At 40.0% G+C, this 72,089-nt stretch overlaps 2 protein-coding genes and 1 pseudogene across 4 annotated transcripts; all 3 read left to right on the top strand.

Moving 5' to 3' along the window:
* The first annotated feature begins 9,110 nt into the window (after window positions 1-9,110).
* Window positions 9,111-11,398, top strand: LOC119505394 (centrosomal protein of 78 kDa-like). Of its 2 annotated transcripts, none has more exons than XM_037798164.1 (2): window positions 9,111-9,443; window positions 10,000-11,398. In XM_037798164.1, exons 1-2 carry the CDS (start codon window positions 9,126-9,128, stop codon window positions 10,039-10,041), a joined length of 360 nt encoding a protein of 119 aa, XP_037654092.1. In that variant the 5' UTR covers window positions 9,111-9,125; the 3' UTR covers window positions 10,042-11,398. The 2 variants fall into 2 exon arrangements, with proteins under 2 accessions (XP_037654092.1, XP_037654091.1); XM_037798163.1 differs by having other exon boundaries at window positions 9,111-9,507.
* A 12,191-nt stretch (window positions 11,399-23,589) lies between these two features.
* On the top strand, window positions 23,590-24,771 carry LOC119505495 (annotated as a pseudogene).
* Window positions 24,772-27,192: 2,421 nt separating this feature from the next.
* LOC119505513 (centrosomal protein of 78 kDa-like) lies at window positions 27,193-63,875 on the top strand. 2 transcript variants are annotated; one of them, XM_037798328.1, is made up of 16 exons: window positions 27,193-27,731; window positions 31,184-31,356; window positions 31,444-31,516; window positions 32,621-32,724; window positions 34,590-34,764; window positions 35,123-35,236; window positions 36,745-36,809; window positions 37,108-37,219; window positions 48,200-48,335; window positions 49,886-49,931; window positions 53,487-53,615; window positions 59,029-59,106; window positions 61,006-61,172; window positions 62,083-62,254; window positions 62,578-62,625; window positions 63,242-63,875. In XM_037798328.1, the coding sequence occupies exons 1-16, from the start codon at window positions 27,479-27,481 to the stop codon at window positions 63,797-63,799; spliced, it is 2,403 nt and encodes an 800-aa protein (XP_037654256.1). In that variant the 5' UTR covers window positions 27,193-27,478; the 3' UTR covers window positions 63,800-63,875. The 2 variants fall into 2 exon arrangements, with proteins under 2 accessions (XP_037654256.1, XP_037654257.1); XM_037798329.1 differs by lacking the exon at window positions 62,578-62,625.
* Window positions 63,876-72,089: the final 8,214 nt, after the last annotated feature.

The following is a 72,089-nucleotide window of genomic DNA, read 5'->3' as shown; positions in this document are numbered from 1 at the left end:
TTACAGTTTTGGAGGCTGGAAGGCTTGCTTCCCCCACGGTGGGTAGCATATTGGCTGGCAGGCAATCCTTGGTTCCTTGGTTTTCCTGTCACATGGTGATGTTGTCTCCCTTCTCTTCCAGGTTCCATTGACTTCTGGATTCTGTTGACTTCCTGCTCTGGCTCCTCACTGCGGCTTTCTTTCTCAGTATGTCTGAATTTCTTCTGCTTATAAAGATTCTGGTAATCACATTAAATCCTACCCTCATTCGGTTGGGCCACACCCTAACTAAAACAACATCTTCAAGAGATCCTATTTACAATGGGTTCACACCCACAGGAATGCAGACTCAGACCAATAACATGTGTTTTGGTTACATAATTCAACCTACCACAAGCTGAATCACAGGGGAGCTGTAAAGAGAACACAAAGCATACCTCCGTACTGTCCAACCAAGGGCTAGGCTACTGGAACCTTTATACCCTGCCTGTCAGTTTTTTGTTAAAAGCTTGGGACGAAGGAGAGGGACACAAGTGACTGGCCACTTCTGGCTGTCCAGGCCACTGGCAATGCAGTTTCTAGTAGCCTGAGAGCAGCCTAGCAACACTCAGGTGCTGGCTGTTGGGGCTGCAAGCACTTCAGGAGCCAGAAAGCACAAAAGCACAAAACATAAATGCATTCCTCTAAAACTACATCAGAAATGTAGAGCACAAAAAGTGCAACTTTTCACTGCCACTCCAATCCTAGTCCCCCAGAGAGCAGTAATCACTGATAACAATGCAATGTTTATTCTTCTGGGTGATTTTCTGTGTACTTATATTCAGTCCATAAATATTTATGACTGCCCACTATGTGTCAACCAGATGCTGAAGATAAATAAGACAGATGGTCTCTGCTCTCATGTATCTTACATTCTTGAGGACATAAACTCTGTCTGTCTAACATGTAACTTGCCTGTTTCATTTTTCAATATATCATGGATATAGTTGTTGCATATTTTATTGACCACATAGCATTCCACAAAATGGATATAACATAATTTATTTAACCACTTTCTTGTTGATTAAGCACTGATTCCTAACAGAAAATGCCTGAGGAGAAAATAAAGCTAATACATTCTTCAGATCATGCTTTGTGTGGGTATATTCTCTGAGGCAGTATATTTACTGTTTGAGGGTGAAGATACATGGACATGAGTAGAGCAGTCTGCGTGTAATTAATCCTAAGAGAATGTTTCAGGAATATTCTGGCTGAGTGTAGGTGAATAAAGGTCTGAGAGTCAGGCCAAAATGAGCATGACATTTACAGATAATGTGGGAAAATGAGCAGAGCTGCAATTACAAATCATTACTAGTCTTTGGAGAAATTCAAGACATTTTATAATATGTGAGTGTTGTATGATTTCCAGTCATTACTTTGTCATGCAATCCTCTGATGCATACCAGTAATACAGATGAGGAAAAATGAAGTCCGAGGTCACACAGCCATGAGCAGTAAAACCAGGATTTGAACCCCAGTCTGACACCTCATCATACATTTTTTCCAAACATAATATTGCCTACACTTTGGTTAGTTGTTAGATTTTACAAGGCAGAGTACAAAATGGGTTTGCATTTACTGCTGGCCCAGGATGGGGATAGACACCAATGATTAAGGACAGTGAAAGTTGCTTACCAGCAGGATGGGCCTCTAGGGGAACACAACAACCCTTGATTTTTAAATAAATTTTTAATAGGAATATAACATGCTGTTATGGATTGAATTGTGTCCCCCAGAAAGATGTATTGAACATCTAATCCCCAGTACCTCAGAATGTGACCTTAATTGGAAATAGGGTCATTACAGATTAAATCAGACAAGTTAAAATGAGGTCACACTGGAATAGGAGTGATGTCCTCATAAAAAGAGTTAAAATGGACACAAACAAAGAGAGACAGAGGGGAGAACACTATGTGACGAGGAAGGAAGAGAATCCCACAGGTTGCTGGCAAGTCTCTGCCAGAGCCAGGAGAGAAGCATGTGACAGATTCTTCTCTACAGACCTCGAAGGAAGTGTGGCCCTGCCAACAACCCGATTTTAGACTTCTGGTCTCTAGAACTGTGAGACAATAAATTTCTGTTACTTTAAGCCACCTAGTTCAAGGTACTTTGTTATGTCAGGCCTAGAAAACTAATACATTTACATACAGAGAAAGTGCATATACCAGAAGCAAATTAAATCAATGAATTTTCATAAAGTTAAACCTGTGTAGCCAGCACCAAGATCAAAACTTAGAACATTACCAGCACCCAGAGCCTCACCATGGTTCACCAAAATCCTGGCTTTATCACCATGGATTTATTTTGCCTGTTTCTTAAACTTCAAAAATGGAATCTTTTCCTGTGGTAGACAACTTGTAAACGACTCCCAATGACCTCACTTTCTGGTACTACTCAGATCTCTGTGTAACCTCCTCCCCTTGAATGTGAACTGGAACTAGTGACTTCTAACCAATCAAAAGTGGCAAAAGGGATGAGATGCTACTTCTAAGATATGCTCACAATTAGTCCCCTCTTGTTCTCACTTGCTTTGACAGAAGCTGCAGTGTTGTGAGCTGCCCTATGGGGACACTTATGTGGTAAGGAATTGAGGGAAGCCACAGGCCAACAGTCAGTTTAGAACTAATGCCCTCAGTCCGATAGCCTGTGAGGAAATGAATTCTGCTGACAACCAAATGAATAAGCTTGGAAGAAGATCATCCCTCAAGCTGAGTCTTCAGATAAGACCACAGCCCCAGGCAACAACTTGATTACAGCTTGGAGAGAGAATGTAAGGTAGAGTGTTTTAATCTCCTGGGCTGCTCAAGCAAATACCATGCAATGAATTGGTTATTTAAATGAGGTTATTTAAATGCGGTAATTTAAATGAGGGAAAGAATAGTCTTTCCAACAAATGGCTCTGGAAAAACTGGATTTTCTCATGCAAAAAATTGACATTGGACCCCTACTTCAAACCATATATAAAAATGCATCTCAAAATTGTTCAATGACATAAATATAAGACCTAAAACTGTAAAACTGTTAGGGAAAAACATAGGGGAAATCTTCATGACTTCAGATTTGGCAATGAATTCCTACATACAACACCAAAAACACAAACAACAATAACAAAGAACTTATTAATTGGTCTTCATCAAAATTAAATACTTTTTTTTGCTTCAAAGGACATTATCAAGAAAACAAGAAGACAACTCATATAATGGCAGAGAATATTTGCATATCACATATCTGATAAGTGACTTGTATTTAGAACATATATAGAATTCTTACAACTCTATAATAAAAAGACATATAACCCAGTTGAAAACAGAGGGAAAGAAACAGAATAAACATTCCTCCCAGGAAGATATACAAATAACCATTATGCACATAAAAGATGCTCAACATCATTAGTTATTAGGAAAATGCAAAACAAATCCACAATGAAATACCACTCAAGCAACTACATTCTACAATGTCTAGAATATAAAAGACAGACAACAAGAAGTTGGCGAGGATGTGGAGAAATCAGAACCTTCCTACACTGCTGGTAGGAATGTAAAAATCCCTTGGCCACAAGAGAACCTAAGATGGCGGCTAGGTGAGACAGGGCAAAAAAACACCTCCGTGAAAAATACTAGATAAAAACCAGAAAGTGACCCAGAACACCACTTCCAGAGTAGCACCAGCCAGACAAGGTCTGCTAAATCTACAAGGACCATGCATTTGGTGAAACCAGGAGTCTGCATTCTGAAACGAGTGAGTGAGTCAGCTGAAAGTCCCTCGGCCGCACTGCGATGTGGGGAAACGGTAGGTTGGCATTTGGAGACGGACTAATTCTTTAAAAAAAAAAAAGCCCGGGAGCAGCTGCAGATACAACAGGAGAGGGCTGGGCTAACGCCTTGGTGTCTGGCGTGGAGGATACCCCTTCCCACACCCACTGCTTATTGTCTCAGCCCCAGGGGAGCAGAGGGGAACCAAAAGGAGAAAAAAAACACACGACTTGCAGCCATCTCCCTGGCAGGCGGGGCATTCCTGCCCAGGGCTGAACCCACAGCACAGAGCCACACCAAGAAACACAGTGCGACAGGGAGTCTTTCCCGCAGCACCGCGCACATGCCACAATATCCCCCATGGATAGTGGCCTTTAATACACCCACGGCTGATTGTCCCGGAGCTGGGAGGGAGGAGCTGTGCGGAAAGGGGGAAATTAATGCATCCCATTCAACCGTCTTTGAAGCGGTCTGGGAACGCCCCTGCACAGCCTGGCATCCCAGGGCTTCCCTGGAGACCGGCGCGCACTTGTGATGTGGCATGGTCCTCCCTCCCTCAGCAGAGGTCCTGGAAGAGCATAGCAGGGAAGGGGCAACCACTCGGAAATCCCAGGGAACCTACGCCAATACCAAGGACTTTTGGGTCAGTGGCAGAGAACAGCCTTAAATCTCCGGGAACACCAGGGAGGTTTGATTATTAAAGCTGCCCTTCCTCCCTAACCGCTCAGACACACATCCCTCATTCAGGGCAGACAGCACCGACAAAACACCCAAATTAAGTGCACCAACTGGACCCCACAAGAATCAGATCCCCACACACCACAAAGACAAAGTTGGGGAGAACTGACTTGAAGGGAATAGGTGACTCACGGACACCATCTGCTGGTTAGTTAGAGAAAGTGTACGCCACCAACCTGCAATTCTGACAAATTAAAGATCAAGTAAAGCAAATGCCAAGAGGCCAAAAACAACAGAAAATCTTAAAGCACATGATAAAACCAGACGATATGGTGAACCCAAACCAAAACACCCAAATCAAAACATACACACAGTACTTGGCACAATTAATCAAAGAACTACAGACAGTCAACAAGAGCATGGCACAGGATATAAAGGACATGAAGAAGAGCATGGCACAGGATATAAAAGACATAAAGAAGACCCTAGAAGAGCATAAAGAAGATACTGCAAGAGTAAATAAAAAAAAAAAAGAAGATCTTATGGAAATTAAAAGAAACTGTAGGCCAAATTAAAAAGACTTTGGATACTCATAATACAAGATTAGAGGAAGCTGAACAACAACTCAGCATCCTTGAGGACCACAGGACAGAAAATGAAAGAGCAAAAGAAAGAATGGGAAAAAAATCGAAAAAATAGAAATGGATCTCAGGGATACAAAAGATAAAACGTCCAAATTTAAGACTCATTGGTGTCCCAGAAGGGGAAGAGAAGGGGAAAGGTCTAGAAAGAATATTCAGAGAAATCGTGGGGGAAAACTTCCCAAACCTTCCACACAATATAAATACACTAAGCATAAATGCCCAGCGAACTCCAAACAGAATAAATCCAAATAAACCCACTCCAAGACATATTCTGATCAGACTGTCAAATACTGAAGAGAAGGAGCAAGTTCTGAAAGCAGCAAGAGAAAAGCAATTCACCACATACAAAGGAAACAACAGAAGACTAAGTAGCGACTACTCAGCGGCCACCATGGAGGTGAGAAGGCAGTGGCATGACATATTTAAAATTCTGAGACAGATTTCCAATCAAGAATACTTTATCCAGCAAAACTCTCCTTCAAATTTGAGGGAGAGCTTAAATTTTTCACAAACAAATGTTGAGAGATTTTGTTAATAAAACACCTGCCCTACTTCAGATACTAAAGAAGCCCTACTGACAGAGAAACAAAGAAAGGAGAGAGAGATACAGAGAATTTTAACAGACATATATAGAATATTACATCCCAGGTCATTGGGACACACATTCTTCTCTAGTGATCACAGATCTTTCTCCAGAATGGACCGTATGCTGGGACATAAAAACAAGCCTCAATAAAATAAAAAAATAAAAAAGAATGAATTTGTTCAAAGCACATTCTCTGACCACAATGGAATACAAATAGAAGTCAATAACCATCAGAGACTTGGAGAATTCACAAACACCTTGAGGATAAAAATGAGGGGGAGATGAAAACATTCCCAGATAATCAAAAGCTGAGGGACTTCAGGACTTCCCCACCTGGACTGGTGTTGATGTTGTCACAAACATTGGGACTGGCGGTTTGATGTGCTGAGCCCTTGATCATGGGACACGCCCTTTTGAAGCTTGTTACTGCAAAGGAGTGGCTAAACTTGCATGTAACTGTGCCTAAGAGTCTCCCCCTGTGTACCTCTTTGTTGCTCAGATGTGGCCCTCTCTCTCTCTAACTGAGCCACCTCGACAGGTGAACTCGCTGCCCTCCCCACTATGTGGGACCCAACTCCCAGGGGTGTAAATCTCTCTGGCAATGCAGAATATGACTCCCGGGGATGAATGTGGACCTGGCATGGTGGGACTGAAAGTATATTCTTGACCAAAAGGGGGATGCAAAATGAGACAAAACAGTTTCAGTGGCTGAGAAATTTCAAATGGAGTCGAGAGTCACTCTGGTGGACATTCTTATGCACTATATAGATAACACCTCTTAGGCTTTAATGGATTGGAATAGCTAGAAGTAAATACCTGAAACTACCAAACTCCAACCCAGCAGTCTGGACTTCTGAAGACAATTATATAATAATGTAGATTAGAAGGGGTGACAGTGTGATTGTGAAGACCTTGTGGATCACACCCCTTTTATCTAGTGTATGGATGAGTAGAAAAATGGGGATAAAAACTAAAGGACAAATGGGGTGGGATGGGGGGATGATTTGGGTGTTCTTTTTTCACTTTGATTTTTTATTCTTGTTCTGTTTCTTTCTGATTTAAGGAAAATGTTCAGAGATAGATTGTGGTGATGAACGCATAACTATGTTGTCATACTGTGGACAGTAGATTGTATACCATGGATGACTGTATGGTGTGTGAATGTATTTCAATAAAACTGAATTTAATAAAAAAAAAAGAAAAGAAAAAAAAAAAAAAAGCTGAGGGACTTCACCAGTAATCAGTCATATAAGAAATGCTAAAGAGAGTTGAGCAGGCTGAAAGGAAGGGACACTAAACAATTGACTGAAACTACATGAAGAAATAAAGATTTCCAGTAAAGATCACATGGTAAATATAAATACCAATACTACTGTATTTTTGACTTATAACTCCACTATTTACTTCCTACAGGATCTAAAATACATAAACTGTAATGATAAATCAGTGGTTTTGGACTCAATGTAAAATATGTAATTTTTTACAAGAACTACATAAAGGTGGGGGAATGATGGAGTATAGGAACATAGTTTATGTGTCATATTGAAGTTAAGTTGGTATCAAAGAAAAACAAGATTGTTATAGATTTAAGATGTTAAATTTAAGCCCCACGGTAAACACAAAGAAAGTATCAGAGAATATGACCACAGAGATGAAAAGTAGAGTAGGGGATCTGAGAAGTCGGGGAAGAGGCAATGGGGAGTTAAGAAATGAGAGTAGGGTTTCTGTTTGGGGCGAAGAAAAACTTCTAGAAATGGATGGTGGGAAGGTGATAGCATTGCAACATTCTAAATGTGATTAATCTCACTAATGGAATGTTAGGGAGGAGGTGGAATGGGAAAATTTAGGATATATATATGTTTCCACAATTGAAAAAAAAAAAAAAAGACAGTCTAAATAGATGACAATTAAATGCCAAGGATGATCCTGGATGGGATCTGAGGATGGAGGAGAGGAGGCTCAAAGGGACACAGATGAGACACAAGAAAAAAAAAAAGGAAATATAGAATGTAAGCTTTATATCAATGTTGAATTTCTTGAACTTCTTAGCTGTGCTTAATGAGATTGCATAAAAGAATGTTCTTGTCCATGGGAAAGGTATATGTGAATTATATTGTTTGTTCAAAGATATGTAGAGCTTCCTCTCATATGTTCAGAGGACAGAGCAACAGATGATGGATGATAGGGAGGGAGGAAAGGAGGGAGAGAGGGAGGGAAAGAAAGAAACGGTGGTGTGACAGGATGTTAAAGGTGGTGGATGGGGTATTGGGGGGAGGGGGGAGGGGTATGATGGAGTTCTATGTATGGGGTTTGTACTGTTTTTGCAACTGTTACTGTAAGATTGAATTTATTTCAAAATAAAATTTATTAAATTAAAAAAAAATGCTTTGGCCACAATGAAAAACAGTCTCCCAGTTCCTTAAAAGATTAAAAGATACCATATGAGCAAGTAATTCCACCCTTAGGTAAATAATCCAAGAGAAATAAAAACATATGTCTAACTAACAAAAAAATTACATGTGAATGACTGTAGCAGCATTATTGATAATAATAAAAAAATGTAACAATCCAAATGTCCATCAACTGATGAATGGATAAACAAAATGTGGCATATATATACAATGGAATATTAGTCAGTTATAATAACTAATGACCTTCTGATACATGCTACAACATAGATGAACCTCCAAAGCATTATGTTAAGTGAAACCAGTACAGCATTTCTGGTTGCCTTGGGCTGGTGATGATACTAAATAGGTACAAGGACTTCTTTTGGGGATTATGAAAAAGTTCTAAAATTGACTGGGGTGATGATTGCATAACTCTGTGAACAAACTAAAAAGTGTTGAATTGTACACTTTAAGTGGCTGAATTGTAGTATGTGATTTTTATCTCAATAAAACTGTTTTTAAAAATTGTCAGGAATGTAGAAATTTCCAGTCTATTAGGTAGGTAGCCATCATTATCAGTACAAAACAAAGTGATTATTAGTAATCAGAATAATGTCTTGAATTCACGGAACACTCTACAATTTAGCAGCAAACATGTGAGGTAAGTTGAAAATACAGAAACTGAGATTTATTTGTATTAACATTTATAAAATATTTAATGGACGACAGTGGACACTGACACAGCCGTTCATAAATACCCTACATAGTGGGTGTACCTTTCTGTTCCGAGAGCTGCAAACACGGAGACACAAGTCTCTGGATTTTAGTTTGAAATTACTGCATTGTTACATCGACATCTCACTGATATGATAATAGAAGAGTAAACAAATCCTTTTTGCAAACCTCAAACACCACAGCCACCTCTGTCTTAGCAGAACCCGACGCCGCGCCTCCTAGGGGTCCGGCCCTCCAAAAGGGCGTGGCCTACGTGCGGACGCCATGGCGAGCGCGCTGACGTCTCCGCGCGCCCCGTTGAAGCTTATCCCGCGCGGGAAAGATGATGAGGTGTGGCGCTGGAGCGCGGCGTCGAGGCGCCGGCCTAGCGTGGGTCCGGGCCCTGTGGCTTCGCGTTGAGAGTTCGCTCATTCGAACGGCAGGTGCCACCCCGGAGCCCGCCCCCCTCGGCATGATTGACTCGGTGAAGCTGCGCCGCGACAGCGCGGCCGACTTCTTCTCGCACTATGAGTACCTGTGCGCGCTGCAGGACTCGGTGCCGCTGCCCGCCGTGCGCGCCTGCCTGCGGCAGGGCGTGCTGGACTTCAACGCTGACCGCCTCCGCGTCGTGGACTGGGCGCCGCTCCTGAGCTCCCTCAAGGTTAATAAAGATCTGCCCTTGATCTCTATAAAGAGCTACTTCCAACCGTGGCTTGGGGAAACAGGTTTGTAGTTCCCGCTGCCAGTGCCCCTTGTGTCGGTGCTGCGTTCCTCCCTCTGAACTAGCCGCGGAGAGTTGGAGCCCTGGGTGTCCAGCTCCAGGCGTGTGTGCGGTGGACGGGTTCTGCAGCCTAGAAGCCCTCCCAGCTGGGGGACTCTGGGCGATCAAATGTCTAAGCCTCGATTTTCTCTTATATAAAGTGGCTTGGTAACAGGACCCAGCCTCTTTCTTGGTTTGTGCGTTTTTTTGTTTGTTTTTTTTGTTTGTTTGTTTGTTTTTCCTATGCACTGGAGACACAGCCCCGTGCACAAATTCATGGACCTGCATCAGTGTTTGGGGGGAGGAAGATTGGGAAGAAGAGAGAAGGAAGGATGGAAGCCACGATTATAAATATGATGGGGACATGCTCTCTGCTGACTCTTTTCTTTCCTTTTTTACTCCTTTTCTTCCTTTTCCATTCAAACAGCCATCAAGCTTTTCTCTCATTTTTCCTCAGGCACTGTGTGACTGTAGGGTGAACACTCCTACCATTGACTGATGGATGATTCTTTTGTCCTGCACGAAGTCACAAGCCAGGTATCATGGAGAGACTGTGAGGAGAATCTCCCCTCTGAGAAGATACCCACCCAGTGGGAGAACTTCGTGGTTGAGTTCAAACGTGTTCCCAGTCAGATTAATGCCCCAGACACAACAGATCTTTTACTAGACCTTGCTGCAGGCTTCCCAGCAACCAGAGCAATGCCTCCACCCCCAACACACCCTCATCCACGGCACAGCCATGGTCCATGTCCACTTCACATTGGCTATGTTTGCTAGAATAAAAAAGCAGCAATTAACGAGAAAAATGTTCCTGTCTCTTAGCCCCTTTGAAGCTGTAACTGTCATAGTTGTCATGGGTGAGATGGCCCAGGCCAGGAGGCAATTTTCATGTCCCTGGCTTTGAATCCTGTTCCTATTTAACAGCTGGAGAGTGACCTGAGTGCTTTTTGGAGATAGGCAAAGATTTCTTGCCCTAGCCTGAAAATGGAATGTCTTCCTTCTATGAACATTCCAGAATCCTTCCTCTGTCCTCCTTACCCTCTGGTATCTTCCTCCTGGGGGAAGCAAGAAAAGATAAAGGAGACTGCTTCACCCTTCTCACCTTGCCTAGGTCTACAGTGCCTAACAGGAAATAGCCAAGGTTACTGCACATATAGAGCCACCTGTGTCCCTCACTCAGATGCTTACATGCTCACTGGGATTAAGATAAAAAAGAAGATAGGTCACTGATGACCACCTTTATTTGGGGGCAGGGGGTGAGCCAGGCCCAGAGCAGCCTCACTGAGAACCCCCCACCTGTAACCTCACAAAGCTGAAAGTTCTGTTTCTGCTGCTCTAGAGTATGTACAAGCATGAAGGCAGAGCAAGGTGATGGACTGCTGCCATTTTGATTAATATTAAGCTAAGAGATGGGGAACAGATCCCATCTCCCTAGGCTTCATCAGAAAGGGATCAGGGTCTTGGGCACCAGTGCCAGCTAGTCTCCACTGAGACATCCAGGGTCAGAGACTGCTCCCCAACTTCTGAATTCATGGTCTAGCTACCCCCACACTTGCAGTTTCTTCATTTGTAATACGTGAAGTTCCTTGTCCTTGTCCTGAAGGCTGAGTAGGGAATTTTTAGCCCTCTTAGGCCTCTGTACCACCAACACCCTCCTCCCACCCCCAATTCCCTAGCAGTTTAAATACTTAGAGAAAAGGAGAAAGAATTGGCTCATTTGTGTGCTTGTTTGGATGTGTTATCCCCCAAAACTCCATGTTCTTTGATGCAATCTTGTGGGGACAAATGTATTTAGTGTTGAGTAGATTGGAATTCTTTGTTTGAGTGTTTTCATGGAAATGTGACTCCATCAACTGTGAGTGGAACATTTGATTGGATAATTTCCATGGAGTTGTTACCCTGCCCATTCAGGGTGGGTGTTAATTGGATCACTGGAGTCATATAAAGGAATTCACAGACCGAGGAACAACTGAGAGTGACACTTTGGAGGAGCTACAGCTTACAGAGACATTTTGGAGAATGCAACCCAGGAGCAAGCAGACACCAAGAGAGGAACGTCGTAGGAGAAAGCCATTTTGAAACCAGAACTCCGAGCAGATGTTAGCCACATGCCTTCCCAACTAACAGAGGTTTTCCAGACACCATTGGCCATCCTCCAGTTAAGGTACCCAATTGTTGATGCCTTACCTTGGACACTTTATGGCCTTAAGACTGTAACTGTGTAACCAAATAAACCGCCTTTATAAAAGCCAGTCCATTTCTGGTGTTTTGCATAACAGCAGCATTAGCAAACAGGAACAGCTAGTGTTGGTTCTTTACTTGATTTTCTCATTTTGAAAAGCCCCTGAATGTCTTTAATACATTGGTTCTCATTGTTTTATTCAATGAAAGTTAAAACATGTATTTCAAAAATAGGTCATTGTGCTGGTTTGTATATTTATGTCCCCCAGAAAAAGCCATATTCTTTAATGCATTCTTGTGGGGGCAGAAGTATTAGTGTGGATTGGGTTGGAACCTGTTGGTTCAGTGTCCATGGAGATGTGACCCATCCAAATGTAGGTAATAACTCTGATTGGATAATTCCCATGGAGGTGTGGCCCCGCCAATTCAGCTTGAGCCTTGTTTAGTTTACTGGAGCACTATATAATCTCAGACAGAAGGAGCTCATAGCCAGCTGGAGCTGAGACAGAAATTTTGAAGATGGCCATTGGAAGCTGATGCAGACGTTTTGGAGAGCGCCATTTTGAAATGCAACCTAGAAGCAAGTAAACGCCAGCCACATGCCTTCCCAGCTAACAGGTTTTCCGGATGCCAATGGCCTTTCTCCAGTGAAGGTACCCTTGTTGATGGACACTTTATGGCCTTAAGACTGTAACTGTGTAACCAAATAAACCCCCTTTTATAAAAGCCAATCCATTTCTGGTATTTTGCATTCTGGCAGCATTAGCAAACTAGAACACCCCTCATGCCTGCCCGTTTCAGCTTCTCCTGGAGGCGGCACTTCCCATGGACCCGCTCCACCCTCCTCCCTGCATTCTGCTGCAATAGCTCGTTTCTGTCCCTTCACCAGATGCCTTGCAAGCAGGCACGTGGAGGCTGCTGACCCTTTTTCCTTCTCCTTGATGTCCAGGAGCACCTAGAGATAAGAGTCATCAACAGAGGGGATCTGTGAATTGGGGAAGGGAAGAAGAAGAAGGGATCATTTCCAAAACTCCTGGGGTCAGGCTAATCAGAGAAATCTTGAACATCTTAGAGTCACTTGTAGACAAGCAGGACACCCCAACCCTCCAATCCTTCAGGAGCACCAAAGGCAAACCAGGGCAGCAGCACCAGCCATGGCAGCTTGCAGATCCCATGGTCATGAGGCACCATGTGCAGCAGACATGGGGCAAGCTATTCCAGAGTGTCATCTGTCTACACAGTTCCAGGTAGCAACTGTCCTTATTTCTGCTAGCTCTTCCCCATTAGAGTCACCCTTTGTCTTACTCAGGGGATATCATGTGTCCCTCAGTCCCAATGCAGGCTAAGGAATCCCCATCCTGTCCCAGGGCCTGCCTCACCCCACAGCCACACCACAGATCTGGGCTGGACCCTGCCTGTTACTACCCCTACATATGACCCAGGCTCAGCCCAGGCTCAGCTTCAGTCCTTACTCTCACTCCTCCCAACTTCTCCACCATCATAGATTAGGGCCTGCAGAGTGCCCTACAGAGCACTGAATGAGGTGTCATCTATCACTATCACCCTGATAGAAACTGTACACCATAAATGATGCCTGTTACAAAAAAATAGCTAGAAAATTTGCAGGGTTTACTCCCTATAGTCCAAAAATCTCAGGCATCCTTGAGTGCTCCCATTTCAACCTTGACTCCTAGGCCTATGCTTCAGTCTCCATCCTTCCTGAACATTTTATTACCAGTAGAAGGCTTGGGAAGCAATTGGAGCACCACATTCCAAAGAGGCACTCCCAACACCAGTTGGGCCCAGACTTCAGGAGCCTAGTCTCTGGCCCTGATACAACCTTGGGGCCAAATACAAGGGACATCTCAGTCAAGGGTAGACATGGACCTGTAGATGATGTTTTTGGCTTGCTGTCCACTCTACATTAGCCTCTTCTGGAAGGTCCCATAACCATGTGGAAAGCAAAAATTTAGAGCCTTTGGTAGAAAATGACTTGAATAACTCTCAGGAAGTTTCCTTTCTTATTCCAGACCCTTCATGAATACTAGAAGTCCACTTTATACATTATTACATGTGACATAAGTGGGATTTACCCATCACTCTCCTTGATTTTCCATAAAATACTTTAAGTGGAGACAGGCCCCATCCTGGGGTCAGCCTCCTCAGTCACCAGGCTGTCTTCATAGCTGAAGTTGCCAAGTTTCTTAAAAGAAGCCCTAAGGAAGTTCAGGGAGACAAGGTGATGACAAAATATCTATTCTCACCCTGAAAAGTCCTCTTGCTGAATGTTTATTCATGGGAGTGGAGGGCCAGATGGCTCTGAGAACGTCCTGCTCTGACATGGGTAATGGGATATCAGAGGCTCCTCAGAATTAGAAAGAGAACAAACAGAACTTTCATCTGTTCACAACCAGCATCATGGACCAATCCTAGCAGACTCGGACTGTCTGGGGTAGCCCAGAGCTGACAATATACCGAGTACTGGAAGGCAATGAGCCAACAATGAAAAATGGGAATTGTGTCCCATGAGCCTCCAGCCACAGAATAGTCAAGCCCCAAGTGGTTAAAGATGCGGATGAAGCAAGAATTCCATCAAGTGCCAAGAAATCCAGAGAGATAGTGAAGGCTGAAGAGTCCCCTGGTCCTCAACTAAAATCAAGGTACATCCTTAAATCCAGGGAGCTGGTAAACCTTCCAAAGTTAAATCTCACCCCAACTGGAGAGAGTGGAGACCCAAGGACACTCAAAATAGGAGAACTTCAATGAAGAGGTGCAGAATTGGAGCTCTTCCACCCCATAGGAACCAGGAAAGGGGATCAGCAGAGAACACTGAGGAATCCCCCAGTTCCTGCCACAGAAAAGACAATTTAGAACTAGGATTGGGAATTTGTTTCACTGGCTTTTTACCCAGGAAGAAAGGCAAAGGGTGGGAAGATTCCCTGCCACAAGCCCGGTGCAGAGCACAGACCCAGAGGAGAAGGGCTGCTTTTATGGGCAGTAAGATCCTGGAAAACAGGAGAACAAGAGAGCTTCTGGGCAGAACTCAGGAAAGTGGGGCTTAGCATCAGCCTTATACTTGGGCAGCAGGAGAGAAAGAGTTCAGGCACAGGCAGATGCCTTTGTCAGATGTCCCTGCACCCTTTATGTGGCCTCTGGGGGCCTGAATTTTCTAGGCAGAGATAGGCAGATGAGAGACAGACACACGGATATTACAGGGAAATCCTGAAATCCAACGATCAACAAAGGTGGCCAAGACATCCTCCTTCCAGTCTCCCAGGGACCTGTATCCCCATCCAGCCCTGGCCAGCAGGCACAGAACTTCAGGGCACCATCTCCACTTTCAGGGACATGGGTTTCATTGTCAACCAGAAAGGTCTCCTCCAACCCCTTTTAAGAAGAAAATTTTTCTCAAAGAAATGTCTCCTTCCGGTTTCAGCATCTCCATTAATACTGTGGAAGCACCTCTTATGATGAGTATGAACTCAACTTTTTGTAATCAATAATATTTATCCTTCAAAAGTACAATTGTTTCTTCTAATAGGAGTGTGTGTCCTCTGCCTATGCCATGGTTTGGATTGAGGTTAGAGATATCCCAGAACTTGAGCTTTGAAAAGGGGTCAGCTTCAGATAAACTGAGTGCAGCCTTTGGCTTCCCAAGGTTGATCAGGTTCATGGACGGAGGTTGAGATGAATTTTGCAAATCCACCACCATCCAGGGTTCCTTCTTCTCAACCTGTTAAGATGACTTGTTCTAGTTTGCTAATGCTGCTGGAATGCAAAACACCAGAAATGGATTGGCTTTTATGAAAGAGGTTTATTTGGTTACATAGTTACAATCTTAAGGCGATAAAGTGTCCATCAGCAAAGGGTACCTTCACTGGAGAAATTGCCATTGGCATCCGGAAAACCTCTGTTAGCTGGGAAGGCACGTGGCTGGCGTCTGCTTGCTTCAAGGTTGCGTTTCAAAATGGCGCTCTCCAAAATGTCTGCATCAGCTTCCAAAGGCCATCTTCAAAATTTGTCTCAGCTCCAGCAGGCTATGAGCTCCTTCTGTCTGAGCTTATGTAGTGCTCCAGTAAACTAAACAAGGCCCAAGCTGAATAGGCGAGGCCATACCTCCATGGGAATTATCCAATCAGAGTTATCACCTACAGTTGTGTGGGTCATGTCTCCATGGATACTGAACCAATAGGTTCCAACCCAATCCACACTAATACATCTGCCCCCACAAGAATGCATTAAAGAATATTGCTTTTTCTGGGGGACATTATTGTACAAACCGGTACAAGGGGCCATTGCCTGAGATAGTAGGGACTGAAGAGGCCAACCACCTGGGGCATCAGGAGAGGAACTCTCCAGAACAGGGCTCAGTAAGACTGGAATTAAGTCAGATGGAGTCAGAGTTAAAGTGGAGACTATCCAAAGTGGAGTAGAGAATGTGGGCAGAGGAAGGTGACAGTCAAATGAATCAGTGGACTTCCTGGGGTGGATGAAATTAGGTGAGTGATTGCTATCCTGATAGGACAGGATCAGGTGAGGAGATTTGGTCCAGGTACCAAGTGAGATTTGGTTGAGTGATAGGATCCAGTGTCAGTGTGCTTTGGGGCAGGAGAGGAAATGTCAAATCATCAGATGCAAAATGGTCTTAAGACAATGGGATCTACTGGTAAATGTGCTGTGGTGGCATAGTGGTGAGAGAGAAGGGCAATTGCAGGGTGTGGGGAATCCTGTGAGAGGGTGGAGGCCATAGATGAAGAGGCCACCTCCCACAACAACAGGTGCTTGGCTTTCCTGGTTGTCCTCTGGCAGCGATCTTGATGGAATGTTTGCAGAAAGCTGCAAATGTTCAAGGTGTAACTTCTTCAGGTGGCTGTGAGAGGAACAGACCAGGGACAGGAGGGTCCAGCAAAGTTCACATCACCAACATCCCTGACTTTAGAACTTTCCTTTATCCCAAAGCTTTTCCTTTCCCTCCCTATAGATTCTCCCTCCCCTTTGAATCCAGACTGTACTGGATTGCGTATGGTCCTGGGGTTACGAAGACCATGCTGGAAAGAAGGATACAGAAAGGAACAGAGTAATCACCATTTATGAAGAGATAGTGGGGTCCTGGCTTGGCTCAGCTCTTTTGGGGCAAATGTTCCAAGCTGGGGAAATAAAAGCTAAGGTTATGTTTGTTAAAGGTTGGATCAGTGGAATCTTCTAATAAGAGGCCCTTTGGGAAAAGATACTTGCAAGATTAGACTCTGAGAGCCCTGAAATCAGGATACAAGGTGAATTTATCAATGCTAATAATAGTGGGGCTCATGTACATACAGTGCTTTATCATTTACACATTGGATTCACATTATCCCATGTGAGCCTCAGAGTCACCCTATGGGTTATGCAGGCTGGGGGCTGCTTCAGAGAGTAATCTGAGACTTGAGAGAGTTGCACAACTGTCCAAATATGCTACACAGACACACAAGTTCTGTCTCCTAAACCAACCAATAGTACTCCTGCTACATCTCACACAGCCATATTTTAGGCAGCACCCATTGCCCAGGTCCATGATTAGTTCCCATGGATGGGCAGAGTAGGGGACTTGAGATGTTTTCCAGGCTCTTACCTGATTTCTGATTATTCCTTTCCCATGACCTTCCCTCTGATGGCTTTTTTTTTTTTTTTTTTTTTTTTTTTTTTTTTTTTTTTTTTGAGAGAGAAAGAGAGAGAAGCTAGCAACTGCTGTCCTCTGAGACTCTCTATGGTGGACGTGGGACTTTGTGGAAGGAGAGGTGATATATCACCCTTAAAGAGCCCATTGATAAAGCTTATTATAAAGCCACAGTTGTCAAAACAGCATGGTACTGGCACAAAGATAGACATGTAGATCAATGGAATCGAATTGAGAATTCAGAGATAGACCCTCAGATCTATGGCCGACTGATCTTTGATAAGGCCCCCAAAGTCACTGAACTGAGTCATAATCGTCTTTTCAACAAACGGGGCTGGGAGAGTTGGATATCCATATCCAAAAGAATGAAAGAGGACCCCTACCTCACCCCCTACACAAAAATTAACTCAAAATGGACCAAAGATCTCAATATAAAAGAAAATACCATAAAACTCCTGGAAGATAATGTAGGAAAACATCTTCAAGACCTTGTATGAGGCGGCCACTTCCTAGACTACACCCAAAGCACAAGCAACAAAAGAAAAAATAGATAAATGGGAACTCCTCAAGCTTAGAAGTTTCTGCACCTCAAAGGAATTTCTCAAAAAGGTAAAGAGGCAGCCAATTCAATGGGAAAAAATTTTTGGAAACCATGTATCTGACAAAAGACTGATATCTTGCATTTATAAAGAAATCCTACAACTCAATGACAATACTACAGACAGCCCAATTATAAAATGGGCAAAAGATATGAAAAGACAGTTCTCTGAAGAGGAAATACAGATGGCCAAGAAACACATGAAAAAATGTTCAGCTTCACTAGCTATTAGAGAGATGCAAATTAAGACCACAATGAGATACCATCTGACACCGATTAGAGTGGCTGCCATTAAACAAACAGGAAACTACAAATGCTGGAGGGGATGTGGAGAAATTGGAACTCTTATTCATTGTTGGTGGGACTGTATAATGGTTCAGCCACTCTGGAAGTCAGTCTGGCACTTCCTTAGAAAACTAGATATAGAGTTACCCTTCGATCCAGCGATTGCACTTCTCGGTATATACCCGGAAGATCGGAAAGCAGTGACACGAGCAGATATCTGCACGCCAATGTTCATAGCAGCATTATTCACAATTGCCAAGAGATGGAAACAACCCAAATGTCCTTCAACAGATGAGTGGATAAATAAAATATGATATATACACACGATGGAATACTACACGGCAGTAAGAAGGAACGACCTCGTGAAACATATGACAACATGGATGAACCTTGAAGACATAATGCTGAGCTTCCAGGCACAGAAAGAGAAATATTATATGCTACCACTAATGTGAACTTTGAAAAATGTAAAACGAATGGTTTATAATGTAGAATGTAGGGGAACTAGCAATAGAGAGCAATTAAGGAAGGGGGAACAGTAATCCAAGAAGAACAGATATGCTATTTAACGTTCTGGGGATGCCTAGGAATGACTATGGTCTGTTAATTTCTGATGGATATAGTAGGAGCAAGTTCACAGAAATGTTGCTATATTAGGTAACTTTCTTGGGGTAAAGTAGGAACAGGTTGGAAGTAAAGCAGTTATCTTAGGTTAGTTGTCTTTTTCTTACTCCCTTGTTATGGTCTCTTTGAAATGTTCTTTTATTGTACGTTTTTCTTTTTTAAAAAAAAATTTTTTTCCATATAGTTGATTTAAAAAGGAAAAAAAGTTTAAAAAAAAAAAAAATACAAGTTAAAAAATATGTAGTGCCCCCTTGAGGAGCCTGTGGAGAATGCAGGGGTATTGGCCTACCCCACCTCAATGGTTGCTAACATGACCACAGACATAGGGAACTGGTGGTTTGATGGGTTGAGCCCTCTACCGTAGGTTTTACCCTTGGGAAGACTGTTGCTGCAAAGGAGAGGCTAGGCCTCCCCATAATTGTGCCTAAGAGCCTCCTCCCGAATGCCTCTTTGTTGCTCAGATGTGGCCCTCTCTCTCTAGCTAAGCCAACTTGAAAGGTGAAATCACTGCCCTCCCCGCTACGTGGGATCAGACACCCAGGGGAGTGAATCTCCCTGGCAACGTGGAATATGACTCCCGGGGAGGAATGTAGACCTGGCATCGTGGGACGGAGAACATCTTCTTGACCAAAAGGGGGATGTGAAAGGAAATGAAATAAGCTTCAGTAGCAGAGAGATTCCAAAAGGAGCCGAGAGGTCACTCTGGTGGGCACTCTTACGCACACTTTAGACAACCCTTTTTAGGTTCTAAAGAATTGGGGTAGCTGGTGGTGGATACCTGAAACTATCAAACTACAACCCAGAACCCATGAATCTCGAAGACAGTTGTATAAAAATGTAGCTTATGAGGGGTGACAATGGGATTGGGAAAGCCATAAGGACCACACTCCACTTTGTCTAGTTTATGGATGGATGAGTAGAAAAATAGGGGAAGGAAACAAACAAACAAACAGACAAAGGTACCCAGTGTTCTTTTTTACTTCAATTGCTCTTTTTCACTTTAATTATTATTCTTATTATTTTTGTGTATGTGCTAATGAAGGTGTCAGGGATTGATTTAGGTGATGAATGTACAACTATGTAATGGTACTGTGAACAATCGAATGTATGATTTGTTTTGTGTGACTGCGTGGTATGTGAATATATCTCAATAAAATGAAGATTAAAAAAACAAAACAAAACAAAATAAAACAGCCCATTGAGGCCAAAACTGACCTCAGTGATTAACCTTTTTTCTGCTTCCTTCCTCTGCCTTGATTCTAAAAAAACAAGAAAAGAATGAGGGGGCCCAAATCTGCTCTCAAGACAAATGCAGACAGACATTCTTTATTCATGACTTGAAACATTGGATTAATGGAGCCCAGAGCTGTTATTCATTTATAAAGGGAATAAAAATATCTTTCAATTTATACTTTATTGAAAAGCTCAAAGAAGTTCTTTCTCTACAGAATCCTCAAAGGATGTTTCAAGGACAGAGCCTGGCATTCCTACAGGTCAAAGCTTGGATTCTATCCTCAGCCTGGTGGCCTTGGCCCAGGGACCCCTGAGAGGGGAAGGGGGCTGATGAACAAGTGTTGGACACTTTGTTCTCCAGAAGGAATCCTGAACCCTCTTAATAATCAAGTTCAGAGTCACAGAATCACTGCATTAGGAATCTTACCCCGGAGCCCTCTACTATACCCAAATTGATGATATGTGAGCTTCTAATAGAAAATTTGGTCCCACTTAAACCAATGCCCTGCATTACATGTTGGCCTAAACAGATGACATTCTCATCCAGCCTGAGAGTTCAGGGTTCTCTTTGCCCCAAGTTAACTGATTTAGGAAAGTGGACAAGGAATAGGAGAAATAATACTCCTGTTCCTGTGGGTCTGGGCCACGCACTCCCTTACCTGAGCTGTCTATTTTTCCTAAGTATTGGTGAAAATGGATTCCTTTTTAGAAGGTGGAGAGACAGAAGGAGGAACTCCATACCACACACAAAATTTGGAATTCCAAAAGAAAAGATACTTCTCCATCAACTCAGTGCACTGCTGCTTCAGGGAACTGGGCCTTGAGAACATGCACTCTGGACTAGAACTCCAGGTGCATGTGACATAGCTCTGGGACAGTCACAAAGGGTTCCTGAGGATGGGGAGGGGCCAAAGGGGTTAGGTGGCTGCTCTGTACCTACCCAACATCCTGGGCCTACGAGATCCCTCCAACTTTCTCTTGGTCTTCAAATTTTCCAACTCCATCCTTTCATCATATCTATGTTAATCTTGGTACCATTTTCTGTTTATTCCTTTTATAACCAGTTATATTGGGGTCCAGCTTTCCTCATTGGCGATCTTGGCTCCACCAATTCTACAGCCTTGAAAGTCAAGTTTTCTTGAGAATTTTTGCTAATTCCCAGGGAATTACACTCAGGCCTTCTCCTGTTCTCAACAGCAGCTTCCCCATATAATCTGTTTTGGCCTTACATCAATCTAGACAGAACTCAGTTCCCTCCTTCAGTTCCCCAAAGAATCCACTTTCACATTGAAGCATCAGTGAGCAAAGTGCCCTTTATTAAAGACACTGACAGGGTGACAGTAAGGGAGAGGAACTAGTACACCTGATGACCAAAAGTTAAAACCCTCTCTTAGTGATTGTTTTCCTTTTAAATTCCCTGCTTGGGCTGTTCTGTCCCTGCGGTCTCCCAACTCTCACCCTCCTGCCCCTGCACGGTCCTACCCTGCTGGTTCTTCTCTCCTCTTTACCAGTGATTTCCCTCCCCACCACAATTTAAATTCTCCCATTTTCATATAGAACAATTCAGCTCTCTCAAGTTTGTTTTCCACCTGCAAGCCTAATGTCATCATAATTTTCTGCCTGGGTGAGACTGCCTCTTCATCATAATCTAACTTCTTAATAGCAGTTGCAATAGTATATAACAATTTTTTGTTATAAATCACACAATGGTTATTTCATCTATAAAGGATTCCCTATTCTTTTCCTCCTACTTTCTAACTGATCACTAAAGTCCCTGTAGGCCTTTCATTATTTTAAAACATAATGAAGTCACTCAATTGTGTATGATATATACATGTATGTATATATGTGTTTTAGTTGTTTTTTGATAGATATATAGAATGTATTTGCACCGTGGAAATCAGTGAATGCTACAAGTCTCAGCGGTTTTCCTTTTGTTTTTAGAGAACTACTTTCCATCATTCCATAGGATTGTAATGCTTACAGCTTCATTATAAAATCATATTCTGAAATCAAGCACTGTAAAATTTCCTCACTTTAATTTCCTTAATTCCTATGCTATCTTTTAGATCATGCACACTCCAGGATAGACAAATACTTCCTTACCACATGAAGAAGACTTACCAGAGATGATGAGTTCTTTCTACCCACCTAACTTCTCAAACACCAACTGTTGCTAAAATCCAGCCATGATGTGATGTGCTGTGGAATAACGTCCTCCGCCTCAGACTCCATCCCACAGTAAGACTGTGGCCTAGTCCTGAGGCAGAATTTAGATCCACAGAGCAGACTCTAGAACTTAACTTCTGGGGTTCAAACCTAACCCCACTGCTTTCCAGCTGTGTAAGCTTTTTGCCTGACCGCCCAGAGCCTCTGCTTCCTCACCTTAGAAGGAGGGTGGACAATAGTGTCTAGCAGTTTGTAAAACCCTTAGAACCAGGCTGAGCATAGAGTAAACAAAAATAACCAAACAAAATGACACTGGAGTTTAACTGATAACAGTTCAAGATGCTTTATAGATTATTTAATTCTCACAACAAATTTATGATGAAAGAAATATTATTATCCCTGTTTTTCAAATGAGGAAACTGAGGTATATGGAGGTCAAGTAACTTGGCAAGAATCACACAGCATATAATGCATTTGATAGTAGTATTCTCCTGTCGCCTATCCTACAGAAACTTTATTTCTTCTGTTTATTTCTCGACCCCAGCACTTATCACATAAATACTGTGAGTCTTTAGTGTGTGCTTTACTCTTCCACAGGACTGAGCAGGGCCAAGGTCTTATTCACCTCTTTACCCCAGTCAGAACTGGCTTGGTAAGCAGTTGCCCAGGGCTGCACATTTGAGAGGACCCCATCTTGATTTAATGGCCGATTGCTGCCATCTTGAAATTCTTAATAATTTTTACCTTTGAACTGTATTTTCTATGTGAAGTCTAATGGGACTTATGGGAAGTCTAATGGAGTAGGTATGTGAACAGAGGATTCCACACAATCTGTATGCCTACAGTTCCTGCTTGTATAGCAATCATGATTCCCTGTGAACACAGAATTCAGCCCTATGAGGCCTTGCTTTACATTCTTATCAGAGTATGATTCAAACGCAGAAGGCAGTGGTATTCTAAGAAACATAACCTTTCTTACTCATTTACTTTCCTGTATTAGCCAATTGTTCACATTGAAAATGTCATAGAAGGAAAGGAAAAGATAAGTCAACCCATGGTCCCTTTCCTTCTCAGTCCCTTATGCATCATTAAGCTGAAGTTAGAGGAGTCATGGTAGAAAGTACACGTATTAAAAAGTGAAATTAAAACTGAGGGTGTGTGAGGCTGCTGGCAGAGTGAGTCCCAGTGGGGGAGTTCCACAGCCGCAGGCCTGAGGCCAGCGGTGCGCACGATGCCTGGACTTCCGAGCATGGCGAGTGACCTGCCTCCGTGCATCATGGACTGTGGCACCAGGTAGTGCCATCCGAGAGTCAGCAAAGGTGGTTGACCAAGTCCAAAGGTGTGTATTGAGGGGAGTTGATGACTTTCACTTTTTCATAGGGGATGAAGCCATAGACAAACCAACATATGCTACAAAGGGGCCAAAAAGACATGGTATAATTAAAGACTGGGATCTTATGGAAAGGTTCATGGAACAAGTGATATCTTTAAGTTGAACCCGAGGATCATTATTTTTTAATGACAGAACCTCCACTGAATACAGAGAATATTCTGTAATATAATATTACAGAAATAATATAGAAAATAGAGAATATCTTGTGGAAACCATAGTTTGAATCATTTAATGTACCAGGACTCTACATTGCAGTTCAGGCAGTGTTGGTCTTAGCAGCATCTTGGACATCTCAACAAGTTGGTGAATGTACATTAACAGGGATAGTCATTGACAGTGGTGATGGAATAACCCATATTATTCCAATGACAGAAAGTTATGTAATTGGAAGCTGCATCAAACACATCTGATTGCAGGTAGAGATATTACGTATTTCATTCAACAGCTACTAAGGGAGAGGGAGGTGGGAATACCTCCTGAACAGTCACTGGAGACTGCAAAAACCACTAAGGAGAAACATTGTTACATTTGTCCTGATATAGTAAAGGAATTTGCCAAGTATGATGTGGATCCCCAAAATGGGTCAAACAGCATACAGGTATCAGTGCAATCAATGAGAAGAAGTTCATGATAGACGTTGGTTAGGGAAGATTCCTTAGACCTGAAATTTTCTTTGAGGTCTTTCTTTTCAGGTTTGCCAACCCAGACTTTATGGAATCCACTTCAGATGTTGTTGATGAAGTAATACAGAACTGTCTCATTGGTGTATGTTGTCCACTGTATAAGAGTGTTGTTCTTCCAGGAGGTTCAACAATGTTCAGCAATTTTGGACATCGAGTACAGAGAGATTTAAAAAGAGCAGTGGATGCCAGAATAAAACTTAGTGAAGAGCTCAGTGGTGGCAGAATAAAGCTGAAGCCTGTGGAGATTCAGGTGATGATACACATGCAGCCCTGTGCTATTCGGTTTGGAGGCTCCATGCTTGCCTCAACTCCCGAATTCTTTCAGGTTTGTCATACTAAGAAGGACTAGACTATGAGAGTATGTTCCTAGCATTTGCTGTCACAATCCTATCATTGGAGTAATGTCATAGTGTTTGCCTTGAAATAATCATTCAAGTCACGTCACCTGGGTGGAAAGATGTTCTTCCGAAACCAGAGAAGACTGAAGTTCCTGTAAACAATGATGTTTGGTATTGCTGTCTGCGGAGTGAGCTTGCATCATGTAGTGCATGAGGCACAACTTAATCATTTCAATTAAAGCCATGTATGTGCTGACTGTATTATGCCCATTCCTTCTTCCTTCACTCTTTCCCTTTTAATTGTCCTCATTTTCTCTCCTTCTCTCCACCTGAGCTTCTAGTTGACAAATATAATTCTGAAGTAATTAAAATGTCACTTTAAAAATTGTTAGAAAAAAATACTAGAAAATGGCACAGAATAGTTCCTCCCTAGGAAAGGTGTAAACCTTTTCCCTTCTAGGCTATTTTTTTTGGAAATAAAATGTTATAAACTTGAAAATATAAATTGGTGTTTATATTTCCTATCATTTTATATTTAATGGTATTTGGTACAACTGACTGATCCTAAGCATGAATAGATATTAATGTCATGGAGTGCTGTAATAAAAGTTTCTAATTGTGAGGCATATTCTAGTATGTTTATAGACAAGATAAAAAGGAGCAAACTGGTTTTGGCTTCATATTTGCTAGAAAATGATTACACTTTATTTGGAGTGACATGAAGTTTAAACACTAAACAGTATTTTATGAGAATTATTACAGATAATGTATCTTTTAATTTTCTTGTTTGAACTTTCTAGAACTGTTTTATAGAAAAAGATGATTCTTTTTTTGGTGAGTGTTGGATGAAATACTACCTTGCACCATTGTAATAAAAACTATTAGAATCTTTATAAATATTTTTTAAAAAAAACTGAGTTGGTTTTGTGCAGCACTTCTGTTCTGGTAAGAATGAAATACATATGCATATGCGAGGTACAGAATATGAATTATGTAATTTTGGAGATTTCTCATACAAATAAGAAGCTCTTATGTTTGCGTTTAAAACTGGCATTACACAATATAAGGATGAATGGGAAAATTCAGACTAATGTAAAATTTTAATTTTTCATTACTTTGAAAGACAATCAATAGTAGATAAAAAATATATATATAATGACAAGTCAAGAGACTTCAGAAGAAAGAAAATGTTGTATAATTTAGTTCCTTTAACCCCACTCTTTTCTGCATTTTGAACAAGGGGCCCTACATTTTGATTGTCTGGTGGGCCTGGTACATTATGGAGCTGTGCCTGGACATTTCTTCACCTAAATTTAGAAACTTTTAGGTTTAAAAGTTTGAGGTCAATTACCTCATTCTCCAATATGCACTGTTTTTTTTTGTGTGTGTGTTCGTTTTGTTTTTTGTTATTGTTTTAATTTTTGAAATTATATGGGTGACTTGGAGGAAGCAGACCCTGAGAGAAGGAAGTGTTCCAAGAAAATCCAGGGGATGTAGAATGGAAGGCGGCCAGTAAAAGGGTGCAACTTCAAATAAAGCACCCTGAAATCAATGTAATTAGGTTGAATCTCCAGGGAGATATAGAGACAGCAAAAAGTATACCTTCGCATTGCGCAATGGTTAAGCGTTTGAGCCCTTATATCCCTGCCCTCTGTTACTAATTAAAAGCTGGTAGGGAAGGAGGTGTGCGTCACAAGTGACCGGCCACTCCTGGCTCTCCAAGCCACCGGCAAACCCATTTCTGGTAGCCTGAGAGCAGCCTAGCAAAGGGGAGTTAGAGGCTGGCTGTTGGGATTGCAAGCACATCAGGAGCCAGAAGGCACAAAATATAAATGCATTCTTTTAAAACTTCTAAACATCAGAAATTTAGAGTACTAACACTGCAAGTCTTCACTGCCACTCCATCCTACTCAAACACAACTTTCCTTGTGTTTGATTATCTGTACAGTTGTGAAGAGGACTGGTAGATTTATTGTGCATGACTGCTGGTTTTTTTGTTTTGTTTCGTTTTTTTCATGGTCAGACTGGGGTTGTTACTAAACACAATAGTTACAGTATTCAAAATAATGTCCGCAATTCAGAGAACACTTCATAATTTGGCAGCAACCGTGTGAGTTAGCTAGAACTTGAGAATAATTGCAGAAATTAACTCAAAAATAAAGGATTTAATGGACAATAGTGAACACTGAAGCAGTTGTTCATACATCCCTTCTTTATTGAATTTACTCTCTGTCCGAGAACTGCAAACAAAAGAACACAATTCTCAGGGCTTAGACTAAAACCACTGTATTGTTACGCCCACATCTCATTTGTATCTTGATACATTAGCAAGCGCTTTTTGCAAACCCCAAAATCACTGCAACCACCCGCCTTATGGTCTAATAAGCCGCCGCACCTTCTAGGGCTCCGGCCCTCCCAAAGGGCGTGGCCTGCGTGCAGACGCAATGGCCAGCGCACTGACGTCTCCGCGCGCCAACCGCGGCGGGCCCCCACCAGCCAGATTGAACCGTATCCTCCGCCGGAAGAACAACGAGGTGGGCGCCAACGGCCAGGGCCGCGAGGCGGGAGTTGGCGCGGGAGCGCGGCGTCGAGGGGCCGGACTAGCTTGGGCTGGGGCCCTGCTTCTTCGAATCGAGAGTCTCCTCTTTCGAACGGCGTGGCGCCGCAGGTGGCCTGGCCGCGGGCACCGGGTGGTGGCGGGCGGCGAGCCCGGGGCTCCTAGCTGGGTGCGGGCGTCGTCTCCGCGGCAGGGGCCACCCCGGAGCCCGCCCCCCTCGGCATGATTGACTCGGTGAAGCTGCGCCGCGACAGCGCGGCCGACTTCTTCTCGCACTATGAGTACCTGTGCGCGCTGCAGGACTCGGTGCCGCTGCCCGCCGTGCGCGCCTGCCTGCGGCAGGGCGTGCTGGACTTCAACGCTGACCGCCTCCGCGTCGTGGACTGGGCGCCGCTCCTGAGCTCCCTCAAGGTTAATAAAGATCTGCCCTTGATCTCTATAAAGAGCTACTTCCAACCGTGGCTTGGGGAAACAGGTTTGTAGTTCCCGCTGCCAGTGCCCCTTGTGTCGGTGCTGCGTTCCTCCCTCTGAACTAGCCGCGAAAAGGGTTCGCGCCCTGGGTGTCCGTCTTCCGGCGTGTGTGCGGTGGACGGGTTCTACGGCCTAGAACCCATCCCAGCTGGGGGACTCTGAGCGATCAAATGTCTAAGCCTCGATTTTCTTCTATGTAGCGTAGCTTGCTAACACGACCCAGGGATTCACGAAGTTAATGCTTGTACACAGCACTTAGTACAGAATTTGGGACATCGTTATGCATTGGACAAATGTAAAACTATTTTTTGAATGACTTTGTCTGACAAGGAACAAAGCGATAAGGAAATTATACATCCCAGCCTCTTTCTTGATTTTTTTTCTATCAGGACAGATTTATGTTAATTTTTTTCTTTCTTTCTTTCTTTTTTTTTTTAATTAGTAGCATGATATAGTGGAAAGAGCACAGGTGTTGGAGACAGGCTAGGGTTTGAATTCCAGGATTTACACCCTGTATGACCTGAGCAAGTTACTTATTCTTTTTGAACTACAATTCCCACATTCATAAAATGGCATGAAAAACAACTCTATCCGGCAGTTCTTAGGATTAAAGGAGCTTATGTTTGTGAAGTATTCTGGCACTTTAATGAGCTCACCAAGCACTGCACTGGAGACACAGCCCCTGAAGCAGGAAAGTAAACACATGCACTTTGTCAGTGCTAGGTAGAAGTGAGACACTTTGCTCTAAGAAAAACAAAGAATTTGGAGGGGGGAGGTTCATGGAAGGCTTCTTGGAGGAAGTGCCATCTGAGCTGTTTTTGAAGGATGTGTAGAAAGTAGCCTGATGACAGGTGAGAGCAACTTGTGTAAAAGTCTTGGGAATTTGAGACAATATGGCAAAAGCAAGGAACTGGACTAGAGCTCAGGGTTTGAGAAGATCTGAGATTTGAGTGTTGAAACCTGGTGGGGGGCCAAACAGTGAAGGCCTTGTTTGTCCTGCCATGGCCTTAGGATTTTTTCTTGGTGGCTGCAGGGAACCCCTGCAGGACTTTTAAGCTGCAGGAGTGATGAAATGGACTTCTGATTCAAAAACTCAGCCCAGCCTCCCTATGGAGGGCAGTAGATTGGAAGTAGGTTGAATTCTGTCATCTAAAGGCTCTAATTAAGGTATAGGGATGGTGAGGAAGGACTGGATTTCAGATATCAAAGAGAATGGATAGGTCTTGTGAACCTGTTAGAAGAGGGAGGTCAGTAAGAGACACGAGGCAGAATTCCCAGGTGCCTTGCTTGGGTGACAGTTCAGAGCAGTACCTTTTGCTGTGATACAGAGCACAACAAAAATGGATTGGGAGTGGGAGAGGATCTTAGTTCATCTTTAAAAGTGTTCATCTGGCCTGTGGGGCATGCAGACATGTCTGCTAGGCAGATCTGGAGCTTGGAAGGAATCTGGGCCCAAAATACAGATTTGGGTCTTATGAAGGCCAGGTGTTTGAAGGCTTGGGAGGAACTACCCACAAAGAAGGTCCAGAAAATTATGCATCTGAAGTGTATGGACTTGAGTACATTCATAAGCTGAGAGGAAGGAGTCAGCCAAGAGGCAGGGTAGGCAGATCTAGGAGAGAAAATGATTGTTCATTTAACCAATAAACTGAATGCCTGTCATGTTCTTGGCCCTCGTCTAGGCTCTGGGGGTTGCACCACTGACAGTTAAGCACATTTCTCTGTCTTAGTTTGCTAATGCTGCAGAATGCAAAACACCAGAGATGGACAGGCTTTTATAAAACGGGGGTATATTTCACTACACAGTTACAGTCTTAAGGCCACAAAGCATCCAAGGTAACACCTCAGCAATCGGGTACCTTCACCGGGGGACCGCCAGTGGTGTCCGGAAAACCTCTGTTAGCTAGGAAGGCAGCTGGCGTCTGCTCCAAAGCTCCGCCCTCAAAATGGCTTTCTCCCAGGACATTCCTTTATAGCAAGCTTGCTTCTCTTCAAAACATCACTCCCAGCTGCACTCTCTTTCTTCCCCCCCCCAGTCAGCTCATTTATATAGCTCCACCGATAAGGGCCCACCCTGAATGGGCGGGGCCACGCCTCCATGAGAACGTCTCATCAGAATCATTGCCCACAGCTGGGTGGGGCACATTCCCAGCAAATCCAACCATCACCAAAACGTCTGCCCCACACAAGACCACAAAGATAATGGCATTTGGGGGACACAATACATTCAAACCGGCACAGTGAGGTTATTCTCTGCGTCTAATTCTGGTGTAGGAACTGTTCTGTACTCTGAAGGGACTTCACTTAACTGAAGTTATAACTTAGAAATAAAAAAAAATTAAAATTGGAAGGGAGTTTAGCAACAATTTCTGTCACCTTTTATTTTCAGATGAAGCAGCAGATGCACAGATTTCAGTGACTTTATCACAATCACACTGCAAAGTTAATTCTTGTTAGAGTCATGCTAGTGTACTTGATGTTGCCTAATATTTTATATTTACATTGACTGTAAGAGGGGCCATTTCTCTTCAAATTTATATTTTTATCTCCCACCTCCAGTGAGTCTAGTATATAGATTTTCACCTCTGGAATATTGTTTGTTCATCCTTAAGTAGGTTTTGCCAGGACTATCGCAAAAGCTAACTCATTTTTGTTACGCCAAGCTGTTTCTCACTGTTCATCTGCCTACTTCAGCCCGAGTGATCTTTCTAAAATAAAAGCCTAATGTACTCAAAACAACTTGTCCTTATCAGGACCAGTGCGATTGATAATACAGCTTGTCCTCTGCACACAGGCACCCAGCTGAAGAGGATGAAGGTGGGAGCTAAAATCCAAGCTGTGTAGCCAAGCCTTGGGGGGCCTCTTGGCCCTAAGGAAGAGGTGCTTTTCCTAATTGATCTGTCTGAAGCAGGTGCATTTTTCTAGTTTTTCTCTGTTTTAATTGGTCTGCCAGGAGTCGCACTTTTTTTCAGGCCAGGGGCACCCCTGATCCTTGTCACCTGTGAGATAGAAGCCATCCTCCCTCTCAGTCTAGCTTCGTCCTACCTCTTATTGTAATTCTGACTATTCCTTGACTCACTCCCCGGGCTTTAGCCATACCCAACTGCAGTATTTACAGTTCTGGCAGGTGTCAGGCCTGGGTACCTTTGCACACACTGGTCTCCTGTTAATGCACCCTCCCCTCCTTCTCCACATAGTCATCCTCTTCTCTCTAGGTTCAAATTCAGCGTTATCTTGAAGCCATTGCTTGAGTTTGATGACTTTGCTTCCATAAGAATGTCACGTACATAGTTTGTATTTACCTGTCATGTTGAAGTTTTGAGTTACACGAGTCCTTCCTTACAAAGCACTTTAAGGGCATGCTATGCCTCGCACAGAGCAGATGCTTCTTGATATTGAATAAATGAATAAATGTATGAACACAGTCACTAATTTTACAAAAATATTTTGCTTTAGGTTCTGAGAGAAATAAAGTTTGCAGAAGTCGCATTCCTGCAGTTAGATCCAAAGATGTGACCTTCCAGTTATGTAAAGCTCTTAAAAGCTGTTTAAGTGCATCAGGTATTTTGAAGAACCTGGAATTAAATGGACTAGTTCTGAGAGAGAGAGATTTAACTGCTTTAGCCAAGGTAAGCTTTTTGAGGTGTCCTGAAAGCATTTAAGATCTGCTTTTGGGGAGAAAAAAACTCAATAAAAAATTTCCCCCCATTGTGTAGGGATTGAACAAATCGGCCTCTTTGGTGCACCTGTCTCTCGCAAATTGTCCAATTGGAGATGGAGGTTTAGAAAGTGAGTTTAAATTTTAATTCTCATCCCATTAGACTGGTCTCATGATTCACTGTGCTATGTCACTTCCTGTGTGTACCTTTTTCTTCTGTTGTCCAGATTGTCTCCTGTGCCTGTCTAAACCTTGGTCAGATTTCACTTAACCAAGATTTTCATTTTTCTGAACTAATTTTGTTCAAGATTGCGTTAAGCCACATATCACACAAATATATACTATTTGGTAGTCTCTGATTTTTGTGTTTGTTTTTACTGTTAATGTCCCCTTTGAACAAATATTTATGGGAGGAGGCAGTAAGAAGATACAAAGAAAAAAATCACCATTATTCCTCAGTCATTAAAACTTCTTATGAAAATGCACATATATACAAGTGTACTTATAATGCGCTGTGGTATGTACTAAAATAAAAAATATATTCGGAGTACTATGGGAGAATATCACAGGCCAGCAAACTTTTGAGGAGTCATGGAAACAATCACATAGAAGGTGACTCTTGATGCGGATCTTGATTATGTTTAAACTTTCATGAAAACATATTATGTGATTGAAGTACGTTAATGCTTTTTTACAAGTGTGTTTACTGAGTGGAATAGTGATCAGGAGTCATAGGAATCCTGCATTTCAATTTGCAGGAACGGAGAGTTTGAGGTTCTCTTTCTTACATTGCTCTAGGCTATTTCATAGAACCTAATAAAATTCTGGGCTTATAGTTGACACTTAAATTGTTGATTGATAATGGAAATCAAGATATGTCATTGGAAATTAAAATAGAAAGATTCTTATGTTGGGGGGGATTTTTTATTCCTTCATTTGTCTCAAAAGGTATAGGGTGCTTAACTGGTTGGTTGGGAATAAAGTTGGTAATATTCAGTGTATTCCATTTTAGAATCTAAATGGAATTATACTAATGTTGTAAATGGGAATAACACTTTGTTAGTGACATATTTTAGAATGCATGAATCCATCAGTTGCCTGGGAGATTTGTAGATTTATAGCTGTATCAGCTATAAACTAGAGAGTTTAGACATGAGAAGAGTGAATAATTCAAGATTGACCTGGTTGTATAGGCTCTTCATCTTAATTTGTGGGTGTTTTTTTTTTCCTTTCAGTTATTTGTCAAGGTATAAAGAACTCTATCACTCTTAAGACTGTAAACTTCACAGGGTGTAATCTGACATGGCAGGGAGCAGATCACATGGCCAAGATCTTAAAGGTGATTATATGTTTAAACTTTGATGAAAACTATTAAAGTGATTGAAGCACATTAGTATTTTGATACAAGATGGCAATTATTTTTGTCTTTTGATAACATACGGTGATTGCAGTATTAGTTTTGTTGAAAGAATGTGACCAGTTTTCAGTTTAGTGTTCTACCATTTAATAAAATTAGTGGTTTAATCTTAGAGATTAAATAAGGAATGCATGATTAACACTACTTTTATGTATTTTTAGCCATGGATAACTTTTATTTTGGCACTGTGAATAAATATGCTATTCCAATCTCATTTGATTTAAATGATTCAATGTTTATTGTTAACTGCTATAACTTATAAACCAATAAAAATCTCTAAACTAACATTTTGTAAATACAGTTTTTACATTGATAAGAAATAGATTGATAACTTTATAATTTTAAATCATGCCCTGACAACAACTTTTCCATGGTTATAACTACTATCTTTAGCCCTGAAATTACTTAATAATTAATATTTTGGCATGAAGCATTTTTAAGAGTTTAATGTTACAAATCGGGTAGATAAACTGTGGTCTGTGGGGCAAATCCAGCTCACATTCTGTTTTTTTAAATAAAGTTTTTTTTAGAACACAATCATACCCATTTGTTTGCATAGTAACTGTGGTTGCTTTTGTGTTACATGGGCAGAATTCAGTACTTGTAACAGAAATTGTATGGCCTGCAAAATTGAAAATATTTACACTTTGGACCTTTACAGAGGAAGGCTCTTGACCCCTGGTACAGATATTGGTCAAGAGCATGGTTTCTGGAGCCCCATGGCCTAGGTTCAAATCTCAGCTCTCCCACTTAGTAACTGGTGACCATGGTCAAATTACTTAACCTCTCTGCATCTCAGTTTTCTCATCTGTAAAATGTGTATAATAAGGAAACCTACTTCATGGATTGTTATGAGTTGGAAATGAAGTAATTTGCATAAAATAGTGCCTGGTACATTATAAGTACTATATAAGTGTTTACTTTTATTTCTGCTTACTGTTTTTAGACATTTATTCATAATAGAACAAATGACACTGACAATATTCCTTTTAGAATGTCATAGGTACTTTGAGTCTTGTTGCTCAAGTATGTAATGGAATTCTTTTCTTTTAAAGTCAGTTTTCCCTATTACCAAAATTTACTTTATGAATAATGATAATTGTTTATAATATGTCTTTAAAATGATGCCAGTGGTTAAAATCAAGCCATAAATTTCCTAAGGCATATCAAACTGGATTTGCATGTCTCAGGCCTCTAAAGTTGCATTGCATACCCTGAGAAGTACACAAGGTCTGTTGGGTTAGGAGAACAAAATATTAGAACCTCTATTTATATTTATCTTTGTATTATTTTTAAAATATCTATTGTTTCTATGTGATTTATCATGTACATAAAATATCCAGACAGAACTTCATGTATATGATTTATTAATAAATTAAATATATGTTCAAAAACTGTTCACTTGTGGGGTACCCAATCAAAAATGTATAGAGACCACTGGAGGACAGAACAATAGAATTTAGAGCCTCAGCAATGGTAGGATTTAGAGCCAATTCCCTGACTTGGCAGGTAGGGAAAATAAAATCATAGAAGGTAATTGAGCTGCCAGAGTTTTCACAACTCATCAGCTACTGGTCGCCCAGTGGCTAGGGTCACATCACTAATTAATGGCATCTGGGTCACTTGACTCCTAACCCAGAATGTACTGTTTAATCTCTCATGTTGACTCTTCTGCCATATATTCTTGGTATGTGTGTGTAAATCTTTGCCATGATAAACCGTACTTAGTAAGTATACCCTGTCTCCTTTTTCAAGCACCTTAATTTCATCCTGTTTAATTTTTGAAGTACCAGACCATGCGAAGGCATGAAGAAACCTGGGCTGAGAGTCTTCGTTATAGGAGACCTGATCTTGACTGTATGGCTGGCTTAAGGCGCATCACTTTCAATTGCAATACACTCATTGGTGACCTGGGCGCAAGTGCTTTTGCAGAATGTCTTAGTGAAGATTTATGGCTTAGAGGTAACCAACTTCTAAAATTGAAAAAATTGCATTTTTTATATTTTATATTCTTGCCTGTTAGGATTTTAAAAATCTTTTTTTGCCAATAGCTTTTATTGTGTTTTTAGACTTATAAAAGTTGCATGTGGGGGATTTATGGGTACCAAAGGGAGAATAATCATGGTACATTGAAGAAGAGTTTTTTTATTGGATATTGGATTGTGTATCTGCATATGTTTTTATTTTTTCAATAGCCAACATTAAACCCTTACCAGGATTAGTCTTGTGCAGGAATCTTCCACATGTGTATAAGTGAGAGCTTTCTTTATGCTAAATCTGCCTGGTGCTAGCAAGTGACCTTTTGTCTTTTCATCACAAGCACTCGACCTGCAGCAGTGTGGTCTCACCAATGAAGGAGCAAATGCTTTACTAGAGGCCCTTGAAACCAATAGAACTCTGGTCGTTCTGGATATAAGAAAAAATCCACTAGTTGGTATGTCACCATATTTTTTTTCGTTAACAAGTGGCAAAACAAAAAGAATTTGATCATGTATTGGCAAATTTTAACACTTAATGTGTTTACCCTCCTAATCCTATGCTTTTCTAATCTTGCACTTCCCTTTACGTTGTCAGCAGATAATTTACTGATTAAAATGGGTTATACTTGTAAATTGCTCTTGGCTGCTACTCTGCATAGAGGTGAACCTAGATAATAAGTCTGCTAACCACCAAGAGCATAATTTCCTTCTCAGGGAACCTCTGAATTCTTGGAAAGAGCATTTCATTCATTTATTAATTCAAGAAGCATTTCTTTAATACTTTCTGTGTAGTAGACACTGGTTTAGGCATTAGGAATATCTCAGTGAACCCAGATAGACAAACCTTGCCTTTATGGAACTTACCTTCTAGTGTAGGAGTTCAAATATACATGAGTAAACAAATAAGTAATATAATTTTTAGATAGTAGGAAGTGCAAATAAACAAAGTAAGGAGATAGGAGGAGGCAGGTTAGACTATATTAAATAGGTTTGTCAGGGGAAAGCTTCACTGGAGAAATGACTTGAGCAGAGACCTGAGTGAAGAGAAGAAGCAAGCCCTGGATGCTGTGGGCTAAGTACATTCCAGGTGAGGAACCAACGTGTGCACAGGCATGTAGGTGGCAGGTGGGTGCAGTATTTAAGGGAAAGCCAGGAAGCCACCATGGCTGGAGTACTAGTGAGGAAGAGCTGGGAGGTAATGAGGTCAGAAGGCTAGCTAGGGGCCTCAAAGGCCAGGCCAAGGACTTGTGTTATTCTAAGTGAGCTGCAAAAGACATGATCCAAATACTGGTATAGAGAATAGACCATAGCGGGGATAAGAAGGGCAACAGGGAGACCAGTTTGAACACTATCAAAGTGATCCAAGTGAAAGATGGTTGTGGCTTAGAGTGGAGGATTGGAGGTAGTGGAAAGTTGTTGAGTTCAGGTTATGTTTTGAGGGTGCAGCTCATAAGACTTGGAGATGGATTAGATGTGAGATATGAAGGATATGGTAATAAAATAATTCCTACATGATTATGTGTGCAACTGGGTGGTACCATTTACTGAGAAGGAGGAGGCTGAAGGAAGGAGCCACTTTGAGGGTGTATCAGTACTTTGGTTTGGCTATATTAAGTTTGAGATCCCCCATTAGGTAGCTACATGTCTGGGAGCACTCAGGCCCTTGGCTTTCTATCCACTGGAATCTGAACCCTACTTTAGGTCCAAAGTATGTAGATTTGATCTTTGCTACCACCAGAATAGTAGCCATTTGGGGTAGTATGCAAGGTGATATACTTTCATGTTATGTTTTTGAGGAAGAAGTTAGAATACTCAAAGAGGAAAATGGGTATGTAATTAAAGTAATGTAAAGTGGATGTTTTAATTTTATGAAAAAGCAAAAATTAGTTGGCTTTTGATTTTAAATGGGAATAGTCACTCACCGAAAACAATTACTATAATTTCAATTTTTATTTTACTTTAGATCTTTCTGTGATGAAAGCAGTTATCAAAAAAGTTCTCCAGAATGGAAGGAGTGCTAAGTCTGAGGTATAACATGTTTTAGTCTTCTAGGAAGAATTTCTCTTTAATTACCTGTTTTTCTTCTCTTTTTAAAAATGAAAGAAAATTGTCAAGGCACTTTTCTGCTATCTTAAATTCAGTTTCCAGTCAAATCAATTGGCTTTTCTGTTTTTGAAAATATTACGTGGATCTTTAATTTGGGGTCCCAGAAATGCAGGTTGTAAACTTTATAGTCCCTTAAAATATCTTGATACTTTCCAGTTAAGGTCAAACCTTCATAAATTTCCTGTTACTTAAATTCTAGTATTTATTATCTCTTTTTCAGTACCACTGGATAACTTCTCCATCAGTAAAGGAACCACCCAAAACTGCTCGACAGAAAAAGAGAACTATAATTCTGGGAAGTGGTCGAAAAGGAAAAGCTACTATTCGAATAGGTAACCATTTTTATCTTGGCTTTTTGATCCTACTAGAATTTACACCCTTTATGTGTTCTAGGGTGTTAACGTTAAAATCTCTTCTCATTGTATGGTATGGAAGATAATTAATATTGGCTGCATGGATATTATATTAAAACTGTTCTGACACAGATTATGAGAGTTTATGGGATATAGAAATAGTAAATGAATTATTAGGAAACAGAGTCTACCCTTTTCAGTTTTTTTTATTAGCCATCTTATTTGTTTTTTCATAAAATGTTTATCATTTTGAATAAGTTTCCTGGTTGATGATTACTTTTAATAGTTTGCAGTTGAAATTTGGGGTGCACTTTGGTGATCATTTTAGCAGTAATGATTTTGTGATGATTTTTTTCAATGAAGAATTGTTCTTTCATGCTATATGAAACAGAATTTTTCCCAGTTTCATTATTTTTCTTTGTTCCATTCTTCTTCTTTGCAAATTCTTAACCAAATTATTGAATCAGATACCACCTTGCTTCTTTCAGTGATGAAAAAATTTAAAATTTATATAATTCTCACACAAGGATCCTGTTAACAAAATTATCGACCCTAGATGGAACGTTTTAGGAAAACTTTTTCTGAATGTTTGCTAAATTAATTTTGTTTCTAAAATTCAGTATAATTTTGTGAACAAGTTTAATTAAAAAAAACTTATTTAAAGGGTTTTATACCCTTTAGTAACCAGTGGCATCAATTTCACATTCACCTGATACATAAATTTGGTATAATCCAGTTTTATTGACTTTTTTTGTATTGTTTCTAAAGAGACTTTTTATTTTCTTGAGTACCTTCTATCTATCCATCTGTCAATCTACTAAACATTTACAGTAGGTTGTGTATTTCATACTCTTTGAATGCTTTATACTTCCTTGTATATTCCCTAAGAACAAGGATATTCACTTATTAACCACTTTCAGCACAGTTATCAAGTTTAAGAAATTTAACATTAATATAAAGTTTACAGTCTATATTCCAGTATTTTCAAATGTCCCCTCCATTATTAGATCTAGCCCCAGGATCATGTATTGCATTTAATTCTCATTGTCTCTTTGGTGTCTCTCATTTTTTTTTTTTCACTTGTGGAAACAAAAGTACAACATAGAAATTTCCATCTCAACCATTCCCGAGCACACAAGTCAGTGACACTAATCACATTCACCATATTGCACCACCCTCATACCATCCATTACCAGACTGTTCTCATCACTCCAAACAGAAACCCTTCACCCATTATGCATTAACTCCGTGTTCACCCTTGTTCCCCACCCCTAGTAACCTGTACTCTATTTTCTGTCTATGACTTTGCATATTCTAGTTATTTCATGTAAGTGAAATCATACAATATCTGTCTCTTTGTGTCTCGTTTATTTTACTCAACATGGTGTCTTCAAGGTTCATCTATGTTGTAGCATGAATCAGAACTTCATTCCTTTTTAAGGCTGAGTAATCCTCCATTGTATGTATATATCACATTTTGTTTACCCATGCATTTATTGATAGATGTTTGGGTTGCTTCCATTTTCTGGCTATGTGAATAATGCTGCTATGAATTGCTGTACAAATATCTGTCCAAGTCCCTGCTTTCAGTTTTATTGGGTATATACTTAGAAGTGGGATCACCAGATCATATGGTAATTCTATTCTTAACTTTCTGAGGAACCGCCAAACTGTTTTCCACAGCGGCTGCACCATTTTTCATTTCCACCAGCAATGTTCCAAGTTCCTATTTCTCCATATCCTTATCAGCATTTATTATTTTCCATTTTTAAAATATAACCATTTTATGGGTTTGAAATGGTATCTCATTGTGATTTTGATTTGCCTTTCCCTAAGAGCTAATGATGTTGAGCATCTTTTCATGTGTTTATTGGCCATTTGTATATCTTCTTTGGAGAAATGTCTTTTCAAGTCCTTTGCCCATTTTTAAATTGTTTCTCTTTGTCTTTTTGTTGTTGAATTGTAGGAGTTCTTTTTATATTCTTGGAATTAAACCCTTATTAAATACATGGTTTTCAAATGCTTTCTCTCATTCTGTTGGTCGTCTTTTCATTTTTTTGATAATGTCCTTTGATGCATAAAAGTTTTTTAATTTGATGGAATCTAATTTTTATCTATTTTTAATTTTGTTGTTTATGCTTTTGGTGTAAAATCTAAGAAACCATGGCCTAACACAAGGGCCTGAAGACATTTCTCTATGTTTTTTTCTAAGTTTTACTGTTTTCAATCTTATATTTAGGGCAGTGATCCATTTTGAGTTAATTTTTGTATATGATGTGAAAGATGGAGTCCACTTTTGTTCTCTTGCATGAAGATATATAGTTTTTCCAGCACCATTTGTTGAAGAGACTTGGCATCCCTGTCAAAAGTCATTTGGCCCCAGGATTTTTTCTGTTCTCTCAATTCTATTCCATTGCTCTGTGTATCTGTCTTTGTGCCAGCACCACAGTATTTTGACTACTGTAGCTTTGTAATAAGTTTTGAAATTAAGCATTGAGTCCTCCAACTTTGTTCTACTTTTTCTAGATTGTTTTAGCTATTCGGGGTCCCTTGACCTACCATATGAATTTGATGATTAGGTTTTCTATTTATGTAAAGTCTGTTACAATTTTTATTAGGATTGCATTAAATCTGTAAATCATTTTAAGTGAAACTGTTGTCTTGATTTCCTTTTTGAATTGTTCCTTACTGGTGTAACACTCTACTGTTTTTGTATAGTGATCTTGTACCCCACCACTTTTCTGAAATCATTTATTAGTTCTAGTAGTTTTGTAGTGAATTCTTGAGGATTTTCTATATGTAGCATCATGTCACCTGAGAATTGGGATAGCTTTACTTCTTCTCCAATTTGTGTGCCTTTTATTTCTTTTTCTTGCCTAATTTAGTGGCTAGTGGTTCCAGTAAAATTTTGACTATATACTGTAATAGCAGGCATTATAGTCCTGTTTCTGATCTTAGGGGGAAAGCTTTCAATCTTTTACCATTTAGTATGATGTTAGCTGTGGGTTTTCATATATGCCTTTTATCATGTTTAGGAAGTCCCAACTATTCCAAGTTTTATGAAAGGTTTTACTGAGAAAGGGTGGTATATTTTGTCAAATGCTTTTTCTGTGTCAATTGAGATGAAAATGTGTGTTTTTCAATACATTTTTTATTGTGAAATTTAACATATATATGTAACAGTGATAGCTTTCAAAGTATGATTTAACAAGTAGTTAGAAAGCAAATTTCAAAGAATGTTATGGGTTATTTCAGTTATTTCCTTATTGTGAATTATGAAATATATACAGAAAGGTGAGAACTTTCAAAGTACAATTTAACAAGTAGTTGTAGAGCAAATTTCAAAGGATGTTACGGGTTACAGTTCCACCATATCAGTTATTCATGTATTTTTTTTTTCTTCCATTCTATTAGTGTAATGAATTACCTTGATTGATTTTCTTCTGTTGAACCAGCCTTGCATTCCTGGGATAATCCTGCTTGATCATGGTGTATAATCCTTTTAATGTGCTGTGAATTTGGTTCCCTGGTATTTTGTTGAGGATTTTTGCATTGTATAATCCTTTTAATGTGCTGTTGCAATCAGTTTTCTTGTATTTTGTTGAGGATTTTTATATCTTTATGCAGAAGCAATGTTGATCTATAATTTTCTATTCTGTGGTATCTTTATCTAGCTTTGGTATCAGGGTGATGCTGGCCTCATAGAGAAAATTGGGAAATTTTCCCTCCTCTTCAATTTTTTGGAAGGGTTTGAGCAGCTTAGTGATAGTGCTTCTTGTAATGTTTGGTAGAATTCACCAGGGTAGCTATCTAATCCTGGATTTTCTTTTTTGGGAGCTTTTTGATGACTGATTTAATCTCCTGATATTGGTCTGTTGAGATATTCTGTTTTGCATTGAGTTAGTTTAGGTAATTTGTGTATTTCTAGAAATTTTTCTTTTCATCTACATTATCTAATTTATAGGCAAACAACTGTCCATGATATCCTTGTTATCCTTTTATTTCTGTGAGGTAAGTAGTAATGTCCCCCCTTTCATTTCTAATTTCTGTTGTTTCCTTTCTCTTTTTTTCTTTGACCATCTAGCTAAAGATTTGTTAATCTTATTGATCTTTTCAAAGAACCAACTTTTGGTTTCATTGATTCCCTTTGTTATTTTTCTATTCTCTATTACATTTATTTCTGCTCTAATCATTATTTCTTTTTTCTACTCACTTTGGGTTTGATTTGCTCTTTTTCTAGTTGCTCCAGGGGTGAGGCTAGGTTATTGATTTGAACTTCTTTTTTAATGTAAGTATTTAGACGTATAAATCTCTCTCTGAGCAATGCCTTTGATACACCAAGTAAGTTTTGGTATGTTGTGTTCTTGTTTTCATTCACCTCAATATTTACTAATTTCCTTTATGATTTCTTCTTTGGCCCGTTGGTTTTTAAGACTGTATTGTTTAATTTCCATGTATTTGTGAACTTTTCATTCTCCCTCTGTCATTGTCTATGGCTTCATTCCATTTTGGTTGGAGAAGGTACTTCATATGATTTTAATCTTTTTGAATTTATTAAGGCTTTTTTTGCAGCCTAACACATGGTCTAGCCTAGAGAATGATCCATGTACACTTGAGAAAAATGTGTATTCTGCTGTTGTTGAATGAAATATTCTATAGATGTCTATTAGGCCTAGTTGACTTATGATACTGCTTAAGTCCTCTATTTCCTTATTGAACTTATGTCCAGTTGTTTTAACCATTATTGAAAGTGGCCTATTGAAGAGTCCTACTATTAATATAGAACCATCTATATGTCCCCTCAAGTCTGTCAGTGTTTGCTTCATATATTGGGGATGTGTTGTATGGTGCATGTATGTTTATAAGTGTTCTATTTTCTTGATGAATTGACCCATTTATTAATATGTAGGGCCCATCTAACAGTTTTTGACTTAAAGTCTATTTTGTCTGATAGTCTATAGCCACTCCCACTCTCTTTTTGGTTATTTTCTATTGCATGAAATATCTTTTCCATCCTTTCACTTTCAATCTATTTGTATCTTTGAATTTAAGGTGAGTCTCTTGTAAACAACATAAATTGAGTCATGCTTTTTTATCCATTCTGCCAATCTTGGTCTTTTGACTGAGTTTAATAATCCATTTACATTTAAAATAACTACTGATAATGCAGGACTTTCTATTGCCATCTTGCTCTTTGATTTTTGTGTATCTTACACCTTTTTTTGTCCTCAATTCTTCCATTACTGCTTATTTTTATGTTTAGTTGATGTTTTGTAGTGAACCCTTGAGAATTCCTTCTGATTTCTTTCTGTGCATATTTTTCCAGTATTTTCACTGTGGTTACCTTGGGGCTTAAATTTTACATCCTCAATCAAAAGTCTTGTTTACTTTAATACCAACTTAACTTCAATAGCATAAACAATGTTCCAATACCCCTCTGTCCCCTCACCTTTCCGTAGTTTTTTTCACAAATTACATGTTTATACATTGTGAGTCCCCAATTACTGATATATTATTTTATGTATTTGTCTTTTAGATACTATAGGAAGTAAAAAGTGGAGTTACAAATCATAAATACAATAGTACTGGCATTTATATTTACCCATATCATTACCCTTATTGGAGATCTTCATTTTTTTCATGTGGTTTTGATCTATTGTCTATTGTCCTTTCCTTTTGACTTGCAGAGTTCTCTTTAGCATCTACTGTACAGCCAGTAGATGATGACAAACTCACAGAGACATCTCTCCCCCTCATTTTTTTTTTAAATTAAATTCAGTTTTATTGAGATATATTCACATACCATACAGTCATCCATGGTATACAATTAGCTGTTCACAGTACCGTCATATAGGTATGCACTCATCACCCCAATCTATTTTTGAATATTTTCCTTACACCAGAAAGAATCAGAATAAGAATAAAAAATACAAGTAAAAAAGAACACCTGAATCATCCCCCCCATCCCACCCTATTTTTCATTTAGTTTTTGTCCCCATTTTTCTACTCATCCATCCATACACTTGATAAACGGAGTGCGATCCACAAGGTTTTCACAATCAAACTGTCACCCCTTGCAATCTACATTGTTAAACAATTGTCTTCAAAAGTCAAGTCTACCAGGTTGGAGTTTGATAGTTTCAGGTATTTACTTCTAGCTATTCCAATACATTAAAACCTAAAGAGGATTATCTGTAAAATGCATAAGAATGCCCACCAGAGTGACCTCTCGACTCCATTTGGAATCTCTCAGCCATTGAAGCTTCACGTCCTTTCATCTCACATCCCTCTTTTGGTCAAGGAGGTGTTCTCAATCCCACAATGCTGTGTTCAGACTCATCCCCATCTCCCTCAATTTTGAAAGGCTTTTGCCGAATATGGAATTCTTGGTTGGCAGTTTTTTGCTTTCAGCACTTTAATTTTTTCATCCCACTGCCTCTTGGGTTTATCCTGTTTGGAGTTCATTGAGCTTCTTGGGTGTGTATTTTTATGTCTTTTGTTAAACATGAGATTTTTAAATATTTTAAAATTGTTTTTTTCTTTTGTAAATTTGGGGTGTTTTGAGCCATTATTTCTTTGAATAGTCTTTCTGCCCGTTTCTCTCTTTCTTCTCCCTCTGGGATTCCCATAGTGTTTATGTCAGTATGCTTGATGGTAAGGTCTCTCGGGCTTTGTTTACCTTTCTTCATCCTTTTTTCTTACTGTTCCTCAGACTGAATAATTTCACTTGTCTTCAAGTTCACTGATTATTTCTTCTCCAGCTCCAATCTGCTATTGAACTCCTCAGTGGGATTTTTAATTTCTGTTACTGTGGCGTACAGCTCTGTTTCTTTTTCAGACTTCTTTCTCTTTATTGATATTCTCTTTGTTTTCATCTACCATTTTCCTGATTTCTTTTAGTTCTTTGTCCATGTTTTTCTTACTCTTTCATCATATTTAGGAATTTTTTTTAAAGTCTTTGTCTGGTATGTCCAAGGTCTGATCTTCTTTGTTGATGTTTCTAATGCTTTATTTGTTTCCTTTACATAGCCCATTTCCTGTTTCTTTGTATGTTTTGTAATCTTTTGTTGCAACCTGGACTTGTTTTCTCTGGAATTTAGACACTGAGGCATGTGTGTTACGACCCAGTTCCTTGAATGCCAGGAACTAATAAAACCAAACAAAAACAAATGAACAAAAAGAAGTAAAGAAAAGAAAGCACCTTTCCCAGTCTTTGCAGATTTGCTTGTTTGAGTCATTTCCTTCAGAGCTTCATTTTCCTAGCACTGAATTTAGAGAACAGGCCGAGGTGAAAGCATAGGGTCTTCCCTGCTCCTTCCTGAGCATGTCTTGTCTTGGCTGTGCACACGTGGTCCTGGGAATTCCCACGTTTCAAAGCTCCTAATACCCCCTCTTCTCCCTCTGAAATAATCTTTCCTCCCAGGCCCAGGTGCTCTGTTGTATGTCTTATAGGTGGTAATCATTTTGCCCCACACCCCTATGATTTGATTGTTTCTTATACTATTTAGCTGCCCACAAGGTGTCCCTGTGTGCAGGGCAAGTTCTGGACTGGTGATCCTGCCACAAGTGTCCTGTTCGGTCTTGCAGGCCACCAGACATATTGGCACAGTCATACATGCACCCTAATATGTTCACAAGGGTTACTCTGCTCCCTCTGGAACTGGTACCAGGAAACCACACCAGGAGTGCAGGCTGGCTCTATGTCAGGTTGGTGAGGGGATGGGGGAAGGCCAAAAAGGGTGCCACAAGCTTTTTCTGCTATTTTTAAGTTGCATTTTTCTTGATTTGGTGCTTACCCTGTTACGGCAACATTTCACTTTTTTCTAGAGCTTTGAAAAAGATGGTCCTGCCAGTTCTTGCTTGTTATTTATAGCTTCTGTGGGGGGGACAAAGCCTGCAAGTGTCTTACTCTACTTTGATGATCTCCCTTCCTGAAATTTCTAAAAATGTGCTGTTTGAAGATTTTTATTTAGGGTTTAAAAAGGTATTGTATTAGACATAGGGGACTGGTGGTTTGATGGGTTGAGCCCTCTACCATAAGTTTTACCCTTGGGAAGATGGTTGCTGCAAAGGAGAGACTAGGCCTCCCTATAATTGTGCCTAAGAGCCTCCTCCCGAATGCCTCTTTGTTGCTCAGATGTGGCCCTCTCTCTCTGGCTAAGCCAACTTGAAAGGTGAAATCACTGCCCTCCCCCCTACGTGGGATCAGACACCCAGGGGAGTGAATCTCCCTGGCAACGTGGACTATGACTCCCGGGGAGGAATGTAGACCCGGCATCGTGGGACGGAGAACATCTTGACCAAAAGGGGGATGTGAAAGGAAATGAAATAAGCTTCAGTGGCAGAGAGATTCCAAAAGGAGCCGAAAGGTCACTCTGGTGGGCATTCTTACGCACACTTTAGACAACCCTTTTTAGGTTCTAAAGAATTGGGGTAACTGGTGGTGGATACCTGAAACTATCAAACTACAACCCAGAACCCATGAATCTCGAAGACAGTTGTATAAAAATGTAGCTTATGAGGGGTGACAATGGGATTGGGAAAGCCATAAGGACCACACTCCACTTTGTCTAGTTTATGGATGGATGAGTAGAAAAATAGGGGAAGGAAACAAACAGACAAAGGTACCCAGTGTTCTTTTTTACTTCAATTGCTCTTTTTCACTCTAATTATTATTCTTGTTATTTTTGTGTGTGTGCTAATGAAGGTGCCAGGGATTGATTTGGGTGATGAATGTACCACTATGTAATGGTACTGTAAACAATCGAAAGTACGATTTGTTTTGTATGACTGCGTAGTATGTGAATATATCTCAATAAAATGAAGATAAAAAAAAAAAAAAGGTATTGTATTAGCAATAACAATGGAAATAAAAATAGAAACCACTTCCATTTTCATCATCCTATCAAACAGTAGTTACATTTTCCTTCTCTCTTCCTTTTCCTGTTGTCTATGAACATAATTTTCATATAGTTTAAATATAATTTGGAATTCTTTTTTTTCTTCATATTAAATTAAAAACACTTTTTAGAATTCATATTATGTCTAATGAACTTACAAGGTTCTTTGAGTTAATAAGTAAATTTTTTAATTGGTGAAATAACCTAAAAATCGAATATTTTTGAAATGCTACTGTAAACATCTTCATGAATACAATTTCTTTTATATTATTAAAATTTGTGTGCTTTTGATACACCGTTAAGCACTTGTTTGGTCAATAATGTGTTAAACAGTAATTGTTAAGAGTGTTAAATCCAAAGAAACCTTAGGATTTGTCTACCAATTTTTATTTAAAAATAGTGATATTTTAGGTGATCAAATGGTAAATACAAGGAAGAAATTGGGATTTGTAATATCACACTAATCATAAATTATTAAACATTTATATCAAGTGTAAAACATTCTTAAGGTATTTAAGTTGGTGTTTTGATATTACTAGACATATGTATATATATATAACTTAGTCTGTAATTTTAATATCTGGTGGTATATAATATGGTATCATCATCATGGGATGAGAACAATTTTTTTTCTTATTTAGCATGGTTAAACAAAATGGAAATGTGACTAAAGTTCGAAAACTCAAACTGAGCTATTTTAAGGGTTAATTTTTTTAATAGGGTTTTTTTTGTATTTGCTTCAGTTATTTGGAGACATAGAGGTAAGCCCAATTAGTGTTTAGCTGCATAGTTAGATGTTTTGAGTATAGGTTTAAATAATTTATGTGAATTGTGTCACATTCATTTTGTAATTGTGTACACAAAGAAGACAAGAACTTTATTGGTGTTTTGTTTTTATCTCCTAACAAGATAAATGTAAATTATATTGGTTTTAATTAAAAATATATTTGCATAAGTTTCTGAAACTATGGGAAAAGGTGTAACACATACTCAAACCATATACAAATATTCTTTATTTGAAGGTAATTAAGTTAAAAAACAAACAAACAAAAAATAGTACAAGATGAACCAAGCAGCTGTGTATTTTAAGAGGCATGTAAATTTATCCAGAGAAATCATACAGGACTATGTGATGAATATCAATAAGTTACACTGTATTAAATATTTGTCTTCTGTTGCCATATATACTTTATTTTTTATATGCAATCCTAATACTGCTAAAATAGATACTGTATAGTGATATGGAGTTGAAGGATAAATACAATCATTTGAGTAAACTGATATTATTTATTCTTAATGATATTAGAGAAAATTAAATATTTAAATGTGAAATTTAATACATGTTCACATGGTTCCTTCTAAATAAAATATTAACATGTAGGTCTAACTTTTACCGCCAAATATTTCATATAAAGATTCTTGACTCATTAATATTAAAATGTGGGATAATTCTCCACATTTCACTCTTTTATTAAATAGGTATTGTTTCTTTTGTGTTTTCTATATAAAGTCAAATGAGCAGTGAAGATCAACAATGTTACAGGAGAGTAACATTGACTTACCTGCTCTCCATCAAGCTTCAGTCTTGTATTTTTGATAATTTTTTTCATAGAAAAATCATTCTTAAGTTGAAATTTTCATCTAATTCAGAAGATTCTGTTTAGCAGGAGTCATGGGTATATCTCTGTTTATCTGATCTTGAGATTCAGAAATGCCAAAGATATTCTGAAATTCAATAAACTGAATATTTCTGCATGACACATGAAGAAACTTAACAGGTATAATCATTCATTCTTTGGGATGTGTTTTTAATTTACTTTTGCATGTTCTGCACATCTCGTGTTCAACTTATATTTATAACTTGTCTCTGCAGAAAACTTAATATTTTTTAAACTTTGCTGGTCTGTGTACATTTTTCCAAAACAATCCTGTTTTTGATGGCCTAGACCTCATTGTCAAGTGTATGTTTGTACTCTTGTAGGAGTGAGCACGTGTGAAAATTGCTCTGTAGACCTTCAGAGCATCTTAATTCTTTCTTTTAACATTTCTTCAAACATAGGACTGGTTACAAAGAAACCTGTAAATAATGGAAGGAAACATGCCTTTGATAAAGAATATTATGCTCCTGAACCCCTACCACCTGGTGTGTCTGGTTTCCTGCCATGGCGTACTGCAGAACGTGCAAAAAGAAATAGGTAAAGCATTTTTATTCTCTGCCCCTGGTCATTCAGGAGTATTTATTTTGGCAATTCTATTATGTGGGAAGTCTCTAGGGGAAAAAAAGATGACTCAGACATGGCTTCTGCTTAAAGAATCCCTTAAGGAAAATAAACAAAAAATAATTGGGAGTTTCATGTGATTTCTTAAGTGTAGAGGAGGCTGAAATGATCTTTTTGGCAGATGAGAAAGGTTTCATTAAAGGCATGAGTCAGGCCCTGTAGGAAAGAGTAGAAATTTGAGTATTTAGGAAGGGGAAAAGGGGTATTTTAGGCATAGGGAGTACTTTGGTGCATAATGGATGAAACATGTAGATTAAACTTAATCTAATTCAATCAACTGGCCTAACTCTAATTTTAGGTATCAAACCAGTTACTGGATTTAAGTATTTCTAACTGATTACTCACCCAAGGGGTAGCTGTTCATAGAAAATTTTGTCAAAGAAGTATAAATTCTTTTTAAATTGTCGTATTATACTTTTAGGCCTGTTAAATGAATTAGGTTGCTATAGATTGTTTTTCAAATGACTTGATAATATGCAAGAAATTAGAGATTAAACAATTATTAAGAAAACAGAGACTTGATAGAATTGATTTTAAATAGAACTTGAAATAGGTAAATGTGAATACCTATTCAGTTGCTCACATTACTTTAATAGGCAAACCTTCATTGGGCAACTGATTTACTATTTTTTTGGCAAATGGTAATGTGAATCATTATCACCTAAGCTATAGAGTTAATGACCAAATCTTTACACTTTAGTTTTATAAGTTTCTGGTTTCATTTCTCATTCGAGACACTTAACTGATTTCAAGTCTGTTCTGGTCATAAGGAGTTGTAATTAGAGAACAATTAATATGACCACTAAGAAGTTAGACTGGAAATCTCAACCATTCTGAACATAGAAATGAGGTTGCCTCCTCAGAGTTCTGAAAGTTATATCAAAGCCAAGCTCTTAAATCTGTTCATCTTCTCCATAGCAGAGTCTTCCAGTCCTGATTTTGAGCTTATTATTTTTATACACAGTTTTCTTTATGGATATTGTAATAATATAAGTTTTTTCATTGGTTTCTTAAGTTGTTAGCAGGAAGCAGCAAACTAAAAATGGCAAAGATGTTATTAGAGGCAAGCCATTGAATCTTGACTATGAAGGAACATCAGAAAAAAGTAAAAAGTATCTAAATCTCAAAGAATATGGAAGCTTCTAGGAGCTTTTATTGTAGGAGCAAAGCATTCTAAAACATGGAAACCCAGTGGGAGTGGGGGACAATAATGATTGTTCACGCTTGTAAATAATTAACATTCTTAATAGTGACCTGGGAGATAAGAAAGAGTGATGATACCTTCTGTTTTGGAAGGTAAGACGATTTCCATTCAGAATGATAAAGGAAAAATTTTGGCACTTTTAAAGGTATAAAAGAATAGTATCTGAAAAACATTTTGTGGCAACTTAATGAGGTGCTGAATCTCAATTATGAATCCACCATATTTACACCATCAAATATAATTTAATTTTTGATATCTCTAGGGGTTTTCCATTAATCAAAACTCGTGAAGTGCACAGTCAGTTGCAGGTATGTAGTTATTGTGTTTATAGTATATGGGGGGTGGGTTGGGAAAGGTGGAAGGCCATTCTCTTTTTGCATTTTAAACTGAATGGAGGAGAACCTAAGATGGTGGCTAGGTGAGACAGGACAAAAAAACACCTTCATGAAAAATTCTAGATAAAAGCCAGAAAGTGACACAGAACACCAGTTCCAGCGATGCACCAGCTGGACAAGGTCTCCTAAAGGCACAGGGACTGTGCACTTGGTGAATCCGGGAGTCTACATTCTGGAACGAGTGAGTGAGCTTGCTGAATGTCCTGTGGCTGCGCTGCAGTGTGGGGAAACCATGGGTTGGCTTTTGGAGGCAGACTAGTTCTTTTTTAAAAAAAAACAAAAGCGGCTGCAGATACAGCAGCAAGAACCACACAGTGAAGCGCAGCAGGAATGGGCTGTGCAAATGCCTCAGTAACTGGCATGGAAGATAGCCTTTCGTGCACCCGCTGCTAATTTTCTCAGAGTGAGGAAGGTAGAGGTTAGCCAAAAGGGGGAAAAACCATGCCCGTTGCAGCCATCTTCACGGCGGGCGGGAATTGCTCCTGCCTGGCACAGGTGCCATAGCCCAGAGCCATGCCAAAAAACCCAGTGTGACAGAAAGTTTTTCCAGCAACATGAGCGCATGCCACAATATCGGGCGTGGACAATATTTAGTGCACCCACAGCTAATTGTCCCGGAGCTGGGAAGCCAGAGCTGTGCGAAACGGGAGAAATTAACACGCCCCATTCAGCCATCCTTACAGCAGGCTGGGAAGGCCCCTGCATGGCCCGGCGGCCCAGGGCTTCCCTTGAGGAACAGCACACACTTGTGATGTAGCACAGGCTTCCCTCAGCAGGGAAGAGGGACCCACTCAGAAATCCCAGGGACCATACGCCAATACCACGGACTTGTGAGTGAGCGGCAGAGACTATCTGTGGCGAGACTGAACTGAAGGTTTAGACTCTTTGAACAGCCTTAAATCTCCAGAAACACCTGGGAGGTTTGATTATTAAAGCTGCCCTGCTTCCCTAACCGCTCAGACACAAGCCCCACATTCAGGGCGGACAGCACTAACAACACACCCAAACTTGGTGCACCAATTGAACCCCACAAGAATCAGACCCACACACACCACAAAGACAAAGTTGGGGAGAACTGACTTGAGGGGAATAGGTGACTCGCAGATGCTATCTGGTTAGTTAGAGAAAGTGCACGCCTGCCACCAAGCTGTAGATCTGACAAATTAGAGATTGGTGTTTGAATAGTCCTTCATATTCTAAAAGAACCCTATCAAGTAAAGCAAATGCCAAGGGGCCAAAAATAACAGAAAATTTTAAAGCATATGAATAAATCAGATGATATGGATAACCCAAACCCAAAGACCCAAATCAGAAGATCAGAGGAGACACAGTACTTGGAGCAATTAATCAAAGAACTAAAGACAAACAATGAGAGCATGGCACAGGATATAAAGGACATAAAGAAGAGTATGGCACAGGATATAAAGGACATGAAATGAAGAAGACCCTAGAAGAGTATAAAGAAGAAATTGCAAGAGTAAATAAAAAAAATAGATGATCTTATGGAAATAAAAGAAACTTGACCAAATTGAAAAGAGACTGGATACTCATAGTACAAGATTAGAGGTAGCTGAACAACAATTCAGTGACCTCAAGGAACACGGAACAGAAAATGAAAAAACAAGAAAGAATGGAGAAAAAAATTGAAAAAATCGAAATGGATCTCAGGGATATGATAGATAGAATAAAACCTCCAAATTTAAGACTCATTGGTGTCCCCAGAAGGGAAGAGGAGGGTAAAGGTCTAGAAAGAGTATTCAAAGAAATTGTTGGGGAAAACTTCCCAAACCTTCTACACAATATAAAATGCACAAAGCATAAATGCCTGGCGAACTCCAAATAGAATAAATCCAAATAAACCCACTCCAAGACATTCTGATCAGACTGTCAAATACTGAAGAGAAGGAGCAAGTTCTGAAAGCAGCAAGAGAAAAGCAATTCACCACATACAAAGGAAACAACATAAGTCTAAGTAGTGACTACTCAGCGGCCACCATGGAGGCAAGAAGGCAGTGGCATGACATATTTAAAATTCTGAGAGAGAAAAATTTCCAACCAAGAATACTTTATCCAGCAAAACTCTCCTTCAAATTTGAGGGAGAGCTTAAATTTTTCACAGACAAACAAATGCTGAGAGATTTTGCTAATAAACTGAACAGAGCCTTACAAAATACGTGAAGTAAATCCATTAAAAACTTACCAGTTCTCTCTCCCAATGCCACTGTATAGTGGTGTGGCTATGACACACACTGGGGCATTATGGTTTTATTTGTACACAAGTAAGCCTTTCCTCTGATTCACAAATTAGCTGCTCCCCAGTGAAACAAATTTGACTGCCATTTCTGACCTGACACGTGGGACTGTCATACTCAAGAATGTTTTTATGATTTCAAGAAACATAGTTTTTGAACTGTATATATAAATTCTAGATCATAAAGCCAGAACAAAGTAACAAATTCCAAAGGCTCTTCTTTCTCAGATCACTTTTCCCTCCCTCAACAGTGTTCCACTCATTCCCTGTCCTACTTACAGCCTCATGGCCTTATAATCCTTGTCGTAGTATCAGGTTCTCCTTCCCAGTTGTCCTGGGATACTATGTAGGACATTTCTCTGTGAAAGATACCACGACTGAGATTGAGAGATGAGAGCCCTATGTCCCAGTATTGTCCCCTGCATGCCCACAGGAAGGGTGCACATCTGGTCTGCCTTTAGAATTTTCTCATATACTTCAAGGTTTGCTGCTTGTGGTAGAAGTTATATCCCAGTAACTTGTCTTTTGTACAATTATGTCATCCCAGCACTCATTGATCTGTAGAATTGTTATAAGATTGTGTACAAGTTAGTTTTTAAATATGTGGAAATGTCATATTGAATAACTTTCCAGTGGCAATAAACTTGACAGAATTGTGTTATCACATTAGTTTTGACTTAAGGATAAGATGAGGTTTTCGATGGGTTCATTTTAGTTTTGTGTGTATGAAAGAGAGAGAGAGATTTATTTTTAAAATCATTCTAGTGTTTATTATTCACAGTTGATGTATTTTGACTTTTCTAATTCTTTGTCAGTCCCCTAATGATGGAACGTCTTCCTAAAAATTATATTTCCTTCTAGACTCTTTATATCTGATGGTGAAGAATAAACTTCTCTTCTGCAGCATAAATTGACCTGGAAACAAACAAACAAACAAACAAACAGTTTACCCTATCTCCTGGCTCCTCTCTCAGTTCATGTGAAAAGAAACTTAGTAAAATAATAGGGAATATTAACCTGGCATGACAGAATTCTTTACGGTAATATGGCAAGAATAAGTTACTGTTATTTTACTTTGTTATTGGTTGTTTTAGCCAAGGAGTAGTGAAAGACATTTACAAATAATGACTTGATACTTCAGAAAGATCATTTTTGATTAGATGTTCTTTAATTCCTAATACTTGATGAAGTATTAAATCGTGTCCTCTTTCTTTAAGCCATCAGATTTTCCTGTAACTGTGACAGTAGAGAGTCCTTCTTCCTCAGAAATCGAAGAAGTTGGTGATTCTTCAGAAAGTGTTCATGCAGAGCCTGGGAAAACCAGTTTAAAACAAGAAGCATTACAGGTACAAAGTTATCATCTTAAAGCTATAGGGAAGAAACTTTCAAACTGTGGTTGGTATTTGGTGGGAAACTTGATTGTGAATCACACTGTACTGTTTGCATGAGTTTTCACTCCTCCTATCACATGTCTCCTCAAATAGTTTCTTAGTTTAGACCAAGGTGAAGGGACTTTTAAACTCTTAACAAAAATCAAAACATGTCATCAGTAACATATTTTCCTTTTCTTAGAATCATAGAATATTATATCTGGGGAGAACATTAATATTCCTAAGATAAATTCTAAGAAATGAGCACTGAATGAATGTAGTCAGCTGATTTAGTGCTTTCATGTTACAAAGCAGGAAATTGACGATTCTAGCTGAACTCTTTATAAGAAGAAAATATAACTTCAATTTTAATAAAAGAAAGTTGGAAAAAATAATCTGAAGTTTTACAAATGGTATTCTATTTTCATGAAATAAAAAATTTCAATAAGTTAGGTTACATTAGTTAAGAAACCTGTAAAATACCTGACATCTAATGGCATTGTATATTTCTGTATTTCTAATGGACAGAAAAGAAAAACAGATTTTTTTTTTATAACAAACATTTTTGGATATAATACTATATTTATTTTACTTCTTTAATGTAGAACTCATAATTTGTAGTAAATAAGGGAAAAATACTATTGGGGGAAGGGTCTTTTCTTAGGCTAAAAATTCACATTTAAATTTTAAAATGTATTTAGTATTTGGTTTTAGCATGAAACTTGAGCCAGTATAGAAATAAAACTGGGGCAATTACTACTTGATTTTCAAAACAGAAAGCCAGATTTTTAATTTTAATTAAAATTAACAATAAGATGATATTTATATAGAGGAGTAAGATACAAAAGACTGCATACACTAAGATTTCCTCTACATAAAGTTAAAAATAGGCAAAATTGAACTAAATTGTTAGGGATACATGCATATAAAGGAAATTGCTAGGAAAATGATGGTGGTGTTTAACTTTGGTCTTCTTTCTCTACTTGTGAGGGGTTTTTGTTTGCTTGTTTGTTTAGAATTTTGTGAAATAAGTTTCAAATATTAAAACCATTATATGAATAATAAGTAGAGGAATTTTGATTGTTTTTTTTCATGTTTTCCATAAAAATTTAGTTGACTTTGGTAATAAAATATAAGAATATGAAATTATTAGAGTATTTATTATTTTTTAAAACATAAGTTCATGTTCTGAGTATAAAAATGTATGTTCAATGAGGAAATTTTTGAAAATGATGAAAAACTTTTTGAAGTTGAAATAAAAGCCACCTCTACATGCACACTTAACCTGTGAGATTTGGTAATCCTCCCTTTTGTTTTAAAACGGTATCAATAACATTTTGTCATATCATTAAATGCTTTTCTGCAGCAAAGAACCTAATTAAATTATGGACCATTTCCCAAGAGAAATGTTCAGACATATGGTAAATATCCAGCTCTATGGTCCATTGCGTCTGGTTATAAGAACCCTTGGCATTGTTTTTAGTGGCTTCATGTAGCACTCCTTCATATGACTATACAGTATTTTGTTTAAACTAATACCAATTTGGAAACTTCTAGCTTACTTCTAGGGTTTAGTTATAAACAATCCTATGACATCATGTTTGTAGAGAAAGCTTTGATTTATCTTTGGCATGCATCTTTGATGATTTCCTTAGGGTAAATTCCCAGACTTAGAATTGTTGGTGTGTACTTAAGATCACTCTCCAGAGAGTGGTGCCCATTTGCTCCCCCAGAGCAGTGTGTGATAGACTACCTCCCTTCAACACATATGCAGATACCTTTCTCTCCCTCTCTTGCTCTCCTCTCCTTCCCCCACTTCCCCTGTCTCCCCCACCTTCCCCCGTCCCTTTTCTTCTCCTGCTGCACCACCTCCTCCTCCTCTCTCTCAACATTTGTATATTACAAATATTTTAATTTTGCAGTTTGATCCTAGAAAAACAGATTCCATCAGAGATTTTTAGTTCTCTATTCAAATCTTTCAGGCCCAGAGAAAAAGATCCCTTTGTTCCCTATAATGAATGACAGTACAGACAGTTTCTTTTCTAAAAAAAAAATTATATTCTTCTAGAACACCATTTTCAGACTATAAGGTTAAACAGTATATTGAACCTCTGCTAAAGGTTTTAAAAATGAAGAAAATGTGTTAATAAAAAATTTTTTCTTGATTAAATAATAGCATCCTTAAATTCTCTGTTGCCATAAGGTTAGTTTGTCCCTGGTATGGATTAATTATGAAATATATTTAAGTATATATTAGAATATTTGTTAGTGTGTGAAGGTCATACTAATCTTTAAAAAAGTGAGCTGAATTTAGATTGTATCTTATAGGCTTAGCATCCACATGACTGACGTGCAGGTATTGTGTAATGATTCTCAACTGCATTCTGTTATTATACTTCCACATTCTTTGTTTCCCCTCATGTGCTTTAATGAGTACTACAGAATTTTCTCTGTTATTACCCAAATCCTTTCTAACATAGTTTAATCTTGCATCTAATCTCATTTTTCCACGTAACTCTTGGTAACTATCTGATGAGAGCATTGAATGTTTCTCAGTTTTTGGACTTTTCCTACATTATCCTTAGTTGGCTTAAGCATTGCTCTTAAAACAGCACTGTCCTGTAGAACCTGCTGCAGTGATGGAAAGGTTCTGTACTGCACCACCCAGTACAGTAGCCACTAGCCACATGTGGTTATTGAGCACTTAATATGTGGCTAGTGCGAATAAGGAACTGAATTTTTTGTTTTATTTTGATTAATTGAAATTTGAATAGCCACATGTAGCTAGTGGTTGCTGTATTGGACCGTGTAGCAGTTTAAAAATTGTGTTAACAAACTGTGTTACACATTTGTTCTAGAAGTGATGAAGGATTTCTTGAACTGTGAATTCCTACTTGAAAATAAGCAAATAAGTATTAAATTATGTAAGAACCAGTTTGTAGTTTTTGTACAACAACCAGTTTGTAGTGTTTTTGAAGTCTTTCCTGAATTGGTTTTTTCTTTTTTCTTTTGCACTTATTGGTTAAAAGCAAAAGCCTTTAAGTCAGATCTTACAAATTGCTTGAGCATATTACTTAATATTATCCCCAATGATATGAGAATACTTATTTTGCAGAGTTTTATGAGAACTGCTTGCTGTATTCTCTGTAAACTGCTTAGTATAGTCTCAACTTACCCTCTTCGGATGGTAGCTTTTACTAGTAACTGTTAGGTGGAATCCCTGTTTTATTTTTGCATAATTTGTTGTCAATTACAACTAAGGCTTAATAAACCAATATGGTATGTGAAGAATCCCAGTTGAAATATGACCAGAAATGGCTATGTATTTGTCATTCTCAAGGGTCATAATATATTAAGAATTTTTCTTATTTTTGTTGTATGGTAATTGGCATCAGTTGTTCAGAACAGTATGCTCATGATGGCCAGGATCAGGAATCAGGTGCTGTTGGAGACTCTGGTGGTGCTGTGCTTTGTTCTGTGGCCACAGACTGAACACCTGATAAAGTAATTTTTCAAGTATTTTTTTAAACATTTGTTGATGATGCTGACCTTACTGTAAGAAAAATAGCACTTGAAAGCAGTATAGAATATAGGGTGCAGAGGGCTAAGTTTATAGGTACTGACTATGAGGGTAAGTTAGAAAGTCGTCAGCAGGTTTTGATGTGTGGAAAGATTTGGAAAGTGGAGCAGAGTTAGGACAGTCGTGAAGGAACCTTGATTTGACCAGAGCAGAGTGCTTTTGTTGGGAAATAAATAGGTATAAGGGTGGGCCAGGTAAAGAAGGGCTTTGAAAATTAAACCTTGATTAAACTAAACTTGAACTTCAGACTCCTTGTTTCATTTGTTTAAATGATTGTTCAAAAGCTTTAAAAATATGTAAATACACCTTACTGTTTCAGTAAGCATAGATGTTCTATTCATTTGTTACTGTATAATAGATCACCCCCAAAACAGTGGCTTAAAACAGTAACCGTCATTTATTTTTTCTCATGAACCTGGGGGTAGAGTGGTATATTAATTTTTTATTACCACAAATGTAGTGCCTTAAAACAATACCTACCCATTAGCTCACAGTTCTGTAGGTCAGAAGTCCAGGCATGGCTTGGCTGGTTTCTCTCTGCTCATGATATGCTGTCATCTGGATGCTCTGGGAGAGTCCTCTTCCACACTTACTCAGGTTGTTGGCGAAATTTAGTTCCTTGCATGGTGGAACTAATCCTGGTTTTCTTGCTTGCTGTTAGCCAGGGGCCACTCTCAGCTCCTAGAAGCTGCCCTCCTGCATTCCTTGCTACATGGCCCACAACACCGTACTTTATTTGTTCAGAGCCAACAACGGACAGTACCCCTCAGGTCAAATCCTTGAAGCCCTCTCATACTTCAAATCTCCTTCTTGAAGGAAAGCCTGGTTCTTCTTAGTGGATTACCTGATTAGATCATATACACCAGGGTAAGCTCCGTATCTCAATTAAAGTTAGCTGATTTAGGACTTTACTTCTGCAAAATTACTTCACAGGAGCAAGCACTAGACTAGAGTTTGATTGAATAACTGGGAAGTGTGTGCTCTCCAGCAGGAGGGTACCTTGGAGGCCATCTTAGAATTCTGCCTCCCATAAGGGCCTTAGAGTCTTAGTTCTTGAAAATCGTAAGGAAGTCTACCAGTGTCCATCCTATTTTTCTGAACTTGGAGAATGGAAGGATCACCAGCTCTATGCCCAGGAATGGTGGCATAGTTAGCATAGTGGCTCAGGAACAGATTCTGGCACCCAACTTCTTGAGTTCAAAGCCTGGCTCTACTAGTTAACTAATGATGTGACCTTGGGTATGGTACTCAACTTTTCTCTACCTCAGTTTTCTCACCTATGAAATAACATCAGTACTATCCTTGTAGGGTTTTGATGATTAAATAGTTGATATCTAGAAAACTCTTTGAACAGTGATCTGCATATAATTAAATGCTTTAAAAATGTTTGCTTATTTAAAAATGCATTTTAATCTGTAATTATGTAATTCAGGCATGTTAAGGCTGTTAATAGGGCTTCCTGTATAAATAGGACCCACAAATAGGAATAGAATTTTCCTTTCATGGCCTTAGTTTTTTATTTCTGAGTAATTAAATGTATATGCCTTTTATGGTGAGCTACTGCAAATCTGTTTTGGAAAGAATGGTATTTAAATAAATCTGCTGAATAAATATGCTAGGTCGATATATTTTGGTAACTGATTCCACTAGCATGGTGTGATATTACAAGTAGTGGATTGTATAATCCTGATAATCTGAGTTTTCGTCTGGCTCTGCCTCTAAATGGTTGGTGACATCTATAGCTAGAAGGGCTTTTGAGAATCAAATTGTGAAATAGCTATAATATTTACTCTTATTTCCTCACACTAGGAAAAGCTGGATGAGTGCCTAAAGCAATTAAAGGAGGAAAGAGTAATAAGGCTTAAGGCGGATAAAAGAGTCACTGAGGTAAATAGTTTTTTCTTATACTCTTGAGAGTTTTGGGTTTGGTTATTTTTTTATTATTATTAGAGAAGTGTAGGTTTACAGGAAATAGAGTTCACATATCCCCCCCTCAGATACATACACACATCATTTTCCCTGTAATTAACACTTCACATTATTGTTGTACCTTTGTTAAAATGGATGAAACAGTATTGCTATATTGCTATACTATTAACTATAGTCCATTGTTTACAATACGGTTCAGGGTTTGTGTCGTACAGTTTTGAGGTTTTTTTTTTGTTTGTTTGTTTGTTTTAATTCTCCTAACATATACAACCTAAAATTTCCCCTTCTAACCACATTCAAATGTGTAATTCAGTGGTGTTTGTCACAATCACAATGTTGTGCTACCCTTACCACCATCCCCTACCAAAACTTCTTTGTTTTTTGTTTTGTTTGTTTTGTTTTTATTTGATTTTAAGATACACACACTTCATAAACTTTCAAGTGAGAAAGTGTAGTGTATTGCAAATGGTTATACCATACTAACCTTTGTATTTACTTTTATTTAGTGGTCATATGATTTGTATTCCAAAAAGCATGCTAATAAAAATGTAAAAATTTTATGGGTTTTTTTCTGTGCTTTTATATGACTTCAGCTTATTTTCTGTTCATGATGCTTCAATTCAGGAAAGCACTTATTTATTGGGCTTATACTGTATGTACAATAAGAAAAGAGATGTGACTACTGACAGTAAATTTTAAGTTAAGAAAATGGAAAATTTCTAAGAATTCAATGAAAAATTTATGCTGTGAGGATTAAATTAGGTAATTTCATGAAAGGGCATAAACTGGAAAGTTATATGTAAATATAATTTATTATTAAAAGGTAAATTTAGGAAGGAAGTTTTGAAAGGGTCTGAATTGGATTGGAGGATACGTCCTTAACTGATTCAATAAATATTGAGCACTCACTTGCATAAGACAAAAGGTACTTTGTGAATAAAATGATCTTTCTGAGAAATGCTAGTGTTGAGCTTATATGTGGATTCAGATGAAAAGATCACAGAGTCAGCAGTAAATATTTTCAAAAAGCCAAGGGGAATAGTGGTAAACATACAATTAATAAATTGGTTGTTATTTGGGACTTTTAAATTTACACTTGATTGTATAAAAATGTAGCTTATGAGGGGTGACAATGGGATTGGGAAAGCCATAAGGACCACACTCCACTTTGTCTAGTTTATGGATGGATGAGTAGAAAAATAGGGGAAGGAAACAAACAGACAAAGGTACCCAGTGTTCTTTTTTACTTCAATTGCTCTTTTTCACTCTAATTATTATTCTTGTTATTTTTGTGTGTGTGCTAATGAAGGTGTCAGGGATTGATTTAGGTGATGAATGTACAACTATGTAATGGTACTGTAAACAATCGAAAGTACGATTTGTTTTGTATGACTGCGTGGTATGTGAATATATCTCAATAAAATGATGATAAAAAAAAATTTACACTTGAAAAATTTTGTTCACAGAACTTAATCCTTAACATTCAGCAGAACTGTGAAATACTTTGCTCAAATCTCTCTGTATTTCATTTTATAATTGAAGGGAAACCTTAAGCAGCTAATTTCCTAATGCTGAATGAGAAGCCAGTATGAATTTAACCAGTTAAAAATGTGATTTTTATTATTATTTTGGTTTATCTATATAGTACATCTTCTAAATGTTATGGACAAAACTTGATCAAGGTCTCTGGTTATGATTGTTATATGATATGGTCTCTGTCTTTACTGGTGGAGTATTAGATTAATTACAAACTAATTACCTTTCTTAAGTGTTTAGTTTTAGTTTTATGACTTAAAAAGTATTTTCTTTTAATGACAATGAATGAAAATCATGTCACATGTTTTAAATCTTTTATAGCTGGAACATGAAAATGCCCAGTTAAGAAATATAAATTTCTCTTTGTCTGAAGCTCTTCATGCACATTCATTGACAAGCATGATCCTGGATGATGAAGGTGTTTTGGGCAGCATTGAGAATTCTTTTCAGAAGTTCCATGCTTTCTTAGATCTCCTTAAAGATGCTGGGTAAGTTAATTTCTCTATGGTCTTCTTTCCTCTGTGAGCTTAATGGTAGGTTGCTGAGGAACCTGAGCAATTTTCATCACTTCCATAAATTGTATTTAATATATAATTATAAGCATATACTTGACCCTTTTTTTTTAATGGGGAATTAATTTTAAAAAAGAAGTGCAAATGGAAAACCTTCCTTAGATAAAGTAGAGAGCCCATTATTGAAGAGTAAGCTGTTGATAGAGTAATTGCTAGATATAACTCTTGGTAAAGATTAAATGGAAGGTACTTTCAGTTGAAAATATTCAGGAGTGTCTAGGAATTTCCTTCCCTTTTATTCATTTTGCTTGTTAAATAAGTTTGAATTAGAGTTATTTTTGTTCTGGATAGAAAGAAAAGATATTACTCTGAAGGGCAGGTATAGATCAATGATTCTCAACGTAGGAACAGTTTTGCTGAAAGAGAGAATTTGGAAGTAGGTAATTGATGGAGTGAAGGTAGATGGGTCAGATTGGAAAGGAAGGAGAGAAACCATATTCTTAGAGACTAGAAAAAGGTGGGTAAAGATGTGTAGAGATAGAGGAGAGAAGGAATGGACTAGGTACATGGTGAAAGTTGAAGTTTCTAGTGAGACAGTGTTTAAAATAGATAACAGATAAGTAAGGAAGTGAAGTCAGGTGGGATTTAATATATTGTCCTGGGGAGGAGGGAGGGCTTAAAGGGTTAGATTATCCAATGAAGTCCCAGGACATAAATATGGAAATGTCTGAGAAGTTCAGAAAGATGGGGTGATTGTGGTCTGGAGTTGGACATTGGCTTTTAAGATTTTACAAGTATTTCATGTTGGTAGTTATAGGGAAATCTAAACTGTTCTTACATGATTATAATAACCATTGTTTTTTTCTCCTTTCCTCCTCTTGTCTAGGCTTGGGCAGCTAGCCACAATGGCTGGTATAGATCAGTCAGACTTTCATTTGCTAGGTCGTCCCCAGATGAATTCTACCATTAGTAGTCCACCTAAAGAAGGAAAAAAGGCATGTGAAGAAGAAAAATCAGAACCAAAGCAGACTTCCCTAGGACAAATGCAAAATATCCAAGTAAGTGGTATAGAACACAGCTTACTGATTGTAAGAGTGATTAGCAAAAAGGGAATTACCAAGTCAGAGAGAAAAAAATAATCTGTCTCTAGTAGTTCACATTTTTGGGGTCCAGAAAGCCTCTTTCGGGTCCTTTCCAACTCTGAGATGAATAATTTTATGCCCATTTCATGATACTATATTGTTGTAAATAAGAAAACTGGGAGTTCTTTTGAAAAGTTACAATTTAAAGCAAACTATCCTCAGTAAAGAAATGAAAGATAAGAGAAAATATTCCAAATTTTAAATTTTGTAAATCTCTATTCTATTCATATTTTATCTAGGTTTCTATTTGTATGCAGTCAGCTTACAATGAAGGAACACTAATGAAGGTACAAGTACTGATAGAGATAATTTTTTTAAAATAAGTAATCCAGACATATTTAATAGGCTCTATATTATAAGTAGTCACCCAGTTATAGGAGTGAGGATGGGGAACCTGTTCTGCCACAGGAGTCCTCTGCTGCTTTGCCTCTAGCCTTACCTAGAGTCCCCATCTGCCATCCCAGCCAATCTTAACACTCATCTGGGGAGACTGACAACTGGAGAACACAGTCTGGTCTTATTTGGATACTGCTTACATGGCCTGGAGGATAGAAAGTAAATTAATTTTCTTAGGGAATAAGGTTTTATTATTTCCTCATGAGGGAAAGGGAAATGGATAATAATTATGTATAACACCAAAGTCTGAACATGTGGTAGACATAACCTTGGCTATAGTTAAGTCAAGTTGGGAATCACTTAGCAAGATATGATTAGGAAAAAATCACCCCCAAAGCCTTTTGAAAAATCAATTGTCTTAATAATAAAATCACAGGGTAATGTTGACGTTTTGGACTCTGCTTTGCTTTTTTTTTTTTAATTAAGATTTATTCTCTGCTTTACTTTTTAATAGTTGACTTTGTTCATTGCTGAATTTTTGTTTTATTTTTGTTTTTTCCCTTCTAGTTTCAGAAAATTACAGGTGATGCTAGAATTCCTTTGCCTCTCAACTCCTTCCATGTCCCGGTTTCTACTCAGGAGGCCTTAGTAACTTCCAAAGACAACCTGGAAGTTCCAGTCACTGAGCAGCATCAGGGGTCTTTGGAAGAATTCATTGCTAGAGCATGTTCTCCTTTGGCAGAGGTGATTTCTAGAACTGGAAGTCAAGGAAAAGAGGAGGAGTTGTCCAGAAGTAGCAAATCTTCTTCAGAGAAAATGACCAAAACAGGTGACTATATCAAAAGACACTCTGCTAAGAAACAAACTGGAAAGGATCTGCATTCCTACTCTGCTGTAAACCGGAGGAGCAAAGGAATCAGGGAAAATAGTTCTTTGACTAATGAACCAATTAAAAGTGAGCCTTTGAAAAAACACATTTCTGCCAAGAAAGAAAGTGGAATAGTGACCGTTTCATCTAAGACAAATAAAATTAAACCCAATCCACTAGAACATTCTGAAAGTGATACACTTGGATCTGATTTTGAATTTGAAGAAAGCATCCATGCACTATCACGCCTGACATAGGTCTAAATCTTTTGAAATTATGTTTTTGCCTTCAATTTTAATAAATTCCTTTGTTTTCGTTATGGCATATGGTGTTTTAAAATACAGAACTGGAAGCCATTAGAGAAGTATTTATTTATACTTTTTATTATAATGAAACTTGGTGTATATTTCCTTTTGACACTTTGCACCATGCATTCAACAAGTATCTACTGAGGGCCTCATATGTACAGTACTATTCTGGGTGCTATGGCTTTCGGCAGTGAACAAAACAAAAGATCTACCCCTGTGAACTAACACTGTGGAGGAAGGAAAAACAATGATAAAGCAGGGTAAGGGAAATAAAAAGGGATAGGAGTGAATAAGAAGGATGATTTTAGCATTTGGTTAATATGAGGATATTATAAATCACATGGCTGGAAATCATTGATTTATCCTTTTTAATAATAACCAATGCAGCAAATGTTTACTGAAATGCTTACATATGTATTAGTTTATGGATTACAGTAATCCTATTAAGATGGGGAACTATTATTATTCCCATTTTATAGATGAGGGATGTGAGGAGATAGATTATGGGACTTGACCAAAGTTAGACAGCTACAAATAAATGGTAGATCTGGTATTTGAACCAGAACCCATACTTTTAATCATTTTGTTATCCTGTTTCCTTGATAAGAGATAGAGGACAAGGAGAGAAAAATCAGTGAATACATGCAAAAGAGTGGGGCTATCAGAAACACCCGTCTCCTCCCTGCATCTGGGTCGAATTTTTAAGACAGAATATGTTTAGAGAATGAACACACATCTGTGGACTAAATTATGCCTCTTTGGTGAAACACACATAGTACAACCAGACTGTGACTTAAGAGGTAGCATCAGAGAAAAGCTGGACTGTCAGCTGGCTATCTTCTATAAGGTCCTGCCTGATTGGTATTAGAGAGGCTACTATTTAGTTTATTAATCATGGATTAATGTACTATTTAGTTTATTAATCATGAATTGAGTGTTACAGGAATAAAACAATGAACAAGATGCAGTGTGAGCCCTTTAACAGTAGTGAGGAGGAAAGGACACACTAGCAGATGCTTTAATTACTCCATGTTACAGTCTTTCATGGAATTTAGCTGGTGTTTGAGGAAGAAGAGAGGGAGTTGCAGGGCCAAGAAAGCCAAGCCAAGAGGTGTAATACCTAAGCTAAGTCTTGAAGTAGAGACCAGTGAATAAGAAGATGAAGAGAAAAGGTACTCAAGTCAGAGGGCACAGCCTTGTTCCCACTTAAGCATGGTATGTTTGGGAAACTGCAGATATGAGTAGCTTGGAATTACTGGGAAGTCATCAGGCAGTGCGGGTCTTACAACTTGTGTTCTTTTCCCTCAGGAAATAGGGAGCTAAGAAAGGGGTTAAAGAAGGGCAATGACATGTTCAGGTTTCTATTTTATATCCTTAGCTTCAGTATGGATGATAGGTTTGAAGGAGCATGGAGATCAGTTATAACCCACTCTCCTTAGAAGCATTAGTTTTTTTTTTGTTTTTTGTTTTTTGTTTTTTTTTAAATGGGACTTTTCTGCCATTTATTCTCCTGTCCCTACTGAAAGGGTTCTGAGGGCAAACATGTTTGGAGGATGCTGGGTTAAATAAAGTTAATCAGGTTTGTTAACCATAGAACTTCTTAGGGTTATTATAGACTAATCTTCATTCTGAATCTTCAAGAAAGGCGTGTCATATGCAGCCCTTCTCAAATATATTTGACTACAGAATCCCTTATTTTATAGAAGTGTCTAACAACTACAAACACGAGTTTGGTAAATTCTGAGTTTGAGTTAGGCAACAACAAGAATAGAAAAGGGTCTGAAACAAGGTATAGTTAAAGGGAGGAAAGTAGTTTGAATTATATTTAAGAGACAAAATAAGCAAGTTATTAGTTATGGCGAAGTGAGGGAGAAGTGGGAGTCAGATGGACAACTCCCATTTGTGTGACTAAGGTTGGATTGTGCTACCATTGAGGTTGGAAATACGGGATAAAGACTGGCTTTGGGGAGAAGAGTTTGGTTTGGGACTTGTGAAATTCTTAAGAACCTATAGAATTCAGGAGGTGACTAGTAGATAGTTGGATATGCATGTGAAGACAGAAGGATAAAATTTGGAAAATTGTTAGTGTATAAGCAGTAGTTGAAGTCATGAAAGTAGATGAAAGCACACAGCAAACTCTGGACTATCAAGGTTGAAGAGATGAGCAAAGAAAGGATTCTGAGAAGGAGAGAAGTGATAGCATTTCAAGAAGGAAGAAGTAGATAGTATAGATAGTACCTGGTGACCTGAGAGCACATCAGTGAAGTGGTAAACAAGAAAGTCAGATTATAGTTCCTTAGGGGACAGGGGCAGGAGTCAGTGAAGTCAGTAAGAATAGGCTACTCCTTGTGGAAAGCCGCCTCCCGAATCGGGCCTAGCGTATGCGCTGCAGCCTGCTCTAGAGTTACCCCCGCCCATCGAGTGAGCCAAGATGGCGCCTGCATCCTGTTTCCGCATAGTGACGCATGTATCCGCCACCCGCTCCTACCAATCGAAATCCTGTATACGCGATACTAGCCTAGAAGCTTATTGGTTGTTAATTGTGTATAAAAGGTCTTACCCGGACGGGGTAGGGTGAGACAGCCCACAAGGAGCCGTGCCTGACGGCCACATCGAGGCTGCTCTCCCACGAGGCGCCGTGCCCCGTGTGGGAACCAGTAACACAGAATGTTCATCTAGCTGTAGTAAAGGGCTTGCTTTCACAACTGCCGTGTGGTTCGAGTCGTGATTCATGACCAGGTTAGTTCGCGCAGTCTGCATCTCTCTCTCTCCTTCCCTGTTTCCCCTCGCCGGCCGGGAACCGGGGACCGAGCGGGGCAGCGCCGGACAAGTGGTGGCCCGTACGGGGACGCTCCTCCTCCTGCCTCGCTCTCGACGGTCCCTCTGTGAGGAGAGCAGCGCTGCGCGTCGAGCTTACGGCGGACTTCCCGCGCCTGATCAACGCGAGAAGGTGAGTGCGTCTTATTACATGATAGTTAGGGCCCGTGGGTTTTCAGGTGACCCCGGGGGACTCGGAAGAGCTCTCCGAGTGACTGAAGTATAGTGCCGACTGCAATCATGGGGCAGTCCGGAAGTTCACCTCTCTTAGCTCCCTTAAAGAACCTTTTGAAACAACGGGGTATCTCGGTCAGGAAAAGCTCCCTTCAGCGTTTTCTTGATGATGTTGATACTTTTGCCCCTTGGTTTGCCTGCACCGGCAGCCTTAGCCTACCCTCTTGGATGAAGCTCGGTCGCGACATAGACCGAGCGCGCCAGACGGGCGTGTGTATGGACCCGATTCTAGTACCCATATGGGAGACCGTCCGTGCGGTCCTTGAACTAGAATCGGCTACCGGCCTAAGCCCGTCCTCTGTCTTGCAAGAAGCACGGTGCGCGCTCCAAGAAACCCAGTCAGTTTCGTCAGCGGACGGCTCCTGTAAGGGCAAACCGCCGGAGTCCAGTGACTCTGACTCAGAGTCAGATAGCGATACTGACGAGAAGGCGGAAGCATCCCCGCTAATTGAGTGGGAGGAGCCTCCCGCCACACCCGTGCGGCCTTCCGCCCCGCCAATGTCTACCGCTGCACCCCCAGGGACACCCCAGCTCCCAACTGACGCCTTGGGCGGTCCCACCAAAGGACCTTGCCGAGAGCTCCCTCTAGTGGCCATGCCCAGTAAATGTAATTATCCTTTGCTGCCAGACCCGGAAACCCCGATGGGTCGGTCAGGGGAGGGGCAACCTTTGCCGTACCCCCCGCCCGAGTATACAGGCCCTCAGGACCCTTTGCCATTAGGTAGTGGTGGGAGACATTTCTGGAGATGGAACCCTTTCACAACATTTAGACCTTTTGGCATGCTGGGTGGCTACCAGCCACTTGAGCCGCAGCCAGTCTCAGAAATGTACCCGGTTATTATCAATCCCCAAGGTGGCAATCGGCACGAATCATATGATTACAAACTATTGAGGGAATTGAGGCAGGCCGTCCATCAGTATGGCCCCAATGCCCCTTATACCTTGAACATGATCGAGAACCTCTCTGCTCTAAATCATACACCCGCAGATATTTTTCAGCTAGCCCGTGCTTGCTTGCCGTCAGGCCGATTCATAGATTGGAAAGCATGGTTTGAGGAGTTAGCTGAAGAGCAGGCCGCAAGGAATGCGGCGGGGAGACGTGGCGGGTGGAATGCTGACATGCTGTTGGGGAGAGGCGCCCATGCCCAGAACCAAACGGGTTTCCCACAAGAGGTCTATGCCCAGATCTTCCGCTGTTTTGTGGGTGCCTGGAAAAAGCTAACAGGTGAGGGAGAGGCTCAGGCCTCACTCAGCAATATACACCAAGGCCCCACAGAACCATTTGCGGATTTTGTAGCCAGGATGCAAACCGCAGCTGAGAGAATCTTCTCAGATCCAGGAGTAGCAGAGACTGTGGTTAAGCAAATGATTTTTGAGCAGTGCAACAAGGAGTGCAAAGTTATCCTGGCACAAAACAGAGCAAAAAATTTGACAGAGTGGGTCAGGCTCTGTAGAGATGCTGGCAGCCCTTTAACTAATGCAGGTCTAGCTGCCATGCTAGCCAGCTCCCTACAGGTGGCTACAAAAAGCCCGAGAACCTTAGGGGCAAAGTCTAACGGGTGCTATGGCTGTGGCCAATCAGGGCACTTTAAGAGAGATTGTCCCAATAGACGTCAACCCCCTGCCACTCAACGGTTTGGCGAACCAGGTGCAGCAACCAGGCCGTGTGGCCGTTGCCACAAAGGCCCCCACCGCGCAGAAGACTGTAAATCGGTTTTCGATGCGCAGGGTAGACGCCTCTCTGGCCGCCCCGAGCAGATTCCAAAAAACGGGAAGAGGGGGTCCGCCCTTTCGACGGACCCCCTTGCATGCCATTCGACAACACAGGATCCGATCAAATTCGTGCGTCCCCCGGCTCAGCAGGACTGGACCTCTGTGCCACCTCCAGACTCGTACTAACCCCCTCCATGGGTGTCCAGTTAGTAGGGACCTCCTTCAAGGGGCCCTTACCGGCTGGTACTGTAGGGCTCATATTGGGAAGAGCATCCACGGCCCTGAAAGGATTAACAGTTATACCAGGACTTGTAGATTCAGATTTCACAGGCCGTGCCCAAGTTATGGTTCAATCTCAGCGGGGCACCTTAGTCATTGCAGAAGGTGATAAGCTGGCGCAGCTCCTGCTCTTACCCAGCTTACATGCAGTCTTTCCAAGCAGAATCAGACAGAGAGGGGAAAAAGGGTTCGGATCCAGTGGAGCGATTTTTGAGGGACTCCATATGTCCCTGGAGTCTCGACCTATGCTAACCATTAAGGTGCAAGGCAGATCTTTCTTGGGCCTGCTCGATACAGGGGCCGATCGGTCTATCATAAGACAACAAGAATGGCCCCCCACCTGGCCAACGAGCAGGGCGGAAGAGCCCATTAGAGGAATAGGCCAAATTTCAGCGCCCATGCTCAGTGCAGCTGCCCTTCATTGGGCCGATGAAGAAGGACACCAAGGCAGTTTCCAGCCTTATGTATTAGCCCTGCCTGTGTCTTTGTGGGGAAGAGACATTCTGACCCAAATGGACGTTACTTTAATTAGCGGCTACTCCCCAACCTCTAAGCGACTGCTAAAAGAAATGGGGTATACCCCCGGCAAGGGTTTAGGAGCTTCACTGCACGGACGTGCGGAGCCTATACAAGCTGCCCCCAAGTCTGACAGATGAGGCTTGGGTTTTTCATAGGGGCCACTGAGGAGAGATTCCCACCCACACCTATAAAACTAAAATGGAAAACCGAGGCTCCGGTGTGGGTGCCTCAGTGGCCCTTGCCACAGGAAAAACTTGCAGCGTTGCACGCCCTAGTATCAGAACAACTAGAAAAGGGCCATATCGCCCCTTCCACGTCACCGTGGAACACCCCTATATTCGTAATAAAAAAGAAATCTGGTAAATGGAGACTGCTACATGATCTAAGAGCTATTAACGATTGCATGGAGCCTTTAGGGCCCGTTCAGATGGGACTGCCCCTCCTCTCGGCATTACCGGAGCACTGGTCGATTTTCATCATAGATCTGAAAGATTGCTTCTTTTCTATTCCGCTCCACCCTGAAGACACCCCTAAGTTTGCCTTTACTGTGCCCTCTAGTAATCAAGAGGAGCCCTGTCAACGCTTTGAATGGACAGTCCTGCCCCAAGGCATGGCTAATAGTCCTACCATGTGCCAGCTGTATGTCGCTGCGAAGCTAGCTAGCACTCGGCAGCAGTTCCCTCAAGTGAAAATCATCCATTATATGGATGACATTCTCTTAGCCCATAGAGACACAGATCTTCTTAAAACAGTTTTGTCACATTTAGTCCTTAGTCTTAGAGAAGCTAACCTAGAGATTGCCCCTGAAAAAATCCAAATGACTGACATTACCACTTTCCTGGGGGCGAAAGTCGCACCCACTCATGTTTCCCCCCAAAAGGTGTCTCTCAGGCTAGACAATATACACACTCTCAATGATCTACAAAAACTCATGGGGGATATCAATTGGATCCGTCCATACCTAAAAATACCCAATGTCAAACTAACACCTTTGTTCGACCTGTTGAAGGGGGATTCTAATATAAACTCACCTCGAAGCTTCACTCCAGAGGCAAGGCGAGCACTATGCCAGGTGGAACAGGCGCTCAGTGGCGCTGCATTGAAGAGAATAGACCCTGATGAGCCTTTTGAAGCCTGCGTGCTGCCGACAGAATTACAGCCCACTGCGGTACTGTGGCAGCGGGGGCCGCTGCTCTGGGTCCACCCTGGAGTTTCCCCCAAAAAAGTCCTAGAGCACTATCCTACAGCGGTTGCAGACTTGGCCCTAGAATGCATTAAAAGGGCTGTGCAGCATTTCGGTCAGCAGCCCAAAAATCTCAGGGTGCCTTATTCTTCCCAGCAGCTTGAGATACTCACCGGATGCATAGATCAATGGGCCATTCTCCGGTGTACATTTCTTGGTCCCATTAACAATCAGTTCCCTAAGGCTCCTCTCTTGCAGTTTGTCACCCGGCACCCAGTGATTTTTCCCAAAGTAACCTCTCCTAGGCCACTAGCAGGCGCCCCCACCGTATACACGGACGGCTCCAGCTCTGGAACAGGGGCGTATTGTGTGGAGGGGGACACTCCTAAAACAGTGCTCTTCCAACCACAAAAGCCTCAATGGGTAGAACTGCAGGTTATCATTGCAGTCCTGGAAAGCCTTTCCGAGCCCTTAAATGTCGTCTCGGATTCTGCTTATGTTGTGAACTCTGTACAAATTTTAGAAACGGTGGGCATTGTTAAACATTCCTCTACAGTAAGGACGTTCTTTGCCAAACTACAGGAGGTTATATGGACCAGGCAACACCCTTTTTACATAACCCATATTAGAGCCCACACAGGTTTGCCTGGCCCTATGGCCCAGGGGAACCATAGCGCAGATGTAGCCACTCGACAGCTGCACATCTTTCCGACGCTGGTACCGTATCAACAAGCCCGAGAATTCCATGCCAAGTTTCACATCAATGCAGGTACCCTAGCTAAGCGGTTCAGCATACCACGTGCAGCTGCTCGAGATATTGTCCGAGCCTGCAACAATTGTGCAGAGCAGAGAGCAGTCCCCTCAGTTGGGGTCAACTCTAGGGGTCTCACCCCAGGGGATACTTGGCAGATGGATGTCACTCATCATTCAGAGTATGGTAAGATCAAGTACTTACATGTGTCGGTGGACACATGCTCCCAAGTTTTATTTGCCTCTGCTGAACCAGGAGAAAGAGTCTCCCACGTCATTGCACACTGCCTTGCTGCATGGGCAGCTTGGGGTAAGCCAAAGACGTTAAAGACGGATAACGGGCCTGCCTACACTAGTAAATCCTTCCAAAAATTTTGTGACAACATGGATGTCCAATTAAAACATGGCATCCCCTATAACCCTCAGGGGCAAGGAATCATTGAAAGAGCGCACAGATCTCTCAAAGACTTGCTTAAAAAACAGAAAGAGGGTATAGGCCACGGCCTGTCCCCAAAAGCTCGACTGTCTGTAGCCTTGCTCACATATAATTTTTTAAACGAAAATTCACAAGGAATGACACCTGCCCTGCAACACACCACCCCGAGTCCTCCGCATAGAGGTCTAGTCCGTTGGAAGGATGTCCTGTCGGGGCAGTGGAAAGGCCCTGACCCGGTGCTCAGCTGGGCCAGAGGCTCTGTTTGTGTTTTTCCCCAGGAACCAGGACGTCAACCAGTGTGGGTTCCG

The sequence above is a fragment of the Choloepus didactylus genome, chromosome 10 (assembly GCF_015220235.1).
Source record: "Choloepus didactylus isolate mChoDid1 chromosome 10, mChoDid1.pri, whole genome shotgun sequence".
NCBI classification, from domain to species: domain Eukaryota; kingdom Metazoa; phylum Chordata; class Mammalia; order Pilosa; family Megalonychidae; genus Choloepus; species Choloepus didactylus.
Note: the sequence above shows the minus strand (reverse complement) of the source record. Positions and strands in the feature narration are given on the sequence as shown.

Coding starts and splice junctions, on each gene's coding strand:
- LOC119505513 (XM_037798328.1), top strand. CDS start 27,479: ATGATTGACTCGGTGAAGCTGCGCCGCGACAGCGCGGCCGACTTCTTC. Junction 49,932..53,486: donor AAGTGCACAGTCAGTTGCAG/GTATGTAGTTAT, acceptor TCTTTCTTTAAG/CCATCAGATTTTCCTGTAAC. Junction 53,616..59,028: donor TAAAACAAGAAGCATTACAG/GTACAAAGTTAT, acceptor TCCTCACACTAG/GAAAAGCTGGATGAGTGCCT.
- LOC119505394 (XM_037798163.1), top strand. CDS start 9,126: ATGATGAGGTGTGGCGCTGGAGCGCGGCGTCGAGGCGCCGGCCTAGCG.